The 71,031-nt window shown below is 51.2% G+C and overlaps 1 protein-coding gene and 1 pseudogene across 1 annotated transcript; one reads left to right on the forward strand and one right to left on the reverse strand.

Annotated features, from left to right (window-relative positions):
• Positions 1-24,154: 24,154 nt before the first annotated feature.
• On the reverse strand, positions 24,155-55,231 carry OPRD1 (opioid receptor, delta 1). The gene is made up of 3 exons (XM_012645931.1): positions 54,767-55,231; positions 27,496-27,845; positions 24,155-25,081 (listed from the first exon to the last, which is right to left on the reverse strand). The coding sequence occupies exons 1-3, from the start codon at positions 54,991-54,993 to the stop codon at positions 24,540-24,542; spliced, it is 1,119 nt and encodes a 372-aa protein (XP_012501385.1). The 5' UTR covers positions 54,994-55,231; the 3' UTR covers positions 24,155-24,539.
• LOC105811645 lies at positions 36,531-37,329 on the forward strand (annotated as a pseudogene).
• Positions 55,232-71,031: the final 15,800 nt, after the last annotated feature.

Genomic DNA, 71,031 nt, shown 5'->3' on the forward strand with positions numbered 1-71,031 from the left:
GCTGGGCTCTCAGGGAACCCAGGTTGCTTACTGAGAGAGGCAGCCGCTAGGTCTGACTCAGGTGGTGGCGAGGGGAGAAGGCAGAAAGATGGGAGAGGAGCAGGGTGGGAAGGCCCTGGCAGTGGCAGTGAGCAGAACAGACAGCTGTGAGGGTGCAGGAAGGAGAGGGGAGCCAGTGCCCATCCCCAAAGCCCTGCCTGTGGTGGGCCCTGCTTCCCCCTCCAACCTCATCTCCCGTCACTGCCTGCCTCTCCCTCTGTGCTCCAGCCGTACCAAACACAGCGCTCGCCTCCCCTGAGCACATGGTGCGGGCTCAAGCCTTTGCACGTGCTGTTCCCCACACCTAGAAGAAGGTTGTTCTCTCCATTGTCCGCCTAGAGAGCTCTTATTCATCCTTCAGATCCCAGCACAGCTCTTTCTCCCTGATGCCTAGGAAGAGTTAAGCGCCTGCTCCCCTGGGCTCCCTCCGCATGTAGTGGTTTATGTCCCCTGAAGGGCAGGAACCCTGTCAAAGTCACCTTTGTGCCCCAGAACCCAGCACAAGTCAGTGCTCAATAAATGTTGTCTCTAATTTCATTTTATCACTGAATCTTTGAGGCAGGCAAAACAGGTTTTCTTGTCCTCACTCTGAATGCAAAGAAAAGGAGGGCAGAGAGAGGGACTGACTTCACACACACATTCGGTGACAATGGTGGGCCTAGAACCCGGGGCTTCTCTGTACCACGCAGCTCCTGCCTGGCCCCCACCCCAGAGAGCTCTCATTCCTTCCAAACCCACCAGGGTCACCACAAGGGACCCCCAAGATAGGAGTACGGCTCACCCCAGTGTCCATCTCAGACACTGCCTGGGGAGCTGAGGAGCAGATGAGTAGCTCCCCCCACCCACCTGCTCCGGCGCCTCCTCCCAGAAAGGTCCCTCAGCCAGAGACCCCTGTGGCCCTATCACCCCCAGACTCCAAGATCTCACTCTCACCTCTGTCCTCTGCTGCCTGCCCACTGCAGTTCATTGTCATGCCCAGCTGTCTCTGCCTCCTGCACAGACCTCACATCGCCCACTGCTCTTTGTCCCATGGCACAGTTCCTGGCCCAATATCTCAGAATCTCTCACCCGGACAGTTGCCCTTCCCTCCCTGTTTAATACCCAATGGCTCCCCATTGCTATGGGTCAAGTCCCCCTAACTCTCCTGAGCCTCTATCTCCAGCTGTGTTCTCCCAAGTATGGGTCATGGCTCTGTACCTTGGCACATGCAGTTCCTTCCAGGAGGAATGTCCTTTTTCCTGCTCTCTGCCTAAGAACACCTATTCACACTTCAGTGCATCAGTCGAAGGTGGAGTTGGTGGTTTCTGTGTCCTTCTAGACTCAGAGCTTCCTAGGGGGCAGGGACTATACAGATTCATCTCTGGGCCTCAGCACAGGCGCAGAGTGGGCATGAGTAAAAGCAGATGACTAGAAAAGGGACATACATTCTTACTTCTGTGAGGCCACCTCCCTCCCTTCACCCTACAGGTGCCTTTAGGAACCTATAGACAAGGTTGCTATCCACTTATCCCCAGACCTAGTCTCTAGTATCCCAAGAGGGACATCTTTATAATCCCAAAATAATACTCATAATTATAATAACAACAATCATTACTACCATTTATTGAGTACTCACCATGTAACTCATTATTTAATCCTCATAAAAACCCTAAGATACAGTTAGTTCTTTTATTATCCCCATTTTACAGGTAAGGAAACTGAGGCTCCAAGAAGCTAAATCTCTTGCGTAAGGTCATATAACTAGTAAGCAATAGATACGGGATTCAAAGCCAAGTCTGTCTGATCCTTAGGCACTATGCTGTCCAGCCTTCTCTCGCTTTCTATTATCTCCCCTCTTCAAAACTCTTGGAGTACCAGGCCTGGGTATGGGGAGCAATGTGAGTGTGTGTTCGATGAATTTATCCATTCAACAAACACCCCAGTAGCTCCCACCAGCCCTGTGCTGGGCAGTAGAGATGGACAGAGAGAACTCAGGTGTAGCCTCTGCCTCCTTGGAGGAGATAAGAGCATTTGATGCTAAGAGTTTGGGCCTTGGAGTCAGCAGACTTGGGTCTGAGCCCCAGCTCCACCCCTACATAACTGTGGGTGCTGGGTAACCCACTTGACTCACCCAGGCCAGTGCCAGATCTTTCATCCTCTAGGTGGGGATGATAACGTCTACCTAAGAGGGCCACTGGGAGTACATGAGATAATGTGTTTAAAGTAGCACATATACCAGCCTGAGCAAGAGCGAGACCCCATCTCTACAAAAAATAGAAAAATTAGCCGGGCGTGGTGGCGTGCACCTGTAGTCCCAGCTACTCGGGAGGCTGAGGCAGGAGGATCGCTTGAGCCCAGGAGTTTGAGGTTGCTGTGAGCTATGATGACGCCACTGTGCTCTAGCCCGGGAGACAGAGCAAGACCCTGTCTCAATCAATCAATCAGTAGAAAAGCCAGCCCAGCATATAAGAAACAGCCAACAAATGGCAATAATACATATGATGACTACAGCTTCTCAGGATCCCTAGGCCACGGTGAGATGTCATTCTCCAGAGCCATCTCTAGAACCTCCTCAGCCAGAGCTGAATAATAATATTGATAATAACGCCTAATCTGCCCAATTAAGTAATTTTTCAAGGGAAGTGCCCTTTATTAACCCTCTTTTACAGATGAGGCAACTGAAACAGAGGTTTGTTACTGAAACAAGTCACACAGCTAAGGAGTGGCTGAGCTGGCACCTCCACTCAGCTACTTCCACACTGGGCAGAGCCCAGCCCTTATCCCAGGGCCCTGGCCAGCCTACAGGGAGTTCAGGGACTCCTGGCTTCTAGATTCTAGTCCCAGCTGGGTGGGAACTTAAAAGTGGGAGAAAGGAGCCAAAAAAGTGGGACACTTAGTCCCCTCCCAGAATAAGCCCAGGGCTGGGAGGAAACCAACAATTACCAAGTGGGGCCCTGTGCTAGCCACTTCTTATTGGCTCCTTCCCACATCCATGTGGGGAAAGTGTAATATATATGCCACAGATGAGGTCTCCAAGACTCAGAGAGGTTCATGAGTTGTCCAAGGTCACACAGCTAGGAAAGTGGTAGTACCAGGAGGGCAGAATCTTTCCTCTCCCCTCCCACCTTCAGCCCCAGACCCTCTGCCCTCTCTTCTGATGAAACCTAGAGGCCCTGCCACTCCCTCTCCAGGAAGCCCAGTTGCCTAGGCCTCTCTCTGCTGATTGACGCCTGCTTGGTACTTGGCCCCTCACTCAGTTCAGAGGACCCAGAGCTCACTTTAACAGAGCCCTGGCCCCCAAGAAATTCATGGTCTAGTGAGCAAATAGGGACTCATGTTCACTGAACCCCTATTATGCTGGACACTTTATATCCATTAGCCATTTACTCCAATACAAAGCATATTGATAGGTACATAGTAGATGCTCAATAAATATCTTCATTCATTCAGAAATATTCACTGAGCACCTACTATGTGCTACTGTTACCCTAGGTGCTGGAGATATAGCGGTGAACAGATGAACAAAAATCCCTGCCCTCAGGGGGCTTCCATGAATAAAAGAACAAATATACTTGTGTCCCATGGGTATTAATATTCTCATTTTACAGATGTGAAACTGAGATACAAACAGCCACCCAGCTGTAAGTAGCAGAATAAGGATTCTGTTCTAAGCCAGTCTGCCCCAAAGACCTTTGCATTGTATCATGTGACAAAAACATCACCACCTAGTGTGTTAAGGGGCAGGAGAGGGGTTGGCCCTGTTTGTGGTAGGATCCTAACTTCAGGAGAGTGCCCTCTCTCGGCACTTCCTCCTTAAGCCTCACAGTGGCCTCAGAGACACAGGACGTGCATTAGAATCAGCTCATGAGGCAGTCATTAAGTCAAACCAGTACTCACCCAGAAGCAGCCATTGGGGTCAGCCAGCCAGTTGGAGGGAAGCCATGCAGCCATCGCCGGACGGGCACATGAAAGCAAAGGACAGCAGTGAGACACAGAGCACAACCCACAAACAAGCTCTTTGGGGCCCCCTCTTGAGCCAGGGCCTGGCCAGCAGGGAACCCTGTCCTCCCTCTGCCTCTGGGGCAGGCACCCTCCTAGTCAGTAACAATCTGATAATCTACCCTGAGCTCATCAGGCCTCCTAGTACCCAGCGCACTAGAGAGTCCCTGTGAGACAAACATTAACTGACCACCTACTGTGTGCCAGGGGTTGAGGATACAGTCTAAAGAAGACAGACACAGTCCCTGCCCTTAGGGAGCCTCCAATGCGGTGAGGAGGCAATCATATACATATTACTGAATTATAACTGTGATGTGTGCTTCAGGAGGAGACTTGAGAACTTGGGCAAATCTTGACTCTACTACTTACAGCTCTACTGTTTGTGACTTTGGGACCATTTTTTAAACTTCCCTATGCCTTATTTATTTATCTGTAAAATGGGGAGAATATTATTATAGTATCCACCTCACAGCATTGTCATGGGAATTACATGGATTAAAATATATGTAAAACATCTGGAACAATGCTTGGCACACAGTAAACTATTCATAAGTATTAGTTACTATTATTACAGCGGGCTATAGGCATGGGTTTCGGAGGGACTTTGCATGGGTGAGGCCATCACCTACCTGCCAGAGTTGCTGTGGCGATTAAACGAGATGATGAGAGGTGAAGTTGAACACAAAGCCTGGTACATGGTAACTACTCAACAGATGGTGGAGTTATTCTTAGGGCTGCTCTCCAGCGTCTCAACAAGGGGCAGCAAGAAGTGTCCCATCACCACAAACACACACCCAGAAGTGCAGCTGTGGACTGAGAGAGAACCAGCAGCCGCATTCTCACCTGATTCCACAGATGGCTCATCTCCTTTAACCATCACAGTAATCAGGGAGTGGACAGAGGAGAAATTATCACTAGTCCCATTACAGATAAGGACGGTGAGGTGAAGGGACTCCTCTCTGTGTGTCCCTGGACGTGTTCCTTCACATCTCCAAGCCTAGGTAAGTGGCTGAGCCATGATTCCAGCTCGCATCTGCCTGGATTTTGTTCTCCAGGCTTTCCCTTGATTCTTCCCTTCAGTCTCTGCGGTACTCGCTGCACAGCCCCAGACAAGCCTTTGAACATCTCCAACCTCAGTCACTTCATCTAAAATAGTTGTTATCCAACAGCTAGCCCAGGATCCTGACCCAGCTCCTCCTCCACGGGCTCAGTCGCTGACACCCCAACCTTTCCTCTAACCCTTTACCTTATAGCTCAGCTCAGCCACTATCCCACAGGTCAAGGAATCTGTGTGCTCACTTAAACCCATGTTTTCCAGATGGGGAAACTGAGGTCTAAAATTGGCCACATACCCAAGATTGCCTTGCAGTGCCTGGCTCTTGCACCTGGGCAGTAGTTGGGTGGGGCTGGCCCTCAGGGGAAACCGCCAGTGGGCCCTGACCTGCAAATTGCTCCCTCTGCCCAGGGAGCACCCAGCATAGGTGGCACAGCTGTTGCCCAGCTAACCCAGCCTGAACATCCCAGAGCTCAGAGCTTGCTCCAGCAGGGATCAGGCAGTTCCACAGGTAGGGGCTGAGCAATGTGGGTACCTCAGTACCCATGGGGTGAAGGCTCCCCGACTTAGTCAGTCTGGGCTTTGGAGTTGAACCTAAGTTCAAATCCCAGCTCAGCTACTCCCTAGCTGGGTGACTTTGATCAAGTCTATTCAACTTCCTAAAGTCCTGTGAAACTGGGATAATACTTCCCTCATGAGATTGGAAGGATTAAATGAATTAGTGCTGCACATTAAAGGCTTAGAACAGAATGCTGTGTGTACAGTAAGTACTTAAGAGGCAGTGGCTCTAATTATGATTAGAGAACACAGGCCAAGAACAGGACTTGTGGGCCTATCACACTCAACCTTGATCTTGTCCCATGGGATGAGGGTGGGGACTAAGTCCCTAACCACATCCTGAAGTTATAGTCATGGGTACTGGAAGACCTGTAGAGACTCTAGGCACATCTCCCCTACCCATTTCACAGAAAGGGAAATTGAGACCCAAAGGAAAAAGTGACAGGCCCACAGACTAAAAAAGGGTAGAATCCTGCCCTCTTTAAAAAACATCAGAGTCTTAGACCCTGGGGAAGTTCTGAAGCCTCTCTGCACCCCAGGGGGACTATCATATAGACCCACTCTGCAAACCCCAAACAAATCTCAAGCCACTATGACCTCTACGGTGAGCCCTTTCAGCTCTGTGACTGGCAGACCTATACAGGACACACAGTAGGTGCTCAGGAAAGGCTTGGGGTATGACCCAGTGAAGTTCATCCCTCGTTATGCACCTCTGTTCAGGCTTCCTCTCCGGGGGTCTCTCCTTGCACCCCCCCTTCACTCCCACCCCAGCCTCTATCTCACCCTGCAGACCAGGTCCCATCAGCTGGGCCCAGCTCTAGCCAGCAGAGCTCTGGGCCTCCATGGGGCCTGCACAGCGTCAGCATCTTCCCAGCCAGACTGGGATGTTCCTGCCCAGGACAGCCAGCCAGGCTCCTGGCCAGGGTCCACTCTGCAGAGAGGCGGCTCCACCCACTGGTCTAGGAGCCCTGGGTTGGATCCTGGGGCCAACAAGAGGGAGCCAGCCTGGTCTAGGTGGTGCAGGGATGGGCCAATCAGGAGACAGCCAGGTGTGGGGCCTCTTTGCCTCAATGAGTGCCACCCACACACCCACGCACTCCACCTGTGTGCCATGTTGCTGGGACCTGGCAGGCCCTGCCTGACTCTTCTCGTATACACAGGGGAAACCTCAGGGCTTCCCTACTCCATTCCCTTCTTAAAACACCCCACTGGCCTGCTCTCAGACTAGTTAACCATTCTGGTCACTCCATACTAATTGATTCACTTGATGCTGCTAATCTAAACTCCGGATTATTGTCTAAGAGGAACCTCGGGTTCAGAGAGGTGAAGTGACTCATGTAAGGTCACACAGCAAGAAAGTGGCAGAGTCAGGATTCAAATCCAGTTCTGCATGCAAAGGCTACAGGGCACTAGATGTCCCCTTCCCCCCTCCCTCTCTGCTCCCCACAGTCTGGCTCCCTTTCTTCCCAAACCTTCTGCTTCCTTCTGCAAAGTCTCCCTTCCCCCATTCCTAGTCAGAATTGATAATTCCCACCGCACAACTGCTTGCTATAACACCTTATTTACAGTTATTTCTGAGGTGTCTGTCTCTCTGACACTCAGGAGGGCCTTGAAGGCAGGGCATGACTCCAGTTAAGTGCTCCTTAGACCTGACAGTCTGTCACTTCTGTCTCTACCTCCCCCTCTCTCACTTGCAAAAGTCCCTTAGGCCTCCTCCTGCAGATCCCCTCCCCACCCTCCAGGCCCATAACTGGGGTGGAGGTGGGGAGCTCACTGCAGCTCCCAGGGCTCTCTGCCAGTGCTCTGGCCCCTCCCTCTCCCCTTCAATAGCTCCAGACCTGACCCTGACTTGATACCAGGCAGCTCTCACAGGGACTCCCAGTTGCCCTAAGCGCAGCCCCAGCCAGGCTCTCTCCAAGCCTCCTCCTTCTGGAGAAAAGGGTTCCAGAGACAGAAAAGGGGTAGCTTTTTGCCCTAGTCCAGGAATTTGAAGGGTCACATTCAGCCACTCCCTTCCAGGAGAAGCTATGGGTCCTGTAATAACCTTCCCCAACCCCACCAGGGTAGTCCTCCCCTCCCCGCTTCTGGGGCAAGCTTGGGTTCTTGGGCTAGGGTGGGTCTGCACAGGTCCCCGCCTCCAGCTAACTGGAGGGGAGGGGTCCTGTCCTACCCCAAAGAAGTGGGCCCTGCTGGAAAGTGTAGGTAAGGGTGAGACAACTCTTAGGTAGAGACAGGGAGAGGCTGGGCCACACAGAGAAGAGATGTGAGAGATACAGAGAACCCAGGGATGAGAGCGAGCGGGAACCCGAGCCGGACACAGAGACCCGGAAGACCAGAGACAGGGAAGTCCCCTAGACCAAGCCAGGCAGGGAGTGTGTGGGGCTGGGGCGGTGACTGGAGGGCCACCCTGGAGGGAGGAGCCGGCGCCCCAGCTCGCGGGTCCCTCGGTCTGGAAACTCAAAGTCAGTTATGTAAGGGCCGGAGCCGGGCGCGGGGCTCCAGGCCCGGTTGCCCCCGCCCTATGCGCGCTGCCCGCCCGCCGGCTCCGGCCCGCGCTGCGGCGGCCCCGGCAGAAGCATGCGGCGCCGGGCAGGGCAGGGTTGGGGGGCGGCCTTGAGCTGCGCCGCTCTGCAGAGACCCGCCCGCGAGGACCGAACCCAGGACCCCTGCCCCAGACAGCCAGGACCAGCCAGGACTTGGACGTGTCTGGCTCTGGACCCGAGATCCCAGACCCCTTCTTCTGACGCCTGTGCCCCTCCCTGCACCCTGAACTTCCAGACGCCCAGGCTCCTTTGAACCCCAAGTTCGGACCCTGGAATCTGGGACCCCTAAATCCCCTCTCTGGACCCTTAGACCCTGGTCTCCCCTCTCCTGGGGCGGTCCGGGCCCTTGGGGGTGGCTTCTTCTGTCCCTCACCCCGTCCCTCCCGGGCACAGGGGGTCACTCCCCAGGCGGTCGCCCCCCGGGCGGTCCAGGCTCACCTGGGCTGGACAGGGCGGGGACCTGGCCGGGCCTGGCCGGGCCGCGTTCTAGCTCTCCGCCGCTCTCGCCCTTTAAGAGGTTCCTGCCACTTTGCCCCGGCAGGGGCCTCCACCTGCACTGACAGGGCAACTCTAACTGAGGCCCCGCCCCCGGCCCGGGAGGCCCTCCGGTTGGTGCAGGCAACTGCCAATCAGCAGGGCGCGGGGAGGACGGGGCAGAGAAGTGAGAGCGCCGCAACCGGGAAGGGGCGGGGGCTGCAGGTGTGGCCTGGTCTGGCGGGGACGTATAGTGGGGCAGCCCCTGGTAGACCCAAGGGGTCAGGGGAGGGAAGGAAAGGGAGTTCCTGGATTGACTGGTGTGGTCTCTGACGTCATGTGGCAAAAGTGTGCTGCAATTTGCCACGTGGTGCTGCCCCTAAGGGTACTAATAGGAACAGGGGTTGGTCATAGGAGACCTAGGCAAGTGTCCTGGCCAGACTCACCTGGATCACTTGTCCCACCACTTCGTCCTGTATGACCTTGAACAAGTCACTTCTCTGAATCCGAGTTTCCTCAACAATAAATCTTACAATGTTTTCCTGAGAATTAGTGATATATGTGAAATGTCAAGCACAGGTATGGTACTCACACAGCAGGCATTCAGTAAATGTGGGTTCTGGTTCCTCTCATCCCATCTTGCCACTCTTCTCTGTAACTTTCCCCCTCCTGATGGTCCATCCCATCAGCTCTATAAGGTGCTTACATGGTCACTGGTCCAGGACCCCTCCCCCTCCATCTCATTTCAGACCTGCGCCGGCCCTCTTAGGGCCAATGGCAGGAAGCCACCACCTCCCAGAGTGGCTCTTTCATTTTAAAACCATCCTGAGACTTCAAAAGCTCTTCCTCAGATTAAGGCCAAATCTGCCCTTCAGGACTTCTGGCCCACAGAGAACAAGCCTAATTCCTCTTCCATGTGGAGGAATCACAGAATCATAGGATCATGGAATATTCCAGGCTGGAGAGCTATGGAGAATTAATCCTTTCTTTGGACAAATGGGGAAAACTGAGTCTCACTGAGGACAAGTGACTTCCTATGAAGTCCTATGAGTTTAGTGATCTTCCTAATAAATAAACTACTGAGACTGCCTGGTTGCAATCCCCAGCATTGCCACTTACTAGCTGTGTTACTTTGTGCAAGCTGCTAATTCCCTCCATGCTGGTTTCCTCCTTTGCAAAATGGGGTTAATAAAAGTATTTCTCTCAAGGGTTGTTGAAAGAATTGAATGAAGTCATCCATGTCATGTGCTAGTCTCAGGTTAAGCATCCACTAAGTGTTAGAATTTATTATGATTATTGATGTTATTGTTCTATCGATACATAAATGAATTAAAAGTCATAGATTCATTTCCTGCCCCCCAAATTCACTGAGGCGGTCTCTGAGTCAGGTCCTGTTTTATGCTTCAAGGCCCTGGTCCCAGCCTTCAAGGAGCCCATAGTCTAATAGAGAAGAGTCAGACTGAGCCCCTAGACCTGAGGATATTATCTGATAGACAGGGGCTCCAGCACACCAGAGAAGCGTTGGTCCTTTGACTGGAAATCTGGACACGTGAGACTCTTTCAGTCCCTAGCCATGTTAACCCCATGGGGAAACTTGGCACACACACAACCAGACTCCCGAGCACATTGACACACCTTTCACTCGCCTGCATACTCACCTGCCTACCAGGCAATATTGCCCAGTGGTCACGGGTTAGAAATTTGGAAGCAGTTGATTCTGGTCTTTATACTTAACGGCTTTGTGCTTTTGGACAAGCCACTTCCCCTCTGGGGTAAAATGGGATCAATAATAGTACCAACTTTATAGAGAGCTGTCCTGATGATTACATGAGAGTATGTGAAAATATACATGCAAATAGTCAATAATGGATCTAGTGTTATTTTGTAATTGCTCCCACAATTGTTCACACACCCAGGAGAGAGCAGGTTGTGAACTCCCAGATTTGGCCTCTGCAAACAGTGGCTCCTCCCCTCACCCCACCCTCATCCCAGACTCAATCAAATGGTAGGGAAGAGGAAAACCCCAGCAGTCAGTGGACTGGACTATTTATTCTAAAGAGCTGCTGTAGGCCCTGCCCCCTCGCTGTTGGGGAAGGCACGTGGCTCCAGCTCTGTTGGGCTGAGCTGCCTGTGGGTGACTCAGCAGTGCCAGCGCCTGCCCCAGCCTGATAAGTGTGTGTGTGTGTGTGTGTGTGTGTGTGTGTGTGTGTACTTTGCGCGTGGCCAGGGAGGCCTCTGTGTTTCTGAGTTTGCACATGGGAAGTACATCTGGGAATGTGTTTGTGATTTTGTGTGTCTCCTGTCTCTGTGTATTTGTATATGTGAGTGGGGGGTGTGCATTGGTGCTTGTGAGGGCGTGCCTTTTTTGTGAGTTTGTACAGAGGGTGTAACACTGTCTGTCTCTCTATGTGTCCTATAAACTGGCTGTCCCTGGGCCCCAGGCTAGAGAGCTCTGCTCTGCCCCCAGGGCCTCTCCAGCCAGGCACCTGTGTATGGTTCTTATTGAGGTGACTTGCACACTTGTGTGGATAAAGGTGGCCTTGGCAGTCACTGCATGGGGGGGCTGTTACTGCCTGAACATCAAGTGCCCTGCCCCACTGCCTCTGCCTGTGAAGTCTCTGTCCCTTCCTCCTTCCCCAGACCGCAGGGAGCAACCTCCTGAAGCGGCTGCTCACATTCTGTCCTTTCATCTCCTTGAAGCCTTACAGCCAAAAATGTTCTGAAGGGATCCGAGGCTCAGAGAGCTGAAGTGACAGCCAAAGATCACACAGCTAAGTTATAGAGCGTGGGAAGGTGACAGGCAGGGGGCAGCTTTCCTCCCTGGCTGCACGCCCAGTTCTCTGGGGCCTGTGGGGGACTGATAAACTCGGGGTGCAGAGGAAGGAACCTGTTTGCATCTCCCCCTCCTCCTCTGAGAAGGCCTGGGCCTCTGGCCGACTCCTTATCCTGCCAGAGCCTGGGCACGGCCACCAGCTTCAAATGGGCTTGAGCTGGGTGATAAAGAGGCCAGGGCACAGATGGGGGATGGGGCGGAGGGTGCATGTATGGGAGCATCTGTGCCCTCAACAGAACTTTATTGAGCACATTAGTAAAAGTTGGCCAATTCCCCACTCCATCTAAGTGGGAGGAGAGTCACGGGACCAAGCCACAAGCTATGGTGAAGAGGCAGAGGAAGAAGCTCAGGCCTGAAGCAGAGGGTGTGGCAGTTGCAGGTTAGAATCCCAACTCCACTGCAGTAGAGAGTGTATGACCCCTCCTAGCCTGTCTCCCCTCACAAGGCCTGCCTTTCCCAGCCCCAAGACACTAGAAGGGAAAGCCATTTGTAAACTGTGAATTGCTCTCCATCCATAACAGATGTTCCTGCTGTGATTCACGGCCTCCTATGAGGAAGGCCCTAACACACACAACTGTGTTCCCAAAGCCCAGATAGGGGAAAGTGATTCCATTTGAGGGATTAGGGAAGACTGCCTGGAGGAGGTGACCTACCAGCCAGACTTTTAAGGATGGCTGGGCACCCTGGCTAATGCCTGTAATCCTAGCACTTTGGGAAGCTGAGGGGAGGTGGGAGGATCACTTGAGGCCAGGAGTTCAAGACCACCCTGGGCAACATAGTGAGACCCCTCATCTCTATAAAACAAACAAAAATATTAGCCAGATGTCATGGTATGCACCTGTAGTCCTACCTACTCCAAAGGCTGAGGCAGGAGGATTGCTTGAGCCCCGGATTCTGAGGTCGCAGTGAGTTATAATCAAGTCACTGCACTTTAGCCCACTCTAGCCCCAGCAACAGAGGAAAAAAAAGGATGCATTCACTATATGGAAACGGGAGAGGGCACTGCAGGTGGAAGAACAGCCTGGGCAAAGGCTTGGAGGCAGGATAGTGAGGGTGTACTCTGGGAACAGAAAATGGTCTGGTATATTAGAAGCACAGAGTGAATCATGAGACCAAATTGTGAAAGGTCTCGAATACCAGGTTAAGATATGGAGGGACAGACATTTGGGGGCGGTCAGTGAGTGAGTCTTTGAGGTAGAGGCAGCTATGGTCTAGCTGGGGTGTGGCAGTCATTTGGGGGAGAGGGGAGGGGAGGGGAAGAATTGGTGGGGTCAGGGACCCCCTCCCCAAGAGGATGCATTTGAGGTTTGGGGCAGATCTCCAGATTGACATCGAGGTGGGCAGGAAGCTTCAGAGCCCTTCCAAGGGAGGGATGAGGGCTGGTAGGCATGGAGAAAAAGCCAAGTCGGACACTCTAGTCCAGGGAGGAACCTGTGCTTGGGCACAGAGGGTGCCCACCAATGAACATTTAAGGGCTCTGAAAAGCCCCCCACTGCCCAGGAGTTCCTCTGGGCCCAATCCTGTAAGGGCAGGATTGGGTCCCGCCAGCAGAACCCCTGCCAGGGGAGGTGCCATCTCCAGAAGGCCCTGTGGAAACAGCAATGGTTGTCAGTGATTGTCAGCTTATTACCTATCTGCCAGGGGCTTCGCTAATCTGTCCCCAGAAATATGCCTATTTTATGGATGAGTAAAAGGAGGCAGAGAGAGATGAAGTGATCTGCTCACTGTCACACAAGCCAGTAAATGAAAGCACTTGAAGGCAGCCTCCCTGCTGGCAGGGAGGGGCAGGAAAGAGCTGATAGGGGCGTGTGAGGACAGCTGAGATTCTGGCTTCATGGAACTCTGGAACCCGGGTGGAGCGGGCGCCAGGGTGGGGGAAAGACGGTGTCTGTCGCCCCCTCGAGGTCATGGAGCTGCTGGGATGGAGGTGCAGAGCTGAGCCTTCAGGGCTGCCGGAGGGCTGGGAGCCTGGGAAAGGGGGGTGACTTCGAAGGCGTCAGCTTCAAGGCAGGGACTGTGGCACAAGGGTGGGCTTTCGAGTGGCACTGTCCATCGCAGCCTCACAGCTCGCACACCCTGCAGTGAGACCCCAATAAGTCCCTTGTGTTTGCTCTTCACTTCTTTTCTCAGGGCCTTTGAGAGGACAAAAGAGACCATCTTTCATCCTGTGAAGCCCGTTCACAGCCTTTATTCTCTCTTTGCAGTTGAGGAAACTGAGGACCCTAGGGGCAGATCCAGGATTTGGGGGCCTGAAGCTTGTTGGGGGCCTCTTTAAGAAAAAGAATGCAAAGTCAAGAATACAAAAGGCCTATAAGCTACTCAAGACCAGAGGACACGATGGGGAAGGTGGGGGAGTCAGAGTGGTAGGAGACAGGGGGTTACCCCACTGAGGCTGTTCTGAACCGTACAGAAACGTATGACCTTGTAAACACAAGGCCAGGGTCCCTCCTAGTGCCTGTGCAAGTGCGGGGCCACCGCGGGCCTGGCAGAGTACAGTGTGAGGTCCCCCACAGGAGATTTGGTAATTCTGAAGCATGAGCAGGATCTGGGTTCATGTCTCCCAACCACCTACCCAGGCAGGCCTTTCACCCAGATCTTCTAGAACTTCCTACCTGGGACTGAATCCAGACTCACTGCACATTCTGTGTGGCCAGGTCCTAAGAGCTGGGTTGCTCTAGCCAGGACTGCTCTGGGATCCTCTGTTCCATCCAGTCAAATCCTGTTTTGCTTTCAGGTTTGGAGGTCTAACCTCATAAGCCAGGAAGTCTTCTCTGCCTGCCCTTGCCTCCCCAGGCAGTGCCAGCACTGTGCTTGGCACCCAGAGGTCTTTGGTCTGAGTCCCTACAGTGCTGTCAGTCTACTGTTGTCCACGAGTGCCCAGTCCAGATGGACAGGTCCTGAGCCTCTCCTCCTGTAGCCAGGCCTGTGCCGGGTACTGCAGGGTGGGGCTTGGGAGACACAGAGAGGACTCAGACCTAGTCCCTGCCCTTTTCTAAATGCTTAGGGCCAAGAAGAACTTAGATATCAAGTAGTCCACGTGGTTGTCAAACTCTTAACCACAGAAGTCCAGTGCATGCGACAGAGGGGAGCGGGGCTGTTATGGTGAAGCAGTAGGTGTGTGGGGGCGGGTGAGGGAGGTCCATTTGCTTGGCCTCCCTGTGTGCTACCCCCTGCTTGGCTTCTCCCAGTCCCTCTAAGGAAGCATGAGTTGGAACCTCTGCTCTAGTTCAAGCTCTTTGCTTTAACAGATGAGAAAAGTGAGGCCTGGCAAGGGTAAGAGACTTGACCAAGGTCACAGAACAAGGTAGCGGCTGAGGCTGGATTCAAACCGAGGTCTGCTTGAGTCTAGTTTTGAGGTCTCTTTGCTCATCCTCAATACTGGGCAGTTGGGGCTACACCATCACTTTCCACCCCTGACCCGCCTTTCCCTGCACCCTCACTCCGGATGCTCCATCCACTCAGCAGAGCTGGGATGGTGAAGAGAAACTTCCAGAAGCCCATAGGAGTGGGTCAGTGAGGAAGGGGCCTATTTGGAACCCCCACACTGGAATGAGGACAGGGACTGGGCTTTGTTCACAGCTTATTCTCACTCTAAGCACGGAGCCCGCCACACCGCGAACAATAAAATATTAGTTGAATGAATGAATTCGAGGCCCCAGGTGGGGAAATCATCCCTCCAGGTGGACCTCATCCACCTCTGGGCACTCTCCTGATCCCCAGGGTGGGGATCTGGGCTGGGCTTCTTGTAGGTAGTAAAAATTCTCAGCTTCTTCCCTTTCTTTTCAGAGCATTATTCTATCAGAAGCCACTGTGTGACTTTGGGCAAGTCACTTCCCCTCTCTGAGCCTCCATCTCCTCATTTGTTAAAAATACTCACTTGAAAGTGGTTCTTTTTTGGTGCTTTTTGTTTGTTTGTTTGAGACAGGGTCTCGCTCTGTCTTCACCCAGGCTGGAGTGCCGTGGTATCATCACAGCTCACTGCAACCTCAAACTCCTGGGCTCAAGCAATCCTCCCGCCTCTGTCTCCCAAGTAGTTGGGACTACAGGTGCATGCCACCACGGCCAGCCTTGAAAGTGTTTTTAATTCATTCAACTGAAAAAGCTATTAGGACTTTGTATGTGCCAGGCACAGCTTAAGACACATGCGACTGAGAAAACATAATAAAATAGGGACAGCAGTGCCTGGCACCTAATGGGCAGTCAGTCATTGACAGCCCTCCACCTCACCCCACCTCCCTCATTCGTGTCCCTCTTTCAGAACCGGTTCCCGCGCGCAGCTCCCAGGGCTGAGGAGCGGATGAGCGATGGACAGGTGGCAGAAAGGAGTAGGAACTAAATAAGGGTGCTGATGCAAAATGTGGCCGGTAGGTGGCAGCAGTGTCCGTGAAATGAGCCTCGCTTCTGCACACTTCGCCTACATTTCTCCCAGCCCAAAGAGTTCAGCGTGCTGTGTATGAACATGGGTGTATGAATGAGTGCGTGCCCGGTGGGAGGTGTGCATACAGAGAAGTGTACGTGCGTGCCTGCAGTGTGAACGCGAGTGCATGTGAATGTGGCTGGGGGCCAAGAGTGAGTCTGTGTGAGAGAACAGAACGTACCCGAGGTGTGGAGTGTGTAGGGGCATGTTTGTTCACAGTCCGCTGTGTGGATGTGTGTGGCCTCTGGGTCGATGTGGGCCTATTTGCAGGTGACCGTGTGGTGTGTACGAAGCCTCCGCCTACCCCAGGGCAGCGCTTCTTAAACTTTAGGTCCTGGAGTATCCGATGACGGTTTAGGATCCCGCAGTAATGTGCAGTTCATACTCCATTTCAGAAGGCTCTGGAATCACCTGTGGTCCCCTGGGGGTTCCTCTAGGTGAGGAAATATACTTAAATGTTAATGGAAGGGGGAACTATGGGTGATGTTTTTTCCCTTTTTCTCCATGTTTACCAGGGTTCCCCGTTTCGAAAATTAGCACACATTACTTTGATACAGGACCAAGGAACCTCATAAATGTTACCGAAGAAAAGAAAACCCCTACTGTGCACCACACTCACATCAACACCCCATGCTCTCACCCGTGCTGTGCGAACACACGCGCACTCACCTTCAGAGCTGTCCTTAGCCTTGGGGGGAGTCGCCTCTGAGTGGAGCCGTCCGGCCTCTGTGAAGTCTCCTGGACCCGAGTCCCTCTGTGAGCAGGGCGAGGCCACGCAGCCCGGTAGCCCTGTCCCTCCCAGTCTCCCCACACAGTCTGCACCGAGGGGTGTCGAGGTCCCAGTCTGGGGCAGGGCTGCCCGTCCACCTGCTGCTTATCCCCTTGACGCGAGCAGGCCCCAAGGGGGGCAGCCCTTGGCTGACGCCTTCCTCAAGACTAGGTCTCTGAAGCGAGGCTGCCTTGCGGGGTGGGGTAGGGGTTCCAGGCCCTCGTAGCTTCTTAAGGACAGGTCACTTGTGGTGGGGAGGCAGATCTGGGTCAGGAAGTAATCTCCCTCCAGAGGGTTACTTATTAACCACCAGGGCCAGCAACTATTTGAGAACACAGAGGGTGGTGAAGGTCTGTCCAGGAATGAGGCTCTCGCTCCCACCTGAGCTGCCCTGAATGCACACGGGAGGTTTGCTGCTTCCATGGCCCAGGGAGGGTGCCTGAGGGGCAAGAGATGGGAAGGAAGGGGGGAGGGGAAGGAGAGGGGGAAGAGGAAGCCAATGGGAGCCCTGAGAGGCATGTGGGGTGGGCAGGGCTCTGGAGGACAAGGTACTTAGAGTAGGGTTGGGGGGTGGGGTGCACAGGGATGATGAAGAGCCAGCTGGGGGCGGGGAGGGGAGGGGAGTCCAGAGGCCTGGTTTGGTTCCAGGTCTGCTCTATAAAGTGGCTACAGCTGCCTTGCGTTATCTGTCTCTCCTATCAAACTGGGGCTCTCTTAAGGACAAAGCTGCATCTCCCTCCGAGATGGGTCCTGAGAGCAGGACTAGACTTAGCGGGAGCAGGCAGGTCTATGTCACCCCTAGACTGGGCCCCACCTCACAAGGAACCACAGAGGTGAGCAAAAGAAACAGCCAGAGATGCAGATGCTGAGAACAGTGCTCACTTTATTGAGAAAACAGAAAGTTGGGTCCTTGGTGCCAAGATGGAACCTGGGGTAGGCAAAAAGGCAGGTGTTTCAGTCAAGCTTTGTTCCTGACATGCCTGCCTCCCTCACCCCCAACGTGTGGCAGCTCCAATTACAGCTTCCTGTCTCTGGGCAAATGCCCAGTGGATTTACCAATAGATGTCTGTTTCTGGGACCGACGAACATGAGGGAAATGCCTCGGTTCTCTTCCAGAATGGCCGAGTCCTCAGAATCCATCAGCTCCTCCCTCTGCCCCCATATTGTGCAGAGGCCCAGAAAGGGACAGAGACCTGCCCCACATCACAGCAAGGAAGTGCGTGACGGTGTTAAAACCACATTCCCTGTCTCCTGTCTTGGGACTCATTCTAGAAGAAGAGATTCTAGAAGATGAGCCCCATCTGATGATGTCATCTGCATGGGCACCTGCCAAGAGACTCCATCCCCATGACACAAAGGCTGAAAGGCCCTAGCCAGTGCCACGAGGTTTCTTTCTTTCCAGGGTCCCCCATTCTCAGGTCCCTGGGAGGGCAGTCCTGGTGAGGACAAAAGAGGACAGCCATGTATGAGGAACTTGGGGAGAAGACATCCTCTTGAAAATTAATTCACCAATGCATACTGCCCCCGCTTCTGGAACTCAAAGAGCTGGTTAAAACAGAAAGTCCTTTGCTCCTGACCCACCTACAGCATTAAGAAGCATGGGTCGGAGCAGGCGTAACCTACTACTAGATAAGATTAAAAAGCTCCATTTGCTGAGCACTTGTTATGCACCAGGCGTATCATTCACCCACTGGGTAGACTACTGTGTGCCCACTTGCACTTGCTGGCAACACTTCCATGACCCAAACAGACAAGGTCCTTCACTCATGCCTCTTCATAAATCTCAACTTCTTACCAGTAAGTGTTGTCATCCATGATTGAGGAAACAGGCTCAGAGAGTGCAATGACTTGCCTAAGGTCACACAGCAAAGACACAGCAGGCAGTCGGAAAATTACAGAACAAGCAGGACTTCCAAGGCAGGGAGGGAAGGGATGTGGAGAGGGACCTACCAAGGTCACAGCAGTTTCATGGGCGTCTGTCATGTGCCTCTGCTGCCAAGGTGATGAGGCACAGAACTCGGCACAGGGAATGCTCGTGTCCGCCACTGCGAGCTGGACCCAAGAGTCTCCCTGGGGCCCTCTGTGTAATCGCGGGCGTTTTTTTTTTTTTTTTTTTTTGAGACAGAGTCTCACTCTTTTTTGCCCAGGCTAGAGTGCCGTGGCGTCATCCTCGCTCACAGCAACCTCAAACTCCTGGGCTCAAGCGATCCTTCTGCCTCAGCCTCCCGAGTAGCTGGGACTACAGGCATGTGCCACCATGTCCGGCTAATTTTTTTTTCTATATATTTTTAGCTGTCCAATTAATTTCTTTCTATTTTTGGTAGAGACGGGGATCTCACTCTTGCTCAGGCTGGTTTCGAACTCCTGAGCTCAAACAATCCGCCCCCCTCGGCCTCCCAGCGAGTTAGGATTATAGGCGTGAGCCACCGCGCCCGGCCACGGAGCGTTTTCTGTTGGGAGGCAGGAGGAGGAAAGCAGATGAAGTGGACTTGACCGACCTAAGAGGGGATCCTCGCTGGGCCAATCACTACCAAGACACGTGGCCTTGGGCAAGTCATTCCTTGCCTCAGTGCCCTCCTCTGCAAACGGGAGGTAGTAACGACAGCGCCTTCCTCCTAGTCATGCTGTAAAGATGGAGTGAGTTACTCCATGCGACCAGGCACAGAGACTGCCGCGCATCACCCGTTGCTAGTGCTGCTCACGAAAACAGCGTGTGGGAAAGCGCTCTGCACCCTGGAAACGACTGTGCACAGGGTGGGGCTGCTCCCTGGGGACGGCGCTGGGGCTGGAGCCCGGGCACCCTCCCGTGCCGCACGCGACTGCATCAGCATGTCCATCTTGAGAACCCTCGCCAGCCCCTCTCTAAAACTCCCATTTTGAATTCCCAAACTGCCTGCAACCAGAAACACACGGCCAGCTGTCCCGTCTCCCAGCTCCCAACATCTGCAAGCTCAGAGCTCAGAGCGGGGAACCAGGTCCTGACTCTCTCCTGTCACTCCTCCCAGCGTGGGGCCCAGAGCTAAATAAAGGAATAAACAAACAACAAAAGAGAAGTGTGTGCATGTACTTTGTGTGAGTGCTGGGGCCGGGACCTAGGAGTGTCACTTCCTAGGGGTTCTGGGGCCTTTGGGGCTGGCTCCCAGCCTGGATCTGCAGCAGTTGCTGGGCGGGGCAGGCAGCCGGGAGCCACACCCTCGGCTAGGGACCCAGAAGGTGCCCAACCTGGACTGTTGTTCCAAGTCCTCCGAGAGCGCCGGGGGCCCCTCTCTACCTTGAGGAGCATTTCACATTCCGAGCTAAGCAAACCTTAGAGCAGCTGCCTCTGGCACCCGCGTAATTATTAGAGAGTAACCCTGTATTGAGGGCCTAGGATGTGCCAGGCACTTTGGTAGGCACTTTGCTCACTGTATCTGTAGCTTTCAGAGGGAGCTCTTGGAGGTGAAGCCACATTCTTAAGACCACACTTCTAGCAAACGGCCAACAATCCAGCAAAACCAAGACTCTTATTAGAGACTGACCCATTCCCTCATCTTAGATTTAGGAGGAAACAGAAGCTCAGAGAGGGCAAATCCCTTGCCTAGGTCACACAGCCAGTAGCTTCAGAGCTGAGATTTGAATCCAGGTTTGGGGGCTTCCCAGGCCATGCAGGAGACTGAACTCAAGGGCTCTGGTTTACTCCCATCACCCTCCTGCCCTCCCTACCCCCATCCTCTTATGACACTTGACATTATCCATCACTCCCTCCCCCTGGGAACACCCTCCTCCTCCAGTTTCCATGGCAGCACATGCTCCCCATCCTCCTGCTTCTCCAGCAGCTTCTCCCTCCCCACAGTGGCTCCTGAACCCAGGAAGAAGGGGGGCCCCCAAGCCAGGTCTCTTCTCTCTCATCATCACTCCCTGGGAAAGGTCACCCACTTTTCCCTGTAGGTCTCTAGCTCTGACCTTGCACTCCAGTTCCACATTGTTTTTTGAGACAAGGTCTTGCTCTGCTGCCCAGGCTGGAGTTCAATGGCATCAACACAGCTCACTGCAACCTCCAACTCCTGGGCTCAAGCGGTCCTCCTGTCTCAGCCTCCTGAGTAGCTGGGACTACAGGTACACATCACCACACTCAGCTAATTTTTTCTATTTTTAGTAGAGACGTGGTCTCATTCTTGCTCAGGCTGGTCTCGAACTCCTGAGCTCAAGTGATCCTCCTGCCACAGCCACCCAGGGTGGTAGGACCACAGGTGTGAGCCACTGCACCCAGCTGGTTTTTCTATTTTTTGTACAGATATGATCTTATTATGTTGCTCAGGCTGGTATCGAACTGCTAGCCTCAAGCCATCCTCCTGCCTGAGCCTCCCAAAGTGCTGGGATTACAAGTATGAGCCACCACGCCAGGCCCAGCTCTACTTTGAAGTAATAACTGCCACTTACAGTATGCTTAGAGTTGACTTACGTGCTGGGCCCTATACCTATACATACATTAAGTCCTCACGATCACCATGAAGGAAGTCCACTCTATAGAGATAAGGAAACAGGCTCAAAGAGGGAAAGCCAAGATCTGATTCCAGCCTTAACCACTACTTCTATTGTATTAAGAAGAGATATGAAATGGTAGGACAGTTCTGAAACCAGGGACAAAAACCTCCCTCCCTCCCCCTAGAGAGAGAAGAATGGAAATTTTGGGGGAAGCAGACCTATTCTGCAGTTTTGAGAACCCTGTGATGATCTAGAATTACACTGTCAATTTAGAGCTTTAAAATGCATCATGCATAGCACATTTTGAAATGTGAAGATTTGGAGAGCTTCAGGAGGAACAAAAGTTCATAGAAAATTGCCCTCTTCCTTCAGATCTTTCCATTTGGTCTGATGTCTGGAATTAACTGGAAACTTGGACCCTAGAATTCCACTGACCTGAGTTCTGCCAATACTAACAGGCTCTGTGACCCAGGGGCAAGTGGCTTGACCTCTCTGAGCCTCAGCTCTCTTGTCTAAAATGGGGATGATACTACTTCCCCCACTGGGCTGTCATGAGGACCAGACGGGGAGAAGTGCATGAAGTACTTGGCCCAGAGCCTGACACACAAAACAGCTCAGTTAAGCCCGCGATCCAGCTGCATCCAACTTTTTGGGTGTGCCAAGCACTTAAACATCCCCATGCTTTTGCACACACTGTACCCTCTTCTTGGTGGCCAACTCCTATTCATGCTTTAAGGCCCCTGACCCTTTTCCACCTTTTAGGGAATTGCTACAAATGTGTTTTAGTAACAAGCTAGAAAAGGCACTTCCCAGTGACACCCTCCCTGGGGCTCCATCACTACACTCACCACACTGAGATGCAACCATGTTTGTGCTTTGTCTCCGAGCATTGGGCAGGGCCACGTCTCACTCATTCCCAAGTCCCAGCGCCCAGAGCGCATGTCTCGCATGAAGCAGATTCCAATCCAAGTTTGCCTTACCTTAAACGCATGTGGTCTGGACTCAGCCCCTTCTGTACCCAGGACAAATTTATCTACCAGAAGGGGTAAAAAGCAGCCAGATCAATTACAGCCCCAGGAGATGGCAGTGAGCAGACTTCAAGCAGCCTTGAAACAGGTCTGTCCTAGGAGGGGCTGAAGGGGACACAGTCTTTGCAAGGAGAATAAACAGCCTGGCTCTAACACTACTTCATTCAGGAGTCTTCTCTTGTTCCTAAATTGTCCCCTTTCCCTGCCATACCCCCAAAGCATTAGCAAGAGGAGTCTCAGATGATGAGGAGTGTCCAGGAGTGTCCCTGACTTGCTGATCCCCCCCCACTCAGACATAGAGGTCTCTGTGGTCCATATGGGTGGTGAGGGTGATCTAGGAAGGTTGGGACCCCAGGTCACGGTGGCTTAGCAGGCTGGACGTGAGTGCCGGGCACTGCCCCATAGCTTTCCAGGCCCCCGGGGAGCCCTTTCCCGAAGGAAGAACATCCCCAGGTCTGGGGCTTCTGAGGACCTCACCCTGAGAAGGGGGCTATCCTTTGCCCACTGAGGGCAACCTTTTCCTAAAGGTGCCCATCTTGGTGCCTAAGCCCTCAGCCCCCTGAATGCTATTCAGTCCCTGCAGGAGTGACAGCCTCCCTGCTTTTGTTCCAAAGAAATGGCTGTCAAAGGGAAAGAGATATATTGTTTCTTTATCTTTTTCCTTTTGTTTGAGACAAAGACGTCAATTTCTTTCCATCTGTCCCAAAAAGGGAAGAAAATTAAATTTGTTTTTACAAGGATGTCAGCGCACCGCTTCAGTGGGGAGTCGGGTGCATTTCTGAGGCAGCGTCTGTGAGGGAGGGGAGGGGTGGGGGGATGACGCCTGGGGGAGGCACAGGGAACAGGACAGACTCTGACACTGGGGAAGCAAAGATCTGGGAGTGCCTGAACAAAATGCCACACAAATGGAGAGAAAAACTTCTAAGCCCAACTCGGGGTGGATGCCGCCCTCAGCAGCTTGAAGGGGGCAGCTGGGCTGGAGCAGGTGGGGGACTGGGGAAGACTGGGGGCAAAGGGACAGGGGAGCACACGCTGACGCTAGTGTTGCAGTTGGGAAAGCCTTCTTCTCCTCCTTCAAAATCCAGTCCCCACATGGGCAGTTCCAGTTCAATGGAGTCATTGGCACCAGACACACGTTGGGAGGAGGGGGGCATTTCTTCCAGGTTCCTATCAGGGGCCCAAGACCCAGCACCAAGTCCGCGCTGATGCTTCTGATACCGGCCACCCAGTTCCAGATGCCACTTACCATCCATCGGGCTCTAAGTACGCGGTCCGCTGTCCTCTAGTACCTGGACAGAGAAGCCAGGGCCCTGGGGACCCGTGAAGAGCATCCACTCTCCAGCTTGAGGAGTGAACCTCAAAGGAGAGCCCACCTCTCTGCCTCAGCCCACCGCCACTGCCCCTTGGCACAGGGGCCCACTAGAAGCATGGGTTTTGGAGCCGAGGGACCTTCTGGCTCCTTTCCAAGCCTCTGGGCCCCTGTTAGAACTCAGGTCTGGGGACCCTACTCCAACCGAGGCCATGTCCCACTACTCTATCCTGGAGCTGCTGGCCCCTTTGCTGTCCGGTCCCCACAGCCCCACTGGAACGCAGCGCTGTGGCCACTACCTCCCTGCTGAAGCGTCCCTGCCAGTTCCAAGCAAATAAATGTCAGAGAGAAAAGGTATATTGTTTCTCTCTCTTCCTCTGTTTCTTTTATATTCTTATTTATAAAGACATCAAGTTGGACCTAGCCTTGGCGAGCCCCGCCCTTGCTAGAACTCAGAGGCTGGACTCTACCCCAAGTTGAGGCCCCACCCCCTGCACGCGGGCCTCCTATCTTGCGACCAAATCTTGAGCTGTAGCCATGCCAGACTGTCCTGTCCTTCCGTCTTGTCCCAGAAGAGGCCCGTCCCCACTACACAGAGGTCCAACCTTGCAGCTCAGTTCTCAAGCAACTGTCCCCACCACTGCCCCTCCTGGGTCCTGGGCTTGGGAGCCTAAGGTCTCAGGACAGACCCTGCTCCCGAACGCCCCTCTCCGGGTTAGAACTGGAGGCTGTCCCAAGGTTGAGGCCCCACCCCACTGCGGAGTCGCTCTTTGGCGGCCCACTTCGAGAGTCACAGGGCCCTGTGTCACTCCACTCTTCTGGAGTCCCTAGCTCCCCCGCCCAACCTAGAGCCGTCGACCGTGCACCCAGCCCAGAGGCATGGCCCCAGCGATCTGCCGTCCGCCACTCCACTGCCTGGCCCCCTTCTCCAGTACAGCGGCCCGCTGCCGGTCCCAAGCCTCCGACCCTCTACTTTCCCATTCCGGATCGTGGCCTCCGCCTGGCGTTAGGACTCGGTGTGGCCGCGGGGTCGCTTCGGAGGGGCACGTGGGGGCGGGGGCGGCCTGGCCTGGTCAGGCGGCGGCGCCACCGCCCGGACCGTCGGACGGGGTGCAGGCGGTGACCCGCTCGCGGGCCGTTGCTTCGCGGGCGCGGCTGAAACTGCCGGGCTCCGGGCGGCCGCAGGGCTTGCGGCAGAGCTGGCGGAAGCAGCGCTTGAAGTTCTCGTCGAGGAAGGCGTAGAGCACGGGGTTGAGGCTGCTGTTGGCGTAGCCCAGCGCGATGCACAGGTGCAGCGCGGCCACCACGAGCGGGTCGCGGCGGTCGATGTCCACCAGCGTCCAGACGATGACGAAGATGTGGATGGGCGCCCAGCACACCACGAAGGCGCCCACCACCACGAGCACCATGCGCGTGATGCGCCGCAGGCTGCGGTCCTTCTCCTTGGAGCCCGACAGCAGGCGTACGCTGCGCAGGCGCAGCAGCATGAGGCCGTAGCACACGGTGATGACGAGGATGGGCACCACGAAAGCGAAGAGGAACACGCAGATCTTGGTCACCGTGTCCCAGTACCAGCTGGGGCTGGGGAACTGGAGCATGCACACCACCGTCCCGTCTGGGCCGGGGAAACAAGGAAAGACAGTGGGTGAGGGCCTGTGCACCCCATGGGGCCCGACCTGTTTGCCCACCCTTCTAAAGCTTGGTCAGGTCCCACCACCTCCTTCTGGCCTTTGCTCAAGGCGATTCCTTTGCCTGGAATGTCCTCCTGCGCTTCTGTACTCGGTGAACTCCTACTAGTCCTTAAAGACCCCAGCAGGATTGGCCCTCATCCAGGAGGTCTTTCTATGTTCTCTCCCGGCCCCTTTATAAGCCTCTCAGTCCATGGGTGGCAGTAATGAAATAATTTAGCCCATCCCACTAAATGCCAGTCATTGTGATAACTGAAAACAACCCAACCCATTTCCAAACTAGCTCCAGTGGGGACAGTACTGGTAAGATTGATTTAGCATGAGTTAGGAGCAGGGCTGTGTAGGCAAATTACTCAACCTCTTTGAGCTTCAGCAGTGGGACTAATAGTACCTACATCTCATAGGATTGCTACGAGGATTAAACAGGCTAAGGCATGTAAAGCACAGTGGGGTCCAAGCTCTTGGGACACTCACAGGGAAGAGGGGCACATACGTGCAGGAGTCCAGAGGCCAGGCTGGGACCAGCCTTCTGACAGGGCAGATCTCAGCTCAACTTCAAGAAGAACCTCCTGACAGCCAGGCGTGCCCGGAGATGGGAAGGGCACCCAGGATGGAATGAGGTCCCCATTCCTGGAGTGTGGCCTTGGGCTGGATGAGCACCTTAGGGGATGCTATGGGATTCTGATACAGTCCTGGGGCTGGCCAAGATCTCTTGGAATGCCAGGATTAAGGAGCCAGACAGTGGACTTGAGCCTGAGAGTTATGAGAAGAGGGCTGGGAACCTACAGACAAAGTGGGACCACAGGACATCAGGCTGGCAGGACCCCTGGGGAGGACTGAGTCCAAAGCCTTCATTGTACAGATGGCAGAACCAGGCCCAGAGAGGAACAGCACTTGTTTAAGGACACACAGCAAGTGGCATACAGAACCAGTCTGTGCGTGTGAGAGCGTGTAGAGTAAGGAGGCCCATCTGGTCCAGCCCCCAGCAGGGCTGCAGTTAATGGCCCGTAAATTGCAAGCTGACAGCGAAGAGGCGGCCCTGCTGCTGAGTCAAGACCAACTGCTCAGAGGCTGTATAAGGGCACTGGGGGCTTTGCCCTTGTGAGAGTCAAGGGTGACCAAGCCTCCCATCAAGCCTGTTCCCCTCCCCGCCCACAGCACTGACCCTCTGCAAACCTCTTCTCAAGGAGGGCAGGATTTGGGGGCAGGAACCTTGGGTTATAGGCCAAATCCTACCAAATGCCTGGCTGTGTGACCCTAAGTAAACCACCCAACCTCTTTGAATCTCAGTCTTCCTACAGTCAAATGGAGGTAGGAGTCCCTGCCTTGTCTATTGCACAGGCTTAATCACTTAACAGCTGCTATTTATTGGGCCTTGGCAGTGAGTCAGGCCTTGTTCTAAGTATTTTACACATAGAACCTGTTTTAACCTTCTCTACATCCCATGATATAATATGGCTGAGAGAAGTAATTAGTTACTAGCGTCTTTGGTACCTTTCTAGACTACTTTTCCCACTTCCTTACATCACGGTGGGGCCACGTAACCAGTTCTCACTAGGAAGGGATGGGCCATAACACTTAAAGTGGTTGTGCTTTCTCCCCACTCCCTCTCCATACTCATCTGCCTGCCGCATGCCGGCAGTGGAAGATTCAGAAACCATCAGTAGGATTCAGAAGCCAACCTGGGTTCCTGAGTGACTGTGCTCCTCTTACATTGGATTGTGATGTGAGTGAGGGGTAAACTTCCGCTGTTAAGCCCCTGAGCTTCGGAGACTGTGCGTTACAACAGCTATCCTAATGTAGGCAGTTACTATAATAATTGCCATTGTACTCTCAGGAAATACACCTGTCTGTCATTCTCTGTGGGCCATTCTCTAGGCCTTGCTTTGGTCATCTGGGCCAATGGTTTTCAAATTAGGGTGAAAGGAAGTTTGGGACTGCAGATCCTGTGGCCTCCACTGCTCCCTGGCCAGTGATACTCTCACCCCACTGGCCATCCATCCATCTCCCTAAAGGTCGGTCATCCACACATTCCTGGCTGCTGCCTGCATGCACATGGACTAGCCATCCATAATCCCATTCACAAATTCATACATTCCCTTTGGCCAGCAACCCATAGGACCACTGACCAGTCATTCATCCTCACATAGTCAACCACTCACATTCCCATTGGCTGACCTCCCACACTCCCACTGGCCAGCCGTCACACTTTCATTGATCAGCAATCCACACCTCCATTTGTGAGCCACCTTCACACACCCTAGTAGGGCCTGGCAAGCCCACAGAGGCCCATGTGCTGCCTCCTGTGGTCAGTGGCCTGTGCCACAGCTCACTCACTCACCCCGGGGACGGGTCACAGCCATGACCATGATGGGCACACCAACACCGGAGGCCAGGACCCAGATGCAGATGTTGATCAGCTTGGCCTTGGCAGGTGTGCGGAAGTCCAGGGCCTTGACAGGGTGGCAGACGGCGATGTAGCGGTCGACACTCATCATGGTGAGCGTGAAGATGCTGGTGAACATATTGTAGTAGTCGATGGAGAGCACGGCCTTGCAGAGCAGTTCGCCAAAAGGCCACGTCTCCATCAAGTACTTGGCACTCTGGAAGGGCAGCGTGCTGGTGGCCAGTGCGTCGGCCAAGGCCAGGTTGAAGATGTAGATGTTGGTGGCCGTCTTCATCTTAGTGTACCTTAGAAGGAAGTGCATGTATAATTGATCCCACTTCACAGATTTCAGTTTCTTACGAGACTCTGGGAAGTAAAGTGACTTGTCCAACGTCACACAAAAGGTCAGGGGCAGAGGTGGGACTTGAGCCCTAAACTATCTGATGCAGTCCCAGTGCAGCACGGCCATCACAGACAACACACAGACACACCGAGGAAGGGGTACACGACACTTCTTTCATGCCCCTGGCATGATCGGTGAAACCCAGAGAAGGGTTGCATGAGTGACACCTCAAATCTCAGAGCAGGAAGAGCCCTGACAGATTGAGGGGAAGTGATTTTATTAATTAAGTATGGTCCAAGGACCGCCCTCAGAATTACCGGAAGAGCCTGTGAGAAATGCAGACTCCTGGACCCCATCTGAGATCTGCTGAATCTTAATCTCTGGACCTGGGGCCTGGGAATCTTCGTCTGTAACAAGCACCCTCTACCCCAAGTGATCCTAATGAACTCCAAACTTTGAGAATCACTGTGTAGCCTAAAGCCCACACTGGGGAGAGATGGGGTGACTGAAGCCAAGAGAGGCAGCACGACCCCATCCAAGGTATACAGCGACAGTGGCAGAGCCGGGGCGAGAACTGAAACCCCCTGCCTCCCTGTGCCCTCGCTCCACTCTACCCGCAGGGCGGTACCACGCTCTGTGCCTCCACTCCTCTAGACTCCCTCTGGTACCATGCTCAGCCCCGGGCACCCAGGATGAGGCCACTCAATATTTCCATGATTAAACAAACCCATACCAGCTAAGCCTGTTCCTTTAGGAAGTGATTGATTTTTTTGGCTTAAAAAAAAAATTGACTCACTCACTGTCCTCCAGGGCCAGCATCTGTCCTACTCCCTCCCTGTCCTTTGCTCTGGGGCTGGAGAAGCAAAAAGTTTTGCTGGGAGCCAGCAGAACTGCAAGTCTCAGGAAGTGTGTCTTCAGCGGGTGCGGGATCACAGCTGTGTGGGAGGCGGTCTCAACCCCACAGCTGACTCGTCTAATTTCTCTGCTCTTACGCAGAACAATTAGAGGCTGTTCTTTGCCTGCTATTTTGATTTGTGAAGGATCCTTCCTTTCCCAGAGGGGGCTGGGATCTGGGAAGTGGGTGATGAAGCTACTGTCGCTGGTCCAGGCGGGCTGAGCGGCCCGGCGATGACTGTCTGCCGGGTGGAGCCCATAGCTCCCCGCCTCACAGGCCGCTGTCCCCCCTGCAGCCACGCCCTGTCCTGCCGGCCCCCTCAGTCTCGCTCCTCCAGCCTCAAAACAAACCATGCCACTCTCCTGCTCGCAATGCCCCACGACTCCCCAAAGTTCTCTGTTCCACAAGCTGGCCCTGACGCCTCTGGGACTTCAGCTCCCAGCACTGCCCCTAGAGTGACGTGCCCCTGCCACACGCCGGCCTCCTGGCTGATCCTTAGACATGTCAAACCCACTCCCACCTCCCCCCCTCAGGGCCTCTGGACCTGCTGTTTCCTCTGCTTGGAACCTTTGTCCCCCAGATTTCGCACAGCTTGCTCCTTTGCTTCATTCAGGACCCTATTCCAACGTCACCTCCTCAGAGAGGCCCTCCCCGCCCGCCCTGCCCAAAGTATCTCTATGTCCTTCAGCTGCTGCATTTTTCGTTAGGGCACAAACCCCTGCCTGATTTCTATTTATGTTCTTTTCTGTCCATTCGGCTCTCTGGCCCCTGCAAGCTCCCTGAAGGCAGAGGACTTGGTCCACTGAGTTCCCTGCTGTGTCACCGGGCCCTTCGATAGTGACCGGCAAAAAAGCAGGCTCTCAGCAGGTATCTGTGGTGTGGATGTCTTAGGCCAGGCCTCGTTGGCTCTCACCCGCCCCCAAATTCATCACCCACTTAACTCAGGGGGCTCTAAAGGGCAGACTTGCTCAGGACACTCTACTGCTCACAACCCTTCCATAGCTCCCCACTGCCATCAGGATGAAAACCACTCGTCACACTGGCCTTCCATCCGGGTGGCCTCCCTTCCCACGGTGCCCTCCCCGTCCAGCCACATCTGTAGCCCCTCACATGTTCTGTGGAGCGTGCCCTCCCTCCCTCCTGAGAGACAGCCCCTGCAACAGTTTGGTGGGGACCCTTCCAGACTACATATGTCTATAACTTTTTAAAAAATGTTATTTCTGCCAAGGTACTACAATGACATGGTGTGAACAGTCATACAGGACTATAATGAGAATGGCTGCCCCTCTACCCACCCTGCCTCAAGCACGCCTCTGTCCTGCAACCACTTGTAATGTTTTTAGCTATTCTGGTGATTATCTCCGTAATTCTAAAGAATATGCTTACATGGCTACTTCTTGATTTATCAATTTTAGACAGTATTTGCTGAAGTATGCATTTGGTTAAGCAAGGCTACGCTGCAGTAACAAACAATCCAGGTCCATTCAGTGTTTCCAAGGGCAACTACACTCCCTAGGACAATTCTAGGCTGCTTCACTTTTTGTTGTTGTTGTTGTTGTTGTTTTGTTGTTTTTTTAAAGACAGAGTCTCGCTCTGTCACCCAGGCTGCAGGGCAGTGGTGCAGTCATAGCTCACTGCAACTTTGAACTCCTAGGCTCAAGTGATCCTCCCAGGATCAAACAGCTGGGGCTACAGGTGTGCACCACCATGCCCGGCTAATTTCTTAATTTTTTTGTAGAGATGGGGCCCTGCTATATTTTCCAGGCTGGTCTTGAACTCCTGGGCTCAAGCAATCCTCCTACCTCAGCCTCCCAAGTAGCTGGGACTATAGGCAAGCACAGGATTTTGCCCTGCTCAGGGTTTACATTCTTATGACCTTGTAGATGTTTTCCACTGCTGAGCCAAATAGCATACTATAATTACATTTGTTTTTTAGTACAGATTTTTTTATCTTTCTGAAGACAAGAATTGCCTATTTTTTCCATTTGTTCAGTTCTGTGTACATATAGCTAAGTCTCCTCAAACATGCCAGCAAATCTGTAAGATGCCTATTCCATGCAACCAATAATCTATTAGTTCCTTCTGTTTTCCTAGTGATCTAGCTGGCCCCTTCCTCCTCCCCTTTCCATCTGGGACTGGCTCCTTCTAGACCAGCTGCATCCTATCCTCCTCTGTTAGAGCACCTGTCTCCTGGCTTGCACGTCTCCCTCTATCTTGGTTTATGTCTTCATTTTAGTGGAGCACATACTCTCGTCACTTCCTGACTTTTACGTAGGAGATAAAATTTTTACACCTTTGCCTGCCTGAAAATTTTTTTTTTTTTTTTTTTTTTTTGAGACAGAGTCTCACTGTGTTGCCTGGGCTAGAGTGCCGTGGCATCATCCTAGCTCACAGCAACCTCAAACTCCTGGGCTCAAGCGATCCTCCTGCCTCAGCCTCCCGAGTAGCTGGGACTACAGGCATGCGTCACCATGCCCGGCTAATTTTTTCTATATATTTTTAGTTGTCCGATTAATTTCTTTCTATTTTTTAGTAGAGACGGGGTCTCGTTCTTGCTCAGGCTAGTTTCGAACTCCTGAGCTCAAACAATCCGCCCGCCTCGGCCTCCCAGAGAGCTCGGATTACAGGCGTGAGCCACCGCGCTCGGCCTGAAAAATGCTTTTTTTTCTCTCTCTCACACACACCATCACCCAGGCTAGAGTGCAGTGGCGTCATCATAGCTCACTGCAACCTCAAACTCCTGCACTCAAGCAATGCCCCCACCTTAGTTTCCCGGGTAGCTGGGACTACAGGCATGTGCCACCACACCTGGCTAATTTTGTAAAGTTTTTTGTAGAGACAGGGTCTTGCTATGTTGCCCAGGCTGGTCTTGAACTCCTGGCCTCAAAGGATCCTTCTACCTCGGCCTCCCAAAGTGCTGGGATTAAAGGTGGGAGCTACCATGCCCAGCCTGAAAATATCTGTATTCTATCCTCTCTCCTGATTTCTTTGACCGTAGATGTACTTCTGATGGGAGTACTTTTCCATCAGAATTTTGAAGGCATGATTCCCTCATCTTCTAGCTTCCAGTTGCCACTGAAGTATCTGAAGCCATTCTGATTCCTGATGATTTATCTGTAATCTGTCCTCTCTACCTCTAAAACCTGCAGGATCTTCTCTTTATCCCTGGTAGGCTGACATTTTGTAATGTGATTTAGGGTGGCTTTTTTCCGTTTGTTTTGGGCCCTCTCAGGCTGAAGATTCATGTCCTTCTGTATGAAATGTTCTCACATCATTTCTTTGATAATTTCTTCCCCTCTGCTTTCTCTGGGATCCCTGAAAGATCCGTTAGTCAGATACTGGGCCTCTTTGATTGATCCTCTAATTTTCTTCTATTGTCTTTTTGTTACGCCCTCTGGGAAATTTCCTTTTCATTACCTCTCAACCCTTCTATTGACTTTTTTATTTTGACTCTCACATTTTATTTTCCCAGTGCCCTTTCTTCTTCTCGTAGTATTCTTTTTTTATGTAGCACATATAGCATCTTACTTACAATATCTTCTCTTACCTCTTTGAGGATACTAATAATTTTTGGTTTGTATTTTCTTCTGCTCTCTGCATTGTCTACTTGCTCCAGACATTCTTGTTTATTTCTCTGCTTTGACCTCCCTTTTTTATCCTGGAGACTTGCTTCGATACAGGACTAAAGGCTGATCTTTCAGTGAAGTACTAAACAACTAACTGGCAGCCATGCACGCGCGCGCGTGTGTGTGTGTGTGTGTGTGTGTGTGTGTGTGCACGTGAGTGCCCTGTCCACTGGTGGGCTTCACCGTGGGGGAACTGAGCGATGACCTGGCTGTTATACTGGGGGACATGTAAGTATCAGTTTCTTCAGGTCTCTTCTCTGGGGCCTTCAGAAAAGAACCCTCCCATCTCTTGCCTGGTTACACACTAGTGGCCACCAAGATTCTGTTGGCAGAGCTGGAGAAAGGGTCTGGGGGTCTCCATTTGGTATTTCGCTCTGACCCTTTCTGTTTTTGCTGGCCCTGAATCCAGAGTTCCTGCAGGTTAATTCTCTAGGGGAAAAAAAAAAACAACTTTGCTTCCTTGCAGAGTGGAGGGACAGGCACCTGGCTGTGCAGGGCACAGGGTGGGTGCCCAGGTCTCATTGCTTCCTCCACAGACAATCATTCTCCTGCCCCGGTTCTCAGTCCCACACCTCACCCCTGTTGTTACTCCTCCTCCAACCGCTTCTCATCATCCAAATATGTGTTCACTTCTCTTAGAGGAGATACACTGAGGTACAAGAGGAGAAGTGACTTACCCATGGCCATAAGACTCGTCAGCGGCAGAGCTGGCACCTGGGAACCCCTTTGCTCTACTGGCCCTCGGTACTTGTTACCTTCCTTTCTCCTCCACCTCTCATAGTGAAAAAGTCAAGAATGCGAACAGGATATAAACTGAGATTTGTTCACTCATCTAATAGGTGTTAACTGAACACCTGATCTGTGCCGGGCACGGAAAAAGGGATCTAGGATAATGATGACAGTCTGAGCTCTTCACATTTATGGCCTTAGGGAGGGGCAGACCCTGAACAAATTGCTATGCTGATTACTGTACAGTTACCTGCTATTACTGTTCTGCCACAAAGGATAAGCACAGGGTATACTGATGGCTGCCACCCAGTGGGAGACTGGGAGGTCAACGATGACTGCCCTGAGGAGGTGTGCAATGGACTAAATTGTGTCCCTCCAAAGTCGTATATGGAAGTCCTAACCCCCAATGTGATTGTGTTGGGGCTCCCCTTACTGCTATTTTTTTTAAAGAATAACTGGTTTTGCTTTATTCTGTAGTTTACATGTGATAACCCCAAAGACAATGCTTGGTTTTTCTCTTCTTTTTTTTGGCACAGGGTCTCACCCAGGCTGGACTGCAAAAACTTCTTTTTTTTTTTTCTTTTTTGAGACAGCGTCTAGCTCTATTGCCCAAGCTAGAGTGCAGTGGCATCACCATAGCTCACAGCAACCTCAAACTCCTGAGCTAAAGCGACCCTTCTGCCTCAGATTCCTGAGTAGCCCGGATTACAGGTGCATGTCACCATGCCCAGCTAATTTTTAAATTTTTTTATAGAGACAGGGTCTTGCTATATTACTCAGGCTGGTCTCGAACTACTGGCCTCAAATGATCCTCCCTCTTCAGCCTCCCAAAGTGCTAGGATTACAGGAGTGAACCGTCACTCAGGCTCGTAGATGGATGCCTTCTCGCTGTGTCCTCACATGGCCAGGGCCAGGGGGAGCAAGCTCTCTGGGGCCTCTTTATAAGTGAATCCCACCATGAGGGCCCCACCCTCACAACCTTGTCTAATCCTAGCTATCTCCCAAAGGCTGCATTGTATTTATTCAGAGTTGGCATAGCACACAGAGCCTGTTTGCCATTCCTGCCCTAAGGACACCTCAGGGGTGCCAGGACTAGGGTGGCCCTGGCACAAACAAAGGTGTAGTCCAATGTAGGGCCCAGGTGCAAATGCTGGAGAACCAGGATCCTAAGGGCCCACGTGAACCAAATGAGGCTCAAACTGCTCATGCTATTGGGAGAAACAGTCTTCGTTGACACAGATACTAGAAGAATAGCAAAGAAGAGGCTGAGTGCAGTGGCTGACACCTGTAATCCCAGCACTTTGGGAGGCCAAGGCAGGGAATCACTTGAGGCCAGGAGTTCAAGACCAGCCTGGGCACATAGTGAGACCCCATCTCTACAAAAAATGTAAAAAAATTAGCACAGGGTGGGGGCATGCACCTATAGTCCCAGCTACTCAGGAGGCTGAGGTGGGAGGATCACTTGAGCCCAGGAGTTTGAGGTTGCTGTGAACTAGGCTGACGCCACGGCACTCTAGCCTGGGTAACAGAGTGAGACTCTGTCTCAAAAAAAAAAAAAAAAAAGGAAATTCTGACATATGCTAGAATGTGGATGACCCTCGAGGACACTGTGCTAAGTAAAAAGACGAATACTGCGTGATTCCACTTACACGAGGTACCTAGAGTAGTCAGACTCGCAGAGGCAGAAAGCATGGGGTTACCAGGGGCTGGGGGCTAGGGAGGATGGGAAGTCAGTGTTTAATGGGTAGGAGTTTCAGTTTGGGAAGATGAAATAAGTTCTGGACATGGATGGTGGTGATGGCCGCACACCAACGTGAATGTCCTTAATGTCACTGAACTGCATCCTTCAAAATGGTTAAAATGGCATTTTTTCATGTTGTGTATATTTTGCCACAATAAAAAAAAGAAGTAGGTAATTGAGAGCTGTCACTGTGTTTATTTTCTACGCCTGAGAGCGGGCTGAGGGGATCCTTTAGAGCCATCCTGATCTTGGCTCCTCAGCACACACAGCTGAGTGATCTTGAACAAATCACTTCTCTTTCTGGAACCTCGTTGGTAACGTCAGTGCAGTGACGCTTTTCAGGAGCCGACACACGCGAAGGCGTCCAGCTTACAGGCCAGCATGTAGTCAGGAATTGGCAGCCCTTTTGGTTTGTTCTTCCTGATATTTTTCTGCTTTTTTCTCTTAGAGTTTAATCATCACTCATCGGATCCAACACAGGGCATGAGGACGGTAAAGGTCTGGCTGCATCTCTGTTGACTCTGAGATGCCTCTGGGAAACGCTTTGCTTTTTCTCTAAGAGATCCCTATTAGCTCATCTTGAATTATGCAACTGCCAGGGAACTTGCTCCAACCATCACCGAAGCTCTCTCTACACCAAGCACTGAGCAGCCGAGCATGTTCGTTTCAGAGCCCTAGACCCTTCTGTTAAACAAGCCCTGGTGCAAGAGGATTGTCACCACCTCTGTTAATTTTCTTTCAGTTTGATAGAGATTGTGTGTAACTTGCACATGGAATCCACACACGTTCCTGGGCCTCTGGAGAGCTGGGCCTCTCGGCCGAATACCCTAGTACAGACTGACAAGTCAGCGCCGAGGAAGAATTTTCTCCCTAGGCAAACCCAGAGCAGTTGATCAGAGGAGCTGACATCTTAATGCCCGGTGCCCAGAGGAAGGTCAGTACATTCCTTCCTCTGCACAAGGCATCAGTAGGACTGGTTGGGCAGCTTTGGGTGAGTTGTTTGTTTTCTTTAAGCAATATTCTCTGAGTGTCTTTTCTCTTATGTGCCAGGCACTATGCCAAAAGCAGTGAATGCATGATTTCATTTCATCCTCGCGGCCATCTCGAGTGTTAACATTATCTTCATTCTGCAGATGGGCTAAGCTAGATGGCTCACCCAAAGACACACAGCTAAGAAGTGACAGTGACAAGATTCAAACTTAGATCTACCTGGTTTGCAGAGCCCAAGCTCGTAACCACTTGGGTCTCTGTCCACTTTCCCCCGGCCTCCTTGCCACCTGCACCTGTCAAACCCGGGTCACGGTGAGGGGCCCAGTCTGGAGGCCAGGAGCAAACTGGGCCTGCCCCATAGCATTCATCTCTTTTCCACACATTCCTCAGCCCTGCTATGGTTCAGGGATTTGGAGACAATCTGCTCACAGCACTTACAAACATCAGAACAATTTCACATGCACGAATATGGGGCCCAGTGGGCAAAGAGGAGAAGTTAATTCAGAACAAAACGTACACCTGTGGTCACAAGGGGGTGGCAGCCAGTATTTATAGACAATAACTATGCCAGGTCTTTCTCAGGCATGATTTATGCACTCTTTACACCTGTGGGGGTTTTTTGTTTTTGTTTTGTTTAAGAGACAGTCTCGGCTCCAGCCACCCAACATGCCGAAGGGAAAGAAGGCCAAGGGCAAGAAGGTGGCTCCGGCCCGCGCTGTGGTGAAGAAGCAGGAGGCCAAGAAGGTGGTGAACCCTCTGTCCGAGAAGAGGCTGAAAAACTTTGGCATTGGACAGGACATCCAGCCCAAAAGGGACCTCACCCACTTTGTCAAATGGCCCCACTACATCCGTTTGCAGAGGCAAAGAGCTATCCTCTATAAGCAGCTGAAAGTGCCTCCTGCCATTAACTGGTTCACCCAGGCCTTGGACCACCAAACAGCTACTCGCTGCTTAAGCTGGCCACAAGTACAGACCAGAGACGAAGCAAGACAAGAAGCCACGACTGTTGGCCCAGGCTGAGAAGAAAGCTGCCGGCAAAGGGGATGTCCCCACTAAGAGACCACCTGTCTTTCAAGCAGGGGTCAACACCGTCACCACCTTGGTGGAGAACAAGAAGGCTCAGCTGGTGGTGATCGCACACGACGTGGATCCCATCGAGCTGGTTGTCTTCCTGCCTGCACTGTGTCGGAAGATGGGGGTCCCTCACTGCATTAACAAGGGAAAGGCCAGGCTGGGGCGTCTAGTTCACAGGAAGACCTGCACCACCGTCACCTTCACACAGGTTAACTTGGAAGACAAAGGAGCTCTGCCTAAGCTGGTGGAAGCCATCAGGACCAACTACAACGACAGATACGACAAGATCTATTGTCACTGGGGAGGTAACATCCTGGGTCCGAAATCTGTGGCTCGCATCACCAAGGTGGAAAAGGCAAAGACTAAAGAACTTTCCACCAAACTGAGCTAAATGTCCGCTGTTGTTTCCTGTACATAAAAATAATAAAAGTTATCCTTCAAAAAAAAGGAGACAGTCTCACTAGGTTGTCCAGGCTGGAGTGCAGTGGCTATTCACAGGTGCAACCATAGCTCACTGCAACCTCAAACTCTTGGGCTCAAGCAATCCTCCTGCCTTGGCCTCCCAAAGTGCTAGCACTACAGGCATGAGCCACTTGCTTTGTTTTTTTGTTTTTTTTTTTTTGAGACAGAGTCTCACTGTGTTGCCCGGGCTAGAGTGAGTGCCGTGGCATCAGCCTAGCTCACAGCAACCTCAAACTCCTGGGCTCAAGCAATCCTTCTGGCTCAGCCTCCCGAGTAGCTGGGACTACAGGCATGCGCCACCATGCCCGGCTAATTTTTTTTCTATACATTTTTAGTTGTCCGATTAATTTCTTTCTATTTTTAGTAGAGACGGGGTCTCGCTCTTGCTCAGGCTGGTTTCAAACTCCTGAGCTCAAACAATCCGCCCGCCTTGGCCTCCCAGAGTGCTAGGATTACAGGCGTGAGCCACCGCGCCCGGCTTGCTTTGTTTTTTAATTGATAATAAATATTTTTAGGACACTTACTATATGCCAGGCACAGGGATAAGCATTTTATAACATTTAATCCTGACAGCAGCCCTACGGGGCAGACAGCATTTATTAGTCCCAATTTATAGAGAGCAGTAAAGGGAACTTGCCCAAAGTTGCAGGGTCAGAAAGAGACTGAGTGGAGATTCAAACCCCGGGCTCTTCCCTCAAATCCCAGTGCCTCCCTCTTGACTTCTGTGTTTGCTGCTCTCCTGTGGACCCAGAGTACTCTGTGTACCCCTGACATACTCTCTTTGACAACTGAAATATCAGCTCCCGAGGGCAGGGGTCGCATCTGTCTTGCTCATCCCTACAAGCCTAGAACCTCTGGCAGTGCCCAGCAAAGAGGTGCTCCAAACACATCTGTGGAATGAGTAAGTGTTGGTGGGGCTGTCTTCCACACCGGACTGGGGCATCCTGCACACCATCCCAGCACTCAGCACAGGGCCAGGAACAGAGGAGACACGGCTTTACTGGAGGAAGGTGTCAAGGTGCCCCGACCCTTGAAAGTAACCAGCCACAGACTGAAGAGATCAAACAGAGGCACCTCTTTTTTCCTCCCTCCCTCTCTCCTTTTGTCCTTCCTTCCTCCCTCCTTTCCTTCCAACCTTCTCCCACCTTCTCCCTTTTCAACCTGGACCAGCCCCGATCCCCAGAAGGATACCTGGGTCTGACCCTGTTTGCCCCGAATCGGAAGTGACTCAGCTCTGCCCGGGGCCAGGGGAAACATTCACTCAGATCATTTATCCCAGGTAGCTCATTTGTTTCTAACTAAACTGAGGGGTTTTTTCCCCTCCCCCTCACTTATGCACAACAGCCCATAAGTGTAAAGTTGGGGCAAGAAACCTAAAATCAAAAACAATGACAAGAACCACAGCAAAAAGGTCAGAACAGCCACGCTTAGTCTGACCGACCAGGTGGCACCTCAGGAACCAAACTGAACAAAACGGCTTCATCCTAGATCGAAACTCAACTGGTCCCAAACCAAATCCAGTGCGGATCGCTGGCGTATTTGGAATTCATTTGATTCCTAGATGCTTTCTGAGCTCTCAAAAATAACAGCTGCTCACTATAAAATGTTCAAACACTATAAAATCATTTCCAGATGTAATTAAGTAAAGGATCTGGAGATGAGATCACCCTGGGTTATCCAGGTGGGCCCTGACTCCAGCGATAAGTGTCTCTGTAAGAGACACACAGAGAGAGGAGAAGGCCGTGTAAGGACAGCAGAGAGACTGGAGCGATGTAGCCACCAGCTAAGGAACACCTGGAGCCACCAGACGCTGGAAGAGAAGGAAAGATTCTGCCCAAGAGGCTTCACAGGGAGCACAGTCCTGATGGCACCTTAATTTTGAACTTCTGGCCTGCAGGACTATGAGAGAATAGATGTGTCAAGGCCTCAAGTTCGTGGTAATGTGTCTGACGGCCTTGGGGAGCTGTTATGATACAGCAAAGGTGCAGCCCAGGGAGAAGTCTGGACTCTGACGCTGGGCACACCCAGACTGCAGCCCCAGCTCTTCCTCCCACTGACTGCATGACCTTGGATGGGTTCTAACTTCGCTGGGCCTCACTTTACTCCTCTGTGAACTGGGTATAACGATCCTGTCTGCCTCATGAGGGGGTGGGGAATACTGAATGAGGTAATGTCTGTGATGTCCCTAGCACACTGCCTGGCACTCATATCACAGTGGCTTCTCGTTCAGGCAAGGAAAATGGACCCAGAATGACACCTGCTAGGCGGCCCCTGGAGTCCCAGACACCTAACTTCTTTGCTGGCTCTTGGTAACCTGCCACCACTGAGGTGGGACACAGCCCTGTGTTGGAACTACAGCACTGGAAGAGGCCCTGATCGGTAACAATGAGTTCAAACCTCCCCTCTCACTTTACAGATGGGGAAACTGAGGCCTGGAGAGGGAAAGACAGTTGTGACAGTTGTATGAGGTCACACAGAAAACTGGTTCTCCTAACTTCAGGGAGACCAATTTCTTTCTGCTTCTTGAAGCTGCCCTCCCAAGAGCTAAGGCTCAGATGCGGTTCAAGGTGGCTCAGACCAGAGAAAGAGGGGGGGTTCTGTCCCAAGGCTTCAGAATTCCTGACAAGGCCACGGGCTCTTAGCGGATGTCTTCGTTCTAGGTCCCTGTGTCCAGTGACTAACCAGTGTAGGGTGGGTCCAAGGATGGAAGTGTCTCCATCACAGCCATCATCCTCACCACCTCCCCCACCCCAGCAGCTCCTCTGGCTCAGGGCTTACCTGTGCCTCACGCGCTCTATTGAATTTCACTATGGCATCTACATGGATCATCTCATTTAATCACTCCAACAACCCTGTGAAATCACTGCTATTATTATCCTCACTTTTCAGAGGAGGAAAGTGAGCCTTGGAGGGTATACTGAATTGAATAGTGTGCCCCCAAATCCACGTCCACCTGGAACCTCAGAATACGGCCTTATTTGGAAATAGGGGCTTTGCAGACGTAGTTAGTTAGAATAAGATCATGCTAGATTAGGGTGGACCCTAAACCCAATATGACTGGTATCCTTATAAGAAAAGGAGAGGAGCCTGGGCACAGTGTCCCACACCTATAATGCCAGCACTTTGGGAGGCCAAGGAGTTTGAGACCAGCCTGAACAAGATAGCAAGACCCCATCTCTATAAAAAATAGAAAAATTAGCCAGGTGTGGTGGTACATGTTTGTAGTCCCAGCTACTCAGGAGGCTGAGGCAGGAGGATCACTTGAGCCCAGGATTTGAGGTTGCTGTGAGCTATGATGACACTGCTGCACTCTAGCCCAAGCGACAGAGTGAGAACCTCTCTCAAAAAAAGAAAGAAGGCCAGGCGTGGTGGCTCACGCCTGTAATCCTAGCACTCTGGGAGGCCAAGGCGGGAGGATCGCTCAAGGTCGGGAGTTCGAGACCAGCCTGAGCAAGAGTGAGACCCCGTCTCTACTAAAAATAGAAAGAAATTAGGTGGACAACTAAAAATATATAGAAAAAATTAGCCGGGCATAGTGGCGCATGCCTGTAGTCCCAGCTACTCGGGAGGCTGAGGTAAAAGCATTGCTTGAGCCCAGGAGTTTGAGGTTGCTGTGAGCGAGGATGACGCCACGGCACTCTAGCCCGGGCAACAGAGCGAGACTCTGTCTCAAAAAAAAAAAAAAAGAGGACACACAGACACAAAGACACACACACACACACAGGGAACATGGCCATGTGAAGACAGAGGGAAAAACTGGAGAGATGTAGCTGCAAGCCAAGGGATGCCAAGGATTGCCAGCAACCCCTAGAAGCCGGGCAAAGGATTCTTCCCTAGAGCCTTCAGAAGGGGCATGGCCCTGCCGACACCTTGACTTCAAACTTCTGGCCTCCTGAACTGTGACAAAATAAATTTCTGTTGTTTTAAGTCACCTAGTTTATGGTAAGTTGTTACGGCAGCCCTAGGGAACCAATACAGAGAGGTTAACCATCTTGCCTGAAACAGAGGCAATGTCTGTTAAAACTGCTCCAGTCCCCGATTTTCCTAACAGAAGGTCTTTTTCCACCAGGAATATAGAATGTTAGCACTAAAAGGAAAGGTGGCTGGTGAGAGTTATTTAGGAACACTTACTATGTGCCAGTTTCCCTGCTAGGTAGCATATGTGTGTTCATTATCCCAATGAATCTGCCCAACTACCACAGGAGGTAAGACCATTATCCCCATTTCACAGTGAGGAATGCTGAGGTTCAGAGGGGTAAAGTGACTCACTCAAAGGCCCACAGCTAGGGGGTAGCAGGTTCCTTGGACTCTAGAACCCACATTCTTAACCATCACCCTATCTTCTCCCTGGATGTCAAGTTCAATCCCTTTGTTTCACAAATGAGGAAACCAAGGCACAGCTACAGTAGTGATCACAAATGCTCTGCCCACTACTGGGGAACAAACAGCTTAAATAAAGCGACCGCCAGCCAGCTGGGTCCAGCTGGGGCTCCCTCTGTTTGCAGACAGAGTGGCTGCTCTCCTGAAAGGCAAAACAAGCCCAGCTGGGCAGTAAGGGCTGCAAGCTGCACCCTGCCCACCACTTAATGGGAATGGCACGTGGCCAGAAATTAATTAGCTGTCTCAGTTTTTGCAAAGCCTGAGGAAGGAAAGTGGTTAATTATAATGAAGCCCAGTGAGCATGTCGCAGGAGATGATTAAGGGCTGGAACATGGAAATAAAGGGCCCTGAGTCGAACGTGAGTGGGGAGGCCACCAGGTCACACTCAGCAATAAACAGGACAAACTTGTTCGGTTCGGTGCAGGACCACAACACAGTCATGGGGCCCAGGGAGGAGAAGCTCCTCTCCATCCCTCTGGCGCTGCCTCGGCCTTAAGGATGGCTGGACCAGGGCATGGGGCAGCCAGACACAGTGGAGGCCCTGACAAAGCAGAGTCCTCAAGTGTGGCATGTCGGTCTATGGGTCTCTGGAAATAGGACACGTCCCTCTTACAAACAGTAGTGACATGCGCCTGAGTGTCGGAGTTCAGCTGGGGCTCCAACTGTGAACAAAGGATATTCCTTGCACCCTACTCCCACTCATGGAGGGGGCAGGAGAGACAGAGAGAGAGAGAGAGATGAGCAATTGGGGTTTGAAATGTGTGTGGTCTCTGCTCTGATGGGGGACACACAGGACACTGTGGGAACACAGAGGAGGGTTATCGGTTCTCTGGCAGGGGGAGGGCATCAGAGAAGGCTCCCAGTAGGAAAGATTTACTAAGCTGAAAAGGAAGGGCTTACTCCGGAGGGAACAGGGCCTGACATTCCTGCATATCTTACTTCCCTCTTACTCTGTAGTTGGGGGATTTCTGTTATAGATCCCAACAACTCCCACAGAGGGAATCGCATTAACAAAGTGGCAACTAGATTTTTTTTTTTTAAGAGGTAAGGTGTCTACCGCCATTCCACCCTGAATGTGCCTGATCTTATCTGATCTCAGGAAGCTAAGCAGGGTTGGGGCTGGTTAGTATTGGATGGGAGACCAGGTCTCGCTCTGTTTCCCAGGCTGGAGTGCAGTGGCATGATCGTAGCTCACTGCAGCCGCAAACTTTTGGGCTCAAGGGATCCTCTTGCCTCAGCCTCCCGAGTAGCTGGGACTACAGGAACATGCCACCACACTCGGCTTTCCAACTAGATATTTAAGAAATACTTAGTGAAGCCACCTTAGGGTCAGGGACTGAGCTAGGAAACAGGCTAGAGGGTGAATGGAACATAGTTCCTGCCCTCCAGGAGCAACCAGCAAAAGGGAAAGCAAACATAGAAACAAGCAATGGCACTATAATTGCGAAATGCTTTCATGACCACCTATTTTTGTGTCTTCCCTTTTTCTAGGTGACAGGCACTGGATGAAGGCACCTGATTTATATCATTCCATTTAATCCTGACAACTGACTGCAGTAAGCACTGCCATAGATGAGGGGACTGAGGATCAGAGAGACAGAGAAACTTGCCCAAGGTCACACAGCCCCTTGGTTGCAGTCTCAGGACTCACGCGCAGATCTGTCCGACCCTGTGATGGTTAGTTTTATGTGTCAACTTGGCTAAACTATAGTACCCAGTTATTTAATCAGACACTAATCTAGGTGTTGCTGCAAAGGTACTTTGTAGATGTGGTCGCATCTACAATCAGTTGACTAAGTAAAGGAGATTATCCTTGATAATCTGGGTTGGCCTCATCCAATCAGTTGAAAGGCCGTAAGAATAAAACTAAGGTTTCCCAGAGAAGAAACCACCGGTGGACAGGAGCATCAGCTCTTGCCTGAGATCTCCAGCCGGCCGGCCTGCCCTGCCAATGTCATCCTTGCCTAGCCAGACCCCATAACCGTATCAGCCACTTCCTCAGAATACATCCCACTGATGCTCCTTCTCTGATAGGACCACGAATAATATGGACCCCAAGCCCATACTCCAGGCTAAGGCTGGTACCAGGGAGCCACACAGTCTCCTCAGCTGGAAAGGGCGATGACAATGACCTCCACATGGGGCTGGTGGGGGGTCCAAAGTGCTGAGAGGCAGTGTGATAAAACAGAGAGGCAGCGGGCGCGGTGGCTCACGCCTGTAATCCTAGCACTCTGGGAGGCCGAGGCGGGCGGATTGTTTGAGCTCAGGAGTTCGAAACCAGCCTGAGCAAGAGCGAGACCCCGTCTCTACTAAAAATAGAAAGAAATTAATTGGACAACTAAAAATATATAGAAAAAATTAGCGGGGCATGGTGGCACATGCCTGTAGTCCCAGCTACTCAGGAGGCTGAGGCAGAAGGATCACTTGAGCCCAGGAGTTTGAGGTTGCTGTGAGCTAGGCTGACGCCACGGCACCTAGCCCAGGCAACACAGTGAGACTCTGTCTCCAAAAAAAAAAAAAAAAAAAACCAGAGAGGGCGGCTCCGCGGTCAGACTCTCTACCCAGGTGTCCTCGGGCTAAAGTCTGTCATCTCCGACCCGCAGCTTCTTCACCTACAAAATAGGCACATCACATTGTCCCTACCTCATAGAGTGCTGAAAAGATTAAATGATATTTTTGCATATAGCTCTTCCACACAGAATCTTCTAACCTCGTCAAACACATGGTCAATTTTGCCATAGTTGTAATTTCTGGGTTCTTAACGATTTCAAGTCCTCACCATCTGCCAGGTTAATGTTTCAATCCCACAATTCCATGTAAAAATAATGTCCACAAGCTGACCATTCTCAGTGACAGCCACATGGATGTGACGCAGTTTGCCTACCCCGTTCTCCCCGCCAAGGGAACACTCCGTGGCGACAACGGGCCGGAAAGGCCTGCGCAGAGCTCTTCACACACCTCTCATTCGAGTCCCACCCGCTCTGGGAAGCGGGTCTCAGTACACTGCCATGTTGTTTGTAGATGGCAATTGGCCCAAAGATGAGAGGTGCTCACCCAGGAATGTAGAACGAACAGAACGGAGATCCAAAGTCGCGTGTTCCACAAAGCCCAGGGAGACTCCAGGCCTTTGGGCATGCTGTGTGTCACTTTTTATGACATCTCTCTTTGCCTGGCACACAACAGAGCTCCACTTTTGTTTATTAACAATTTATTTTGTTTTATTTATTTATTTTTTTGAGACAGGGTCTTGCTCTGACGTCTGGGCTAGAGTGCAGTGGCATCATCATAGCTCACAGCAACCTCAAACTCCTGGGCTCAAATGATCCTCCTGCCTCATCCTCCCGAGTAGCTGGGACTTCAGGCACATGCCACCACCCGCAGCTAATTTTTCTATTTTTTATAGAGAAGGAGTTTCGCGTGTGCTGGGGCTGGTCTTGAACTCCTGGCCTGAAGACAGCCTCCCACCTCAGTCTCCCTAAGTGCTAGGATTACAGGCATGAGCCACCGCACCTGGTCAACAATTTATTATGTATTATTTAGACATTACAAATAAGTCTACTCTGCTTCATATCTTCTCCCAACCCCTGACTATATGAAAAAGTCACGTTTCCACAGCGGGAATCAGAAGGTAGCATGGGTTTAACCTTCTTCACAGATACTGCTTCACAGACACTTTGGACACCTGGGCTCTGGGCATCAAGGGGGCTTCAGTTCAAAGGCCAACTCTGTCACTTCCCAGCTGTGGCCCTGACCAAATGAATTATCATCTCTGAGCCTCGGTTTCCTCATCTGTCAAACGGAGAGAACGTGGTACCAACTTCATAAAGGTGGGGAAACTAAATGAGATAATATACGTGCGGCGCTTCACACAGAGCTTGGCACAAAGCTGGCCACCTTGTCAGCAGTGAAGAAAGGCCAGCAGTTCTATTTCTGGTGATAACTTCCACCAAGTCAATATGCCCTGCATTGCCATTGAGCCCTCTCTTACCTGGGATGACAAGGCCCAGGCAGGTGAGGGAGTGTCTTGTGGCTTCCTGCCCCTCCCAGCAGGACAGCCCTGTTCCCTCCCTGCAGGGAGGAATGGAAAACCACTACACGTGGGGTATCTCCTAGCACTCTGGGAGGATGAGTTTTTGTAATCAGGGGAAACAGATTATCTCCATCTGTCCTGCAGGAGCATCTGGCAGGATCAGGAGAAGCAGCTTCTCTTCCTTGGCTTAATCCCTATCCCTGGTTCCCAAGTGCTGGGCGACAAGCCAACTTGCATCATCGTTGCCAACAGCTTCCTGCTATGGGCCAGGCCCTGCGCTAATAATGCCAGACGGGCATCATTTCCCTTAACCTTTGCCCTTACTGTTCCCTCTGCCTAAAACACTCTTCTTCCCAGGAATAGGCCTCTGCTCATCTGTCTCCTCCTCCTTGTCTTCTCCATATACAGGCACACCTCATTTGATTGAGCTTCACAGATGATGTATTTTTTACAAATGGAAGGTTCATGGTAACCCTGCATGAGCAAGTCTACTGGCACCATTTTTCCAACAGCATGTGCTCACTTCATGTCTCTGTGTCACATTACGGTAATTTTTGCAATATTTTAAACTTTATCATAATTATTATATCTGTCCTCTGTGATCAGTGATCTGTGATGTTACTATGGTGATTGTTTCAGGGTGCCATGAAGCGCGCCCATATAAGATGATGAACTTAATTGATAAATGTATGTGTTCTGAATGCTCCACCGACAGCCACTCCCCCATCTCTCTTCCTCTCCGGAGGCCTCCCTATTCCCTGAGACACAACAATATTGAGATTTGGCCAGTTAATAACCCTACAATGACCTGTAAGTGTTGCACATTTCTCATTTTAAATCAAAAGCTAGAGATGATTAAGTTTAGCCAGGAAGGCACGTCAAAAGCCAAGATAGGCTGAAAGTTAGGCCCCTTGCACAAGTTAGTCAAGTTGTGAATGCAAAGGAAAAGTTCTTGAAAGACATCAAAAAGCACTACTACAGTGAATACATGAATGATAAGAAAGCCAAACAGCTTTATTGCTGATATGGAGAAAATTTTAGATCACGCCAGCCACAACACTCTCTTAAACCAAAACCTAATCCAGAGCAAGGCCCTATGCTCAGGCGTGGCGGCTCACGCCTGTAATCCTAGCTCTCTGGGAGGCCGAGGCAGGAGGATAGCTTAAGCTCAGGAGTTCGACACCAGCCTGAGCAAGAGTGAGACCCTGTCTCCACCAAAAAGAAAAAGAAAAAAAAAAACAAAAAACATAAAACAAGAGAGCAAGGCCCTAATTCTCTTCAATTCTAGGGAGGCTGAGAGAGAGGCGAGGAAACTGCGGAAGGAAAGTCTGAAGCTAGCAGAGGTTGGTTTATGAAGTTTAAGGAAAGAAGCCATCTCTGCAATATAAAAGTGCAAGGTGAAGCAGCAAGTGCTGATGTAAAAGCTGCAGCAAGTTATCCAGAAGATCTAGCTAAGATCACTGATGAAGGTGGCTACACTACACAACAGATTTTCAGTGTAGATGAAACAGCCTTCTGGTGAAAGAAGATGCATTTAGGACTTTCATAGCTAGAGAAGAGAAGTCAATGCTTGGCTTCAAAGCTTTAAAGGACAGGCTGATTCTCTTGTTAGGGGCTAACAAAGCTGGTGACTTCAAGTTGAAGCCAATGCTCATTTACCATTCCAGAAATGCTAGGGCCCTTAAGAATTATGCTAAATCTACTCTGCCTGCCTGTGCTCTATAAATGGAATAACAAAGCCTGGATGACAGCACATCTATTTACAGTATGGTTGACAGAATATTTTAAGCCCACTTTTGAGACCTGCTGCTCAGAAAAAAAGATTCCTTTCAAAATATGACTGCTCATTGACAATGCACTTGGTCACCCAAGAGCTCTGATGGAGATGTACAAGCAGATTAACATTTTTTCATGCCTGCTAACACAACATCCATTCTGCAGCCCATGGATCAAGGAGTAATTTCAACTTTCAAGTCTTATTATTTAAGAAATACATTTTATAAGGCTACCTTATACAGTGAGTCCTCTGATGGATGTGGGCGAAGTAAATTGAAAACCTTCCGGAAAGGATTCACCATTCTAGATGCCATTAAAAACATTTGTGACTCATGAGAGGAGATCAAAATATCAACATTAACAGGAATTTGGAAGAAGCTGATTCCAACCCTCATGGATAACTTTGTGGGGGTTCAAGACTTCAGTGGAGACTAGCACTCTGGGGGGCCAAGGTGGGAGGATCGCTTGAAGTCAGGAGTTCAAGACCAGCCTGAGCAAAAGCGAGCCTCAGTTTCTACTAAAAATAGAAAAAATTAGCCAGGCAACTAAAAATAGAAACAAAAAAATTAGCCACGTGTGGTGGCGAGCCCCTGTAGTCCCAACTACTCAGGAAGCTGAAGCGGGAGGATCGCTTAAGCCCAGAAGTTTGAGGTTGCTGTGAGCTAGGCTGACGCCACGGCACTCTAGCCCGGGCAACAAAAGGGAGACTTTGTCTCAAAAAAAAAAAAGACTTCAGCGGAGGAAGTAACTGCAGATGTGGTGAAAAGAGCAAGAAAACTAAACTTAGAACGGAGCCTGCAGATGTGACTGAATTGCTACAATCTCATGATAGAACTTTAACAGATCTGGAGTTGCTTCTATGGATGAGCAAGAAAGTGGTTTCTTGAAAGCCAGGCACAGTGGCGTGTGCCTATACTGCAGGTACCTGAGGGGGTGAAACAGGATCACCTGAGCCCAGGAGTTTGAGGCTGCAGTGCATGGTGATAATGTCTGTGAATAGTCACTGCACTCTAGCCTGGGCAACATAGTGAGACCTGTCCCTTAAAAAAAAAAAATGGTTTCTTGAGATGGAATCTACTTCCGGTGAAGATGCCATGAACTTTCTTAAAATGACAAGAAAGGATTTATAATATTTCATGAATTTAGTTGATAAAGCAGTAGCAGGATTTGAGAGGACTGACTCCAATTTTTTTTTTTTTTTTGAGACCTCACACTGTTGCCTGGGCTGGAGTGGAGTCCAGTGGCGTCATCATAGCTCACTGCAACCTCAAACTCCTGGGCTCAAGCGATCCTCCTGCCTCAGCCTCCCGAGTAGCTGGGACTACAGGCACATGCCACCATGCCAGGCTAATTTTCCAGTTTTTCTAAGATGGGGTCTTGCTACATTGCTCAGGCTGGTCTCAAACTCCTAGCCTCCCAAAGTGCTAGGTTACAGGCATGAGCCACAACAACTGGCCTCTTTATTGAAAAAGAGAGTTTCTAATATTGAGTTGATAAAGTTTCCCCATAGCATCCACCTAATAATCCTAGCTCCTATGGGGCTCGATAAATGTCAACTGAATGAATGAGAATCAAGTCTCATTCCTCTTCTAAAGAGTCATAATTACAGAAGACGTTCATTGAACACTTGCCAAATACCTGGTTCTGTGCTGAAGTCCTCTACCTCATGAATTTCTCATAACCACCCTATGAAAGCTCTATCGCTACTCCCATTTCACAGATGAGAAAACTGAGGCTCAGAGAGGTTGTGCATGTATCGCTCAAGCTCACTCTCTTAGTAAATGGCACAGCTGGGACATGATTCCAGGTCGGTCTGGCTCTGACACCCAGACTCTCAACCACTGCTGCCCCACGTAGACGCCTCGCAGATTTGCAGACGGCAATCTGCCCTCTTCCCCAGCCCCATCCTCACTTTTCTACCTAGACGTCCCCAGCTCCCACCTCCATTCCTCCTGTGGCAGATGGACATGGAGTGATATTTGGAGTCAGGAAGACCTGGGTTTGAATTTCAATCCACCCTGAGCCTTTGTGTCCTCATCTATAAATAAGAACATAAAGCTCCCATTACAGGGCTGTGGCGCAGCCTGGAGAAGCCTCTGGCATGGGGCGGAGGCTCTGGAAGAGGCTCCTCAGGGTCCTCTGTGGCTCCTCTGGACTTACTCCAGGGTGTCTGTGAGTCACACACACTCCCCAGGGGATGAACCCAAGACCCAGGAAGCAGCAGGCTCCGGGGCAAGGCCAGTGGCTGCTGCCTGTCCTCACTGCTCTGCCTCACCAAAGTCACCCAGCCCGGCCTCCTGTCTTCTTGTTAAGTCCGACAGCACCTCATTTCAGAAAGGGGACGGCTGAGGCCAGGGTTTCCATGACCTGTCCGAGGTCACACAGCTCTCTTTCCATCGCCCCGAGCCAGCCTCTCTGGTGCCCCCACACTGAGCCCCTCCCTATCCAATCCACCCACACCCACACCAGATTCGTCCTCTTGAACACCATTCTGCACAAACTGCTCCCAAATGCCCCTCCCCACGGCCTGTGACCCAAGGCCCCCTCCTTCCCCAGCAAGGCCAACCTTACCATGGAACCCGAGGACCTGTCCGGTCTCAGCTCCCACATCCAGACTCAAACCTCAGCACAGCCTCTGGCCCCCAACACAGTCACGCTGGGCCTGTCCTCAGTCCTCCCTCTCCCCCTCCCTACCAGAAAGACCACCTCCAATTACCTGGGGTTGGTCTAAGGAGTTGCTCTAACATTTGCACCTTGTGCAGAAATTTGGAAGGCAGGGAGTAAGTCGGCAGATCCATCACTAGCTCCCGGGCCCGGCTGAAGCTCAGAGGCACACACAGCTGGTGCTGTTTCAACCATGGTGAGGACACCTGCGTGCAAGGTCTGTCCTGCTTTTGCCCCTGCAGCCTCTCCATCCTCACAGCCACCCTGGCCCCTGGTACTCTCGTCTCAGCCACAGTGAACCTCCCTCCCTCCGCAACTCCCGATCATCCATCATGTGCTGAACCTTCATGCTGTTCCCTCTGCCTGGACTGCTCCGCCCCCACCTCTCCACGGAGCCAACTGCCGCTCCCCCTGCACGGCCCAGCACCGGCATCACCTCCTCCGGCTGCTTCAGGTGCCTCCCCTGGGCTCTCAGCTTCAGGAAACTTCACTTGTCCCTAGAACTGTAACTAACCAGAAGCCCTCACAGGGCACGGCTGTGTTGGGAGCCAGACGCTGTACTGAGGCTCAAGCTGGCAGTCTGGGCAGTGGAAACTGAGGCTGGACAGGCCTGGCAGGGGTCGGCGTCAGCAAATGCTAGTTGAATGAGTAAATGTGCAGCCGATGTAGAATGTGGGGAAGGGCCCAAGGTGGAGAACGTAGACAATCAGGCTTCCACAGCCGCCCACTCTGACACCTGCGGCAGCTGCGGGAGCGCAGGGGAATCAGCACGCGGCACGCCAGGTGCGGTGCTACGGCCTTGGCATGCATGACCTCATTTAATCCTCCCGGTAACCAATCGTGATCACCCCCACTTCTCAAATGAGGAAATGAGGCTCAGGCAAGTTAAGCTGCTTTCCAAAGCCACACCTCCAGGACGCGGTCCACAGGGATTGAGAGTGGACACTACCTGACCCCTAGCCATGAACTTTACCACTACACTGGCATCGCTCCTGGCCTGGGGGCCCTGGATCCAGACCCCAACCTGGGCAAGAGAGGGGAGGGAGACAAGCAGGCAGGGGGCATATGCTGGGCCTCCAAACACAAGACAGGGACTCAGTGCTACCAATTCCCCAGCAGCCCCGGAACCTCAGCAGTGGACAAAGGAGACAACTGTGACCCCTCATTCACCTGCTGTGACCCTGCCTCAGCCCACACTACCTGCCCAACCTTCCCTCCCTGCTGTGTGCCATGGTCACCTCAGATGGGAGGGAAAACTCAGTGCTTTGCCAGCATCATCTTATCCAATCTTGAGGACAAAGGTGCCCATGGGGCAGGTATTTAATACCATTATCCACAGTTCATAGATGAAGACAGTGAGGTACGGAGAAGTGACCTAATTTGCTAACATTCTTAGTAGGTGGCAGAGCCAGCATTTTCTTTTTTTTTGAGACAGAGTCTTGCCCTGTCGCCCCAGCTGGAGTGCAGTAGTATCATCATAGCTCACTGCAACCTCAAACTCCTGGGCTCAAGCAATCCTCCTGCCTCAGCCTCCCAAGCAGCCGGGACTACAGGCATCTAGCTAATTTTTTCTGTTTTTAGTTGCCCGGTTAATTGTTTGTTTGTTTGTTTGTTTAGTAGAGACGGGGTCTCACTCTTGCTCAGGCTGGTCTCGAACTCCTGAGCTCAAGCAATCCTCCTGCCTCAGCCTCCCAGAGTGCTAGGATGACAGACGTGAGCCACCATGCCTGGCCCAGAGCCAGCAAGGTGGAAAGCCAGAAGAGACACGGGCTGAAGAGAGATCAAGGGCAGAGAATCGCGCAGGCTGAGAGTCACACGGGGACAGGCTGGGGCTGGAAAGAGGCAGCGGGCACCACGAGGGGCATAGAGACAAGCAGGGTGCAGACGTGCTGAAACCAGGATCAGGGAGCAGAGGGGACAGGAAGACAGAGAAGGCTACCGGACAGACAGGAGGCCAGGGGGAGAAGTACTGACTCCATCCTCCTACCCACATCCTGGGGTGGGCAAACCCGGGAGTCCTGGGCCTTGCAGAGGGAAGGAGGGGTCACCTGCCAGAGGTAAGGGGCCTGCTAAGCCCTTCACATGCCACCTACCCAGTGGGCTGCCACTGGGCACTCCCTGAGATACCAGCTGGGCTGACTCTGCCCAGAGGAGGGGCTGTCGGCACTCCCCCTAAGGACCCAGGGTGTCCCATGGCCACCATCAAGTCACCACACTGGCCGATCTCACACCGCAGGAGTAGGGAGTGATGCTCTGCCTTGAGGACCAGATGTCCCAAGAAGTCCTGCTCACATCTTGTTCCCGGGCGGCACAGGCTGTGTGTTAGGAGCACAATTCCCGGGGGCCCCTCTCGCGCATCCAGAAGGATGCTTTTAGCACACATTTGACAATGTGGTATCGGGAAGGCTGGCTGAGAATGCCCCTAACAGGCTGAGCCCAGAGCCTCCCCAGAGTGGACCCACAGCAACGGGGGGCCCCCTTGCTCAGTGGTAGTGGGGAAGCTGTGTTCATCAGCCCACCAGCCAGAGGCCCTGGGCAAAGGCCAGAAATGGGACTGGACACACTGACGCTAGGCTTTTCCAGACTTGAGCACCTGGAGCTCCCTAGAGACGCTATGTGACAGGAACCTGGAAATCTCAGATCGTAGCTGTTCTCAGGCCCACCTCAGGACAAGCGCCCCCCTCATGCTCCCTTCTTTAATCGGCACTGGATTCCACAGGATCTGGAAAATCTTTCCTCCTCATTATATGACACCTTCCATCTATTGGGTCCAGGCACCAGGCCAGCTACATTACACACGCTCTCTCACTGACACCTCACAACAGGCCTATTGAAGAAGGTTCTATTATCGCCTCACTCTATAGATGGAGAAACTGAGATTCAAAGAGGCTAAGTGATGTGCCCGAGTCACAGAGCTGGTTTGCGGCAGAGCAGGGATTGATACTCAGGTCAGCCGACTCAGCCGGGGACTCGCTGATAAAAACACAAAGCAGAGATCAGTCCTGCCTGTGCTCAGGGGAATTTACCCACTGTCGCTGGTGATGAGTCATTGAAAGCACAGGAAATTCTTGTACCCTCCACTCTTTCTGCGGGAGCAAAAATCCCCCAGAGATCATCAATGCCAAAGCCCCGTGACACCCACACACATCATGCAATGCTCCAACACACCACATTCCGCCCTGCAGAGACCCCACGCTCTGGGATTCATACTTTCCAATCAAGGAGATTGGGTCTCTATTCTTCAGGCAGGGAAACCAAGGCAGATGGGAGGTGAGGTGAGGGGAATGGTGTCTGGGCATCAGTGACTGGGCTGAGACCGCAGTTCACATCTCCAACCTCTGAGTCCAGGATCTGCCCTCTTCCCTGCCTGGTGGCAACAGAGCCCAGAGAGGCTGAGGGCCACAGCCTCAGTCAACCAGCACGCAGGACCCATTTCCAAGTGACAGTAAGTACCAGGGCATCTTCGTGGTTTAAGGATGCGAGTTTCCCTTCAACCCTTATTGCCCATGCCTGAGCTGGCGGAGCTGTGTCAGGAGGGCCACTCCTGGGGCCAGCTGGTGATGTCTTGGACTCTGAGAATTTCCCCACACTGTCAATAAATAGCAAGAAGAGAACCTTACTTCCCAGGGTGAAAGCACAAACTCCACTCCCGCCCAAGCAAACCACTGCTGCCTTTGGCAGAAACAAAGACTGCTCCAGGTGGGAATGAGAAAATGGGAGAGAGCTTTTGTGAGGAGGATATGAGACCTCTCTGCATACCCAGAGCTCCTGACCAGGTGGCCACTGGGGAAGGCAGCAGAGAGTGGGACGGCGGCCCACAGCCATTGCCCACTGCAGCCAGGAACCATGGGCTCTCCACTGGCAAACACACGGCTGCACGAACACAGATGCCCAAAGCCACTCTGGATGCTCCTCTCCCCCTGCAGTTTCAGAGGTTTGACAAGAAACAACTGAGTCACATTGAACTCTCATACAGAGAGAATCACAAACTGACAGTTTGGGACAACAACAGGGACCCCAACAGATGATCACCGAATGTGACTTGGTAAGTGTCCCCACAGCATGGCGCAGACACACAACACTGTCCTGTCAGCCCTACCTGCAGTGTCCACACACAGCTGTCTCCCCAAAGGCCCGTGGCACAGCAGAGCATCTCCGCCCACCCCATGGGTATGTTCCAGACGTCCAAACATACTGTCACGATCACCCACTCACAAACTGTGACAGACACACAAACTGTTGCCAAACTGTCCCACAAAGAAGCAAGGTAATGCCAACAGACAATCGAACATTATTTGGCTAAGCAAGCAAGCGCGCGCACACACGCACACGCATGAAGATATACGTTCCTGCGTCCCCCTCTCAATGGACGTGGCCTTCCCGCTGGGCCCCGGGCGCCCCCTGCAGGAGGTGCGGAGGCCCGGGGAGTCTGGGGTCCGTGCTCAAGGTCCAAGTCCGTGGTCCCCACCTTCACCCCGGGGCCCGGCCCCGCAGAGCCGGCCCGCAGCGGACTCACCGGACGATTCCGAACATGACGAGCACGTTGCCCAGCAGCCCCACGGCGCACACGGCCGCATAGAGCGCGGTGATGGCTATGGCCAGGGCGAGGGACGAGGCGCTCCGTGCGCCCGGCGGCCCCGACGCATTGGCGCCCGCGCTGGGGAGGGCGCTGGGGTAGGCGTCCGAGGCGTTGGCGAAAAGTGGGGGCTGCAGCTCGGCGCCGGCCGAGGGGGCCGGCTCCATAGCTGCCGGCTGGCCGGCGCCGCGTCCCTCTCCCCCGTGCGCCCTGGGCGCGGGGACCTGGCGCGAGGGGCGCGCGAAGGGCCGAGGCTGCGGCCCCGACGCCGCCGGCTGCGGCCTCCCGGCCGCCCCGCTTCCTCTGCGCCTCCTCCGCCTGCCTCGCCGCCTGCACCCGCCCAGCCCCCGACGTCCGCCCTCTCTCCTCGCCCCTAGCGCTGTGAGCCCGGAGCCGCTGCGGGCTCCCCGGACGCGCCCGCCGCGCGCACCACGTGGCTCGGAGGCGGCCGCCAGTCTGCGCCCGCGACCGGGGGCGGGCGCTGCACCACCGGCTCGGAGCTGGGCCGGGGAAGCCTGCCGCCCTCTCCCTCGGGATGCTCTGCTGGCTCGAGTGCGCCGCCACCCCAGTCTGGACTCACCTCCCACCCTCTTGCCACTTTGGAGTAAGAAGGACCTGAATGTGAATCCCGCTTTCCGCCCCTGCACTAAGGAACAACAGAGTGACCTTGACCAAGTCGCTTAACTTCTCTCAACTGCATTCTCCTGTTTGTAAGATGAGCAAAATTGCGCCACCCCTCTGAGAGGGTTGTTGGGGAGATTAAACAAGATGATGCGAGTAAAGAACTTAGTTCAGTGCGCTGCACACTGAATGCGTGCTCCATAAATAACCAGTATCACCCCTGCTTTTCTTGTACCCTATTCATTCGCTCAACTAATGTATTGAGGGTGCCTAATATAAAAGCTGTTGGGGACCGGCCCAGCCCGTACACAAAACCAGGCACAACCCCTGCTTCCTGAGGCTTACAGCACAGTAGGGGAGCGACATCAATCCTAAAATCACATTAATGACGATACAGTTACAAATTGAGGAATGTGGCAGGCTTTACAAAACCCAGAGGTCAGGACACCTTCCTTAAGGAAATCACACTTAAAGGTGTGACGTTTAGGGAAGAATCAACTTAGGGAAGAAACAAGGGAAGAACATTCCAGACCAAGAAACCAGAGGGACTCAAAAGGAAGCCAGGGAGAAGAGAAGGCAGGAAGCAAGCCAGGGCTGGAGAATGGGTTGAGGTGGTGAGCAGGGTCGTGAAGACCACCTGAAGGATCACTGTGGCTGCTCTGGGAGCAGATGTAAGGGGGGCACTTGGCTAACTCATTCTTCCCACACCCCTGACCTGACTAGCCCAGATCCAGAGCCACCCTCATCCTTGGGGTGCCAAGCATTTCCAGAACATTCTCTCTACCAAGCATTACTCTTTTCAAGGGACTGTGAAATGTACTTTATCTATGCATCAACACTTTGGAGTAGACCCTGTTATTACTGTCCCCATTTTATAGATGAGAAGACTGAAGCTAGGCATTAAATTATCCCATATGGTAATTATTTCTGTCCAAGCTTTCTCCTTGGGGAAACCAGGCCTGTTTGATTCCAGCACACTGGAGAGGGCTGGGGTCACAGTGGGTGCTCAAGAAATGCTATTTGGGGTATTTTGTTTGTTTGTTTGTTTTGGGGGGGGTTGTTTGGTTTGGTTTGGCTTTTGGCTTTTGTTTCTTTGAGACAGGGTCTGGCTCTGTTGCCCAGGCTAGAGTACAGTGGCATGATCATAGCTCACTGCAACCTCAAACTCCTGAGTTCAAGTGATCCTCCTCCCTCATCCTCTTGAGTAGCTGGGACTACAGGCACATGCCACCATGCTTGGCTAATTTTTTCTATTTTTTTGTAGAGATGGAGTCTCACTGTGCTTCTCAGGCTAGTTTCAAACTCCTGGCCTCAAGTGATCCTCCCACCTCCACATCCCAAAGTGCTAGGATTACAGGTCTGAGCCACCGCACCTAGCCAGAAATGCTTTTTGGATGACAAAAATCCTGTTGGGGTTTGAAGTGGGACAACACTGGGGTTCCCAAGCTCTCAGCTCTGGGGTAATGCTCTTGGCTCTGTGAGTGGCTGGACAAGGACCCCTCACTCATATCATCTGGCTTGAGTCATCCATCTACGTGCAAAATTCTTATTCTTTCCAAGGAAAAACAAAGCCAGAATTCCTAAGCTCACCCTCTTCTCCATTTTCTCTACCCCACTCAGCTGCTGTCCAAGCCCCTCTACCAACTAAAGCAAACCCTTCGCCCCAAAGCTTTCCCACTCAACAATATAAGGACTCATCAAATGGAAGATTTTTGCTGTGATCACAAATGCTGCCAAAACTGTCTCCCCTGTCCCAAAAGGCCTGGTACTCAGACACTTCCAGTGCCAGGAGAGAGAAATTGGGACAGGATGGAGGAGGCCTACTTTATTAGAGTTTTAGTCCCCTCCCTATCCCACTAACAAGCCAAGTTTTCCTACCTCAGGACATTTGCACATTCTGTTCCTTCCACTTGCAGAGCTCAGCCACTTCCCCAGGCTCAATGCTATTCACCCTTCAAGTTTCAGCTTAAATATCACTTCCTTTGTGAAATCTTCACGGACGCCCGCCCCACGTCCAACAAGCCTGGGTCCCCTTATATCTGTTCTCATAGCATCACGGACCTCTTCTTGACATAACTTCCCGCATGTTTATTTGTGTAATCATTGGATTTTTGTGCATGACCTTCACACAAAAAGGTCTCGTGCATTACTGTATTCCCACCTTAGCGCAATCCCTGACACACAGGTGCTCACTTGATGAGCGACTGAAAAGGAAACTCAGTTCCAGCTTTGATGACCTCCCATTTTGATCAGAGAAACAGACACATACAGCTTAACACAGACCTAAGAATTCTAAGCAACTAAAACCCTTTGCATAAACTGTGTGATACATCTTATTTGGAACTGAAATGCTAATTCCCAGCTCCACCCCACCCCCCTTGGCTTTTGGCTATCACCAGGCAAGTCTACCATCACTCCTTGGCATGGCGTTCAGGGCCCTTCCCAGTCTGGTCCCAAACTACCATCCAGAGTTTACTGCTGCCTTCTTCTGTCTCCATCCCCTGTTCCCACCCCAATCCCATGCTCCAGCCACACTGAGCTGAAGGGAATTTTTAAAAATTGCATCCCATGGTGTTTTTTGAGTCTGTCCTCAGTACAGAGACACCATGGTGGAAAGCTATAGCTATAGTGGAGGCAAAAGACAGGAAGGAGTTCCCTTAACCTCTCCAAGCCTTAGTTTTCTCATCTGTAGAGAGGTGCAGGATTGGGGTGAGGAGGCTTTGAAACAACAGATACTTTGCCAACTGAGATAGGCTGTATGGGCATGAGTTGTTAAACCGTGAGGATGAATAAGACTATTGCTCTTTAAGGGAGTTCAACCTGGAAGTTATGAAAGGTATATAAATGGACTGGGTTGCTCACTCCTGTAATCCTAGTACTTTGGGAGGCAGAGGCAGGACAATTGCTTGAAGCCAGGAGTTCAAGACCTGGGCAACAGCCTGGACAACATAGAGAAACCCCCATCTCTACAAAAAATAAGAAAAATTAGCAATGAAAAAAATTAGCCAGGCATGGTGGTGTGTGCCTGTAGTCTTAGCTACTATAGAGGCTAAAGCAGGAGGATCCCTTGAGCCCAGGAGTTTGAGGCTGCGGTGAGCTCTGATCACACCACTGTACTCTAGCCTGGGTGACAGAGCATGACACTGTCTCTTAAAAAAAAAATGTAAATGACCAAGTACATAAGTGAAATAATTGCTGAGAAAACATACATGCCAAGTGCAGGTGACTTGCCCACATTTTAGACATTGGAAGAACACGTGGAAACTCAAAAGGCCTCTAAAGGAGTTTCCGCAATGACCTTCTTTTCTTTACCCCAAACTCCTATAGTAGAATTTTCCTTTTTTTTTTTTTGAGACAGAGCCTCTCTCTGTCACCCAGTCTAGAATGCAGTGGAGTCATCATAGCTCACTGCAACCTCAAACTCCTGGGCTCAAGCAATCCTCCTGCTTCAGTTTCCCAAGTAGCTTGGCCTACAGGCGTGCGCTACCACACTTGGCTGATTTTTCTATTTTTAGTAGAGACAGGGGTCTTGCTCTTGCTCAGGCTGGTCCCGAACTGCTGGCCTCAAGTGATCCTCCTGCCTCGCCCTCCCAGACTGCTAGGATTACAGGTGTGAGCCACTGTATGTGGCCCTACAATGACCTTCTAAAGTAAGTACTTGGAAATGATCAGTTATTACATAGATGTGAGCACTTAGTCTAATTATCTTTAAAAAGCAGTCTCATTTCTGTGGTCACAAAGTCATATACAATCCTGTTGGCTACCATTTCTGGAGAGCTTGCTATATGCCAGGCACTGTGTATTATTTCATTTAATCCACAGGCAGCCCTGTGGACATGAGGTACTACTATTATTAATATTATTCCACTTTGCAGAGGTCAGGTTACCTTCCCAAGCCAGAGCTGAGATGCCAAGCCAGATCCGTGTGACTCCAAACCCTGGTCTCCCGACCACCACACTATGCTGCCTCCCAGCACAAGGACCAGAAAGTCGCACTCCATCTGCCTCTGTTCGGCAGGTCCCCACTGTGGAGGGCACTGAGTCACTTGGAGTTCAGGAGATTCTTGAGTCCATCCTTGCTCTTGGTGGAGCACAGAGTAGACACAGCCCTCCACGCCTGGGTTACCAAAGAGTCTGGGCCCTGCTTAGGGATTGTCCCCGTGCCTGGCTGCAGGGGAAACAAAACAAAAACGAAAAACGGATGGGAAACCCTGGGCCAACCCAGGGCATCAGAACATGTCAGCAGTAGAGAAACAGAAATCAAGAAGGAGTCAGAGCAGAAAGGAACTCCCTGGGGAAGCTATTAACAATTTAGTACGTGGGAGTGGGAATGTGGCTCCCACCCGCCAAAGAGACAGATCTGCCTGATGGGAAATACAGCGGCTGCCTCGGAGCGAGCAGGCAGCTCCCCTGGTTGCCTTCCAGTCTGGCTCCCTCTGCAAGCCCAAGGCGGGGAGGAGCGCAAAGATAACCATCAAATAATAACCACTTGCATTGGCAAAGGACTTTGGGCTTTCCAAAGCACTTCCAGATTTATGGCTTCATCTTATCTTGACACCATCCTGATACACGGGGAGGTCAGGTTTGATTATCTTCATTTTATAGCTAGGAAGACAGATATCTAGAGAGCCAGGTGGGATCTCCAAGGATACACAGCAAATGGGTGAAAGAACTAGGATTAGCACCACCCAGGTAGGTGCTCACACTGGAAACCTAAGACTCAGTCTTGACTCCTCTTTCTCTCTCTTTCTACCACCTCTAAGCAATCACCAAGTCCTGTCCATCCTTCCGTTATAACCCATATAATACTGCCATTGTTCTTTATTTTTAGTACTTACTGTCTTCCTAATCTGACATTCCATCATTTCTTGCTGAAACTGCTGAGATAGCCTCTGAGATGCTCTCCCTGCATCCAGGCTTGCTGCCTTCAAGCAGTGACATGGCTACCGGGTGCTCCACGCTTTCCCTTCTCTCCATCTCACGGGCCTCTTGTTGTCCTGCCTTCCCCATCATATGCCAGGTTCCAGCCAAAATGAATTCCTTGTGCTTCTCTCACCTCCAGGTTTATCTGAATGGTTAAGAGAAGGGCTTTGGCATCAGACTGGTTGGATTTGAAATCCAAGCTTAGCCACTTACTAGTTGCATGACCTTGGGTGAGTTACTTAACTCCTTTAAGTTTTGTAAAATGGGGACAACAAAAGAACATACTTCATAGTACCTGGCATATAGGCAGTGCTCAGTATGTGTTAGCCATCACTGCGATGAGGGGTCATCTGCCTGGAACACTCTACTGCACCCTCCCTGACCCCTGTGTCATCCAGCCCACTCTGACACCTCTATCATGTCTCCGCTGAGATGCCACTTCCTTCCCTGCTTCCCCAGATTAGTTAAGTCACACATTGTCTGTTCCCTTGGGGCACATCTCTCTCCTAGAAGTAGTCAGGTCCTGGGTTCCTTGAAGACCATCCACTCGGGCGTTGCTGGGGAGGCCTGGGTCTGCCAGGAGGAGGAGGGAAGGGAGTTGAAGAGGGAGGGTGGCCCAAGGCAGGACAGAGAGTTGGATTCTCTGAGGAAGGGAGGACAGAGGAGATGGTGGGTCAAAGAAGACTTTGTTGGGTGGTACGAGCCTGGGAAAAGTTCCGCAACAAGTTCAGGGTCAAGGGAACAGAGACAGTCTCTCCCCCTTTTGAGTGGACCCTGGGGCTTGGACAAAAGCACCTCAGCAATGACTTTGAGGGACCAAATGCCAAAAGGTCTTTGCCCCATGTTTCCTGGATCATGTAAACCTCAAGGGAACAGAAGGACTGGACCCCACCCCCATGGTTGAGACTGGACTTTCCCACAAACCTGGTGGATGGGGCAGAGGCAGAGTTCACTTGATTTTCTTTAAATTTGTTTTTGCATCTGAGTGTCATGGAGGAAATTCCTGCACCTGTTAGAGGAACCGCCATGAGGCCTAGCATAGACATCAGCAAAAGACAGATGAAAATCTCCCTTTGCAGAAGAAGGATGGTGACTTGGAGAAGTCGAAGGTGCAAAATCTCCCTTCACCTCCTCGTACCTGGGATCGGCCCCGTGTCCAGACTGTCTGCCCAACAGCAGTGTCCTCTCTCATTCCCTACAACTGTATCCCCCTGATCAGAGGATAGGGATGTCCCTTGATTTGGGGAAAGGGAGCCCCTTCCCTACCTCAGGGAATGAATTGGTCTAAATAAATCACCGTAACTTCGGGTAGATTCCACACTCTGATGCTGAGGGTATTAAAAAGTGCATTCAGTTGACCTTGTCACATGGGTACTGCCCACCAGCAAGTCCTGATTCTCCTCCCAAAATCCCTTCTCCCCAGCCCCCCTCCAGGTCTTCCCCAGCCTCTCTCCACAAAGCATGGGGAGGGGCTGAACCAGAGGTGCTCGCCTGAGAGCCAGACTTTGAGCCAGCACCCCGTCATCTCCCTCTCCCTGCAAAGGGCCTCTGGCTCGGGGTGCTGGCCTCCTGGTTGGGCCCAGGGCCAATCTGGCAGGGAGGCAGGGTGGTGTGATGGAACAGCTTTAGGAGCCCTGGGAAGAGCCTTCCATCACCAGAACACAGAATGGTAGAACCAGAAAGAAAACGTAGGCACCATGTGGCCCCACACCCTACTTCAGGAGAAGATGCTGAGGTCCAGAGGGGTGAAGGGACTCACCCAAGTCACACAGCAAGTTAGAACCTGCATCTCCTGAGTCCTGTGACGCTTTCCCCCGCATCGGGCGGGGTGACCTTGGACAACTGCATCTCCGATGTAGCAGTGAAGGGAAGCTCAACATAACTGGTTCCATTTTGCTTCTGACCCCCCACAGGAATGTCCCTTAGGTTATAAGCTGCTGAGCTCTGCACACAGGCTACAGGAAAGGTGGCAACTGTGTCTTTTCCAAAACTAACTCCCAGGGAGATAAGAAAAGTACACACACAAGTGCCAATGCTATGCTCAAGGTTTTTAGGAACATCCTGATCTTCATCCTCCAAAGTTAACTGACCAAGAGCAAAGAGGTTTTACAACCAACTCAGACCCTCACTTGACGCCCAGATGTCTGTGGTCCTCGGTTACCTCTTGCAACCCAACTTCCTCCTTCCCCTTCCCTTAAGATAAACAGGAGCCTGAAGTTCACACTAACGTAAGATGGTTCTTTGTGATTTTAGTCTGCCATCTTCTCAGTTTGCTGGCTCTCCAAGTAAAAGTCACTTTCTTTGCCCCAACACCTTGCCTCTTGACTTATTGGCTGTCCTGTGGCAAGTGGTACGAGCTTGAACTCAGTTACACTCACATGCCAGGTACTTTGTGAAGCACTTGGTGTATATGATTTCATTTAATCCTTCAGATAACTCTTTCAGGGAAGTAGTGATGTAGTTCTCAGTTTATAGAGGAGGAATCCAAGGCTTTAGGGGCTTGCCCAATGTCACACCATACACACAGGGGCTATCCCTCCAGAGACCCTCCTGGTGCTTAGCGTGTCACAAAGAGGCCTCAGGCCTCAGTTTTCCCACCTGTGAAATGGAGGCATTGGACTCCATAGCCCTAGGACCCATCTGCGAATCACTGAAAGGAATTCTGAGAAGAGGCTGGCTGTTTGCTAGTTGCCCATATCAGTGGGAGAATTTTTCTGTTTTCCCCGTTTGCTTTAAAACAGTTCGCCCCCAGCTTTGCGCGGAGAGGAGCCTGGGGAAGGTGCCATGGCAACCACGGCTGCTCCAGGGACCGAATTCGCCTGACTTGGCCAGACTGGCAAACTCAGTGACCTGATGCCTGCCCTCCCTGAGGGGGTCAGGACAGAGCCAGGGCCAGCTCAGAGGACATGAACCAGACCACAGGGGACCTGGGGAGAGGATGGGGGCAGCCTGCACTCTGCCCCTACAATCCTGCTGCCCAGGCAGAGAGAGAACAGGTTTGCAGCCTGAAAATAAGGCTCTGTGGTCAGCTCTGTGCTATATGAAGTTGGAGATCTTGGGCAAATGAATTACTCTCTCTGAGCCTCAAGAGTTTTTGTTTTTTTTTTCCCCACTCACCTAGCACATAATATATGCACGAAATAAACAGCAGCTGTTGCCGTTACTATTCATATCCAAATTCTGGAGAGTTGGATGCCCATTAGATAATGAACTTGAAAATGCTTTCTATGCTGCAGCACCACGTGGTAAGGGGCCATCACGACCCAATAAAGAATATTCACACCCGGAGACCACTTGCTCGTGGCTCCTTGGGCGTGGCTTTCCGGGCCAGGGTTGCACACATTCGGCTCAGAATAAACCTCTTTAAATTATGTTATAGGCTTTGGGCTCTTTCTGTTGACAAAATCATTCCTTTTATTTCATGAATTAGAGGCTTTCAAAAAATCAAATTAATCTGTCACCACTTTTATCCATCATCATTGTGCAATATCGTAGAATGATGTGATTCAGTGTTTATAGAGTGGGCAAAATGAGTCTAATTTGTATGTGCCAAGCTCATTTGCAGCAGAAATAAGAGGCTACTCAGAAAAATGCACTGAATGAATGAGCCTAAGAGCTAGGTTACCTTTAATAACCTGTTGGGCATACACTTTGATCCTGTATTAATGATAAAAATACTTTATAAACTGTTATAAACTGAGAATTAAGAGATAACTGGAAGTATATGTTATACAGAGTACCGTGGCAACTCCTTTGGAAGGAGTTTAAATTCTCAAAATAATTGAATACTATATCTACTACTTATCACCTCACTCATTAATAAACATAAAATCTCCCTAACTTACATCTTGTGATCTATAAAATTGGGGCGTAAGTATCTATCTTGCAGAGCTGCCGTGGGGATTAAACATCATTAGATAAGATCATGGATCTGAAAGCTTCTAGGATGAAGTCTGCCAAGGTCCTGTAGCAGATATATATTAATAGTTGTGCTAGTTTCTATCCAACCTTTTTTTTTTTTTTTGGAGACAGAGTCTCACTCTGTTGTCTGGGCTAGAGTGCCATAGTGTCAGCCTAGCTCACAGCAACCTCCAACTCCTGGGTTCAAGTGATCCTCCTGCTTCAGCCTCCTGAGTAGCCGGGACTACAGGCATGTGCCACCATGCCCTACTAATTATTTCTATTTTTAGTAGAAACCAGGTCTCGCTCTTGCTCAGGCTGGTCTCGAACTCCTGATCTCCCAGAATGCTAGGATTACAGGCATGAGCCACCACGCCTGGGCTCTATCCAACCTTCTTAGAGGATCAATTCTATTTCACGGTGTCCTCAGCCATTCTGTGATCAGAAAGACCACATTTCTGATCAAGAAGATCATAAAGACCAAGGATGGAGACTTGAAACTAAACACCCAGTTTTTACTTTTACAAATAACAGTGAAAGGATAACTGGAAATGGATCCGTGCGACCCATTTTGAGAAATGACTAATGCTTTCTTTCCTTGTTTTTGCTCAAAGGTAATTGAAATACTTAGAAAGATCATACAGAGTGTAACCTTCTGAGTACATTTCAGAGGGATGATGCATGAGTAAATATCTCTTTAGAGCTAATTTGATAAAAATTTATTGTGCCGAATTAACCTTAGTTTCAAAAGTAAATTCAGAATTGGTTTTTGACGGCTTTTGAAACAGTGCCAAGCAGTGGGGTACATGCCTTATGCTGAATTGCTCAGAGTTCAGACTCTTTTTAATGGGAGATGTAATGGCTTTGTTTTTATTCATTATCTTTCTTGAAGAATGAAAGGCAAAAGTTCTCTCCCCAGCTTCCTAAAAGTAAGTGCAGATGAAGCACTTCATGAATTCTAGGAATGAGAACCAGTCTGTTCTGAAACTTTAGTTCCTGTTCTAGGTTTAATGGGCAATTAAGTTCTGTTGGGAAAAAGCAAAGTAGGTGGGGTTTATTTTACTGAGCTTTGTTTTGTTTAGGTTTTTAGGGTTTAAGGAGTGAAAAGGATGTGGGCGTGGAAATGCAGGAGTGTGCAGTCAGGGGATACATCTCAGGGTAAGGAAGTAAGAAGAGTCCATGAAAGACTGAACACTGATTCTTTAAACAGTTCCCAAGAGAGTGAGACCGCAACCCAAGAGTCTCCCAGAAGAGAGTAGATGGGGGAGGGCCATGACGAGCCACTGTTCTAGAGCCCAGGGATTGTGTGCAAGCTGAATCCTCCACCTTCAACTTCCAAGTCTGGTTTCAGGGAGACCTTTTGTTGTATTGTGTAATAAAGCACTTGGCTGGGTGTGGTGGCACGTGCCTGTAGTCTCAGCTACTTGGAGGCTGAGGCAGGAGGATCACCTGAGCCCAGGAGTTTGAGGTTGCTGTGAGTTAGACTGATGCCACGGCACTCTAGCCTGGGTGACAGAGGGAGACGCTATCTCAAAAAAAAAAAAAAAACAGAAAAAGAAACACCACACACAATTAGAGATGTTTGCAAGTGTGCTGAAGGGCCCAGCAGACTGACCTGAAGGCTGGTTGGCCTTCCAAGGGCTTTTAGGCAAAGGCCAAGACTTTGGGTTCAGTTTCCTGTTTTGTAAAATGGAGAAAAGAATATCAGCTGTCATAGAGAATGTGTAGAATGAGCCCATTTGTGTTTTTTAAAAAAGATAGATGTGTCTAGCAGGATAGAAGGAAACGTTGTTTTAACAGATGGCAGCAGATTCCTTAGGGAGAAAATTGTCTCTCTTTAAGATAACATTTCGATAAACCACTGCAGGTGGAAACTGCAAACTTGAACCCGGGGGCATTAGCTCTCAGAGACAAGCTGGTATGAGAGAGAGATGGAATTAGGAACAACAGGAACTGGGGTGGAGGCCCCAAGGGAGGGAAAACAGGAGGGAGGGAAGGGGGAAGGCACCCAGATAGGGGGGCTCCAGGACCTTCCCAGACAGCGATGTCCATGTTCAGTTTTTTTTTTGTTTTTGTTTTTGTTTTTTTTTGAGACAGAGTCTTACTCTGTTGCCCGAGCTAGAGTGAGTGCCATGGCGTCAGCCTAGCTCACAGCAACCTGAAACTCCTGGGCTCAAGCGATCCTCCTGCCTCAGCCTCCCGAGTAGCTGGGACTACAGGCATGCGCCACCATGCCCGGCTAATTTTTTCTTCTATTTTTAGTAGAGACGGGGTCTCGCTCTTGCTCAGGCTGGTCTCGAACTCCTGAGCTCAAACAATCCTCCCACCTCGGCCTCCCAGAGTGCTAGGATTACAGGGTGAGCCACCACTCCTGGCCCATGTTCAGTTTTAAATCACTTGTGTTCCTGCCATGTAACACCATCTTTTGTCCCTCCATACCTTAGAATGTTTGCAGGACACACACAGCTTCTTATGAATGCAGATTTTTCTGGAAATGGAGGAAAGGAGTGATATTCCAGGTCTCAGTGAACCCGGGCTGTGTTGCCCCAGGTGTTACACACCACAGCCCTTGACAGGATGCAGCACAGACTAAAAATTCAGTGGCATTGGGAAGTAGGAGCCTGAGGTAACAGTGCCCACTTAAGCCTTCTGGAAATGCGAGTTTTGAGGAGAGAATTGGAGTTTCCACTGGGCACAGAAGGAAGGGTTCAAGCTCATCTTATCTCAATCTTAAGGCCCCAGCTGACTTCTGGGTGACCTGGATATGAAAACATAAGAAAACAAAATGGGCTGGGCGCGGTGGCTCACATCTGTAATCTTAGCATTCTGGGAGGCTGAGGTGGGAGGATCACTTGAGGTCAGGAGTTCGAGACCAGCCTGAGCAAGAGCAAGATCCCCGTCTCTACTAAAAATAGAAATAATTAGTTGGGGGTGGTGGCATGTGGCTGTAGTCCCAGTTACTCAGGAGGCTGAGGCAGGAGGATCACTTGAGCCCAGGAGTTTTAGGTTGCTGTGAGCTATGATGATGCCACTGCACTCTAGCCCAGGTGACACAGAAAGACTCTGTTGCAAAAAAAAAAAAAAAAAAGGAAGAAAAAAGAAAACAAAGCATAGAAAGCTTGACACAGAAATGCTAACAGGAGCTATTTCCGGATGATGGAATGACTTGTGATTTTGTTTACTTTATCTTTGTGCAACTGTCTAAATCTTAAAAATAAGCAGGAAAATATCCAACAAAGCTAGTTTCATTTTTTAAAAAAAGAAATAAATCTCCTCCCACCATCAATCCTGTGGAAATGGCCAAAATGGCAGGTCCCTCCCTCAGGGTGGGGCCTGGGGAGGGCTTGGAGGAACAGCTGGGCCTCCTCCCTCCACTGCATTTAGAAACGTGACTCACTTTGTTCTTCAAGCTTCCAAGGAAATGAAAAGAGAGCTGCCAAGGAGACTCATAAAGTGCCCATCTCTCTCTCCCTTCTCCCCACATAAGAGTGAGAGGAACCCAAATTGTCCTGCCCTTCTCTCCAAAGTGCTAACCCCTGGCCATTTGCCCATCAGACCCAGAGCTGCCTCCCGCTTGTCTCAAGGCCAGGAAAGCTGACAAATCCATGGCGTCCATCTCCACTTCTTTCCCTCCCCACACCATGCCCAGGCCTGGCTCTAGAAAAGGCCTCCTCTCTCTGCAGCCTCCAGCGCCCTCCTGAAGCCCCTCTAGCCTCTGCTGCCCTCAGGCCCTGATGTCAGAGAGGGCTGGTGGCCTGGGTGGGGGAAGCCGGGCCTCCCTCCACCTTCCTCCGGACATCCCACCTTGAGCCTTGCTGCGGTTCCTCCCTAGTTCATAAGGCTCCTCCCCAGCTGCTTCCACAGGACCAAGCGCCTCCTCAAGTTATGGTCCAGGTAAAATCTGGTTACAAAGGGCGCTCGGGGAGGGTTTGGACGGGAAATGAAGGTAAGAAGACTCTAAAGGTTAAATGCAAGTACATTTAGTACATGGTCCGAGTGAGAGAAATTATTATCAACATGATAACACTTGTAACTGAGGGTCCCCTGTTTTCCACTCTTCCTGGCTTCCCCTTTCCTTTAATATCTGAACCAAAGAGTTCAATCTCCCATTTTTTTTTTCTTTTCTTTTTTTTTTTTTGAGGCAGGGTCTTCCTCTGTCAGCCCAGGCTAAAGTGCAGTGGCACCATCATAGCTCACTGTAACCTCAAACTCCTGGGCTCAAGCGATCCTCCTGCCTCAGCCTCCCAAGTAGCTGGGACTACAGACGCACACATCATGACGTCTGGCTAATTTTTCTATTTTTTGTAGAGACAGGCTCTCACTCTTGCTCAGTCTGGTCTCGAACTCCTGGCCTCAAGTGATCCTCCTGCCTTGGCTTCCCAGAGTTCCAGGATTATAGGTGTGAGCCACCTCGCCCAGCCTCAATCTCCCATTCTGAGCGACTGCAGGGAGTCCAGTCTCCTTGACAATTATTTTTTTTTTTTGAGACAGAGTCTCACTGTGTTGCCCGGGCTAGAGTGCTATGGTGTCAGCCTAGCTCACAGCAACCTCAAACTCCTGGAATCAAGCAATCCTTCTGCCTCAGCCTCTCGAGTAGCTGGGACTACAGGCATGAGCCACCATGCCCGGCTAATTTTTTCTATATATTTTTAGTTGTCCGATTAATTTCTTTCTATTTTTAGTAGAGACGGGGTCTCGCTCTTGCTCAGGCTGGTCTCGAACTCCTGAGCTCAAACAATCCTCCCACCTCGGCCTCCCAGAGTGCTAGGATTACAGGTGTGAGCCACCACGCCCGGCCTTACCAATTTTTTTGAGAGTTCTTGGAGAGGGAAGTACTTAATATTAATAACAACAATGATAGTAGTGTCCTGGCTGGGCAGGAGCATCACTTGAGGCCAGGAGTTCAAGACCAGCCTGAGCAACATAGCAAGACCCCATCTCTACAAAAAAATAGAAAAATCAGACGGACGTGGTGGTGTTCACCTGTAGCCCCAGCTGCTTGGGAGACTGAGGTGGGAATAATACAGGGAAGTGGACTCCAAAACTGGGATCTGGCCTGAAGGGCAAGTGGGTTCTTCCCTTCATGCAGGAAAGATTTCAAGAGTGAGCCAACAGAGTAAGGGCAAGAGCAAGTTTATTGAAGGAAGAAAAGAAAAAAAAGGGCTGTTCCATACGCAGAGCAGCAACTCCCTCAGAGCAACAGCGAGTTTCTGGGGTCTTATTTTATACCTTCTATTTAATTTTATGTTAAGCAGAGGGAGGATTATTCATAAGATTTTTGGGAAAGGGGTGGGGAGTTCTAGGAATGGAGGGTTCCTCCTCTTTTTAAACCACATAGAGTAACTTCCGGTAGTTGCCATAGCATTTGTAAAATGTCAGGGTGCTAGTGGGCGTTTCTTTTAATATGCTAATACATTATAAGTAGGGTATCATGAGCAGCGATGGTAACCCGAGGTCGGTTTTCTTTGTGGCCATCTTGGTTCTAGCTGGTTTTGGCCAATTTCTCCATCACCTCCTGTTTTATCAGAGACCCTGGTTCCAGTTTTATGACTACTCATTGAGCAGGGCCTGCCAGTTCCCAATATCAAAAGGATCACTTGAGCTCAGGAATTTGAGATTGCTATGAGCTATGACACCACTGCACTCTAGCTCAGCCGACAGAGTGAGACCCTGTCTCAAAAAAAAAAAAACGTGTCTTGTATTTACTGGGTCCTTACTAGGTTCAGCCACGTGAATTTGCTTCTCTTCAATCATTTTTGACCCACAAAACAGCAATTTCATACGAGTGAACTGAATTTTGCGACACACACTATGCTAAGTGATACACATACAGCATCTCAGCCCTATGAGGTAAAGACTGTTGTACTCACTGAACAGAGAGTGAAATTGAGGCCCAGTGAGGTTATTTAACTTGCCCAAGGTCACACAGCTTGTAAGGCAGGCCCAAGAATCAAAACAAGACTGTCTGACTCCAAAATGTACAGTTGAACCACTGAACTGTAGTCGTATGTCTTGTCGCCATGTAATCTGAACAGCTGTTCTGGTTTATTCCTGATCATTCCTGAATGTCTTGTAATCACATTTTCAGGTGGCTGCAAGGCTCCCACGCATCTTCACCCAGAGACAGAGCTGCTGTTTGTCACTTGGTTCCCCAAGGAGGCACTAACCACAGACTAACTCCAGGTGTGCCAGCTAACAAGCTTGCTGACAGCTTGGGGAAATCATGAGGAAATCACGATTCAGAAAACGAAAATTTAAAATTGCTGTCCTACAGGGAAACTCAAGCGTGGGCATCGGAAAGCCCCCAGCCTTGCACCGGCGTCATTGGGGCCTTCTCCCGCTGGGATCAAGCTTTTTAGTTCCTGCCCTTTTTTCACTGTGTCCAAACTGTGCCCCACACCCATTTCCTGGATCTTTCAGAGAAAGAAAACAAGAACAATATCTATAACCAAACCAAACCAAGAAACAACAAAAACCATTAATAACCGAACAACCCCTCCACCCAGAAAGACACACTTGACCTCATTGTGCAAAGCAGTTTAGCTCTTTTGGCCTCAGTTTCTCCCACCACATGTGTTCTGGGACTTGCTTTGCACAGCCAGAAGACCAAGTAGGTATGCTGTCCAAAAATAGGCAGCCTTCCACCAGGATGGAACCAGCTTAGTATAGAAAATGCTGCCAGGCAGCTCTTTTTTTTTTTTTTTAGTTAAATATATATAACATAAAAGTTGCCATTTCAGACAGTTCTTAAAAATAGCACT

The sequence above is a fragment of the Propithecus coquereli genome, unplaced genomic scaffold (genome assembly GCF_000956105.1).
Source record: "Propithecus coquereli isolate 6110/MARCELLA unplaced genomic scaffold, Pcoq_1.0 Scaffold239, whole genome shotgun sequence".
Taxonomy (NCBI): domain Eukaryota; kingdom Metazoa; phylum Chordata; class Mammalia; order Primates; family Indriidae; genus Propithecus; species Propithecus coquereli.

Coding starts and splice junctions, on each gene's coding strand:
- OPRD1 (XM_012645931.1), bottom strand. CDS start 54,993: ATGGAGCCGGCCCCCTCGGCCGGCGCCGAGCTGCAGCCCCCACTTTTC. Junction 27,846..54,766: donor GTCATGTTCGGAATCGTCCG/GTGAGTCCGCTG, acceptor CTTCCTTCTAAG/GTACACTAAGATGAAGACGG. Junction 25,082..27,495: donor GGCTGTGACCCGTCCCCGGG/GTGAGTGAGTGA, acceptor TCCCCGGCCCAG/ACGGGACGGTGGTGTGCATG.